We start from the raw sequence: 62,503 nt of genomic DNA, 5'->3' as shown, positions 1-62,503 counted from the left end.
AATATATTATAATTAAATAAATAGTAATATATATACACATATACATATATATATATATGTAGTGATGAAATAGATGTAATGAATAGTAATAATAAAATAAAGTAGAGAGACATTTTAAAACATCTTAAATAAAGAAAATTAAAACACTAAGAAGACTTTAAAGTATTCTTTAATAAAAAGGCTGAACTGGTAGGTTTGTCCTCAGGGGGGCGACAGAGAGCTGAGGAAGAGTCCGAGAGTCTTCCTCCTTCTGAGTCACAGATTAAAACACAATGAAATTAGATATAAATGAGACAGAGAATTAACATCAGTAATCAGGTTAAAAAGATTATAAAGATTAAACAAATGTAATGGAGATTAAATAATACTAAAGTTAAAATCCTCAGTGTGAATGTTAACAGTCTGAATCTGTCTTCAGATGTTGTCGACGGTGTTGAACATCATCATCTTCGAGGATTGCAGGAACCAGTGGTCGATGTCACGGCCGCTGTTAGGCCTCATCCTGCTCAATGAGAAGGTGTGTGTGTTCACCTGAGTGTGTGTGTGTGTGTGTTCACCTGAGTGTGTGTGTGTGTGTGTGTGTGTGTGTAGTGTGTTTGTGTTAACCTGAGTGTGTGTGTGTGTGTGTGTGTGTGTGTGTGTGTGTGTGTGTTCACCTGAGTGTGTGTGTGTGTGTTCACCTGTGTGTGTGTGTGTGTGTGTGTGTGTCTGTGTGTGTGTGTTCACCTGTGTGTGTGTGTGTGTTCACCTGAGTGTGTCTGTGTGTGTGTGTGTGTGTGTGTTCACCTGTGTGTGTGTGTGTGTGTGTGTGTTCAGTGTGTGTCTGTGTGTGTGTGTTCACCTGAGTGTGTGTGTTGTGTGTGTGTGTGTTCACCTGTGTGTGTGTTTTGTGTGTGGTGTGTGTTGTGTGTGTGTGTGTGTGTGTGTGTGTGTGTGTTAACCTGTCTGTGTGTGGTGTGTCTGTGTGTGTGTTATAACCTGTGTGTGTCAATGTGTGTGTGTGTGTGTTAATGTGTGGTTTGTGTATTAATGTGTATATGTGTGTGAAGCCAGTGTGTGTATTAATGTGTGTGTGTGTGTGTATTAAAGTGTGTGTGTGTGTGTGTGTGTGTGTGTGTGTGTGTATTAATGTATTAATGTGTGTGTACCAGTGGTGTTAACCAGTGTGTGTATTAATGTATTAAGAGTGTGTGTACAGCTGTGTTAACCAGTGTGTGTATTAATGTATTAAAGTGTGTGTTGCAGTAATTTCGCTGACTGAGGAACAGCATCGTGAACAGTCAGCCTCCAGAGAAGCAGCAAGCGATGCATTTATGTTTCGAGAACTTGATGAGGGGATCGAACGAAATCTACTCACAAAAGAACCGAGACAGGTCAGACACACACACACACACACACACGGACAGATACACACATGAACACACACACACACACACGGACAGATACACACACATGGACAGATACACACATGAACACACACACACACACACGGACAGATATACACATGAACACACACACACACACACACGGACAGATACACACATGAACACACACACACACACGGACAGATACACACACATGGGTACACACACATGGACAGATACACACATGAACATAACACACATGGGTACACACACACACATGGACCACATACACACACACACATGGACAGATACACACACACACATGGACACATAAACATAAACACACACGAAGACACACATTAACCCCTCTCTCTCTGTGTGTTGAACCACACACACACACACTAACCCCCCCCCCCTTCTCTCTCTCTCCAGGTTCACTCAGAACTTGTCGTGTTCAGGCGAGAAGTCAACGACAGCATGAAGAACTCAACATACGGCGTCAACAGCAACGACATGATGAGCTGACATTCCACACAGCCGAGTCTTATCCAGCTGCAGACAGAGTTCCACCCCTCCTCCACCTCCTCCTCCACAGCCCCCCCACACACACCACACACACACACACCCCACCACCTCCTCCTCCACCCGGGCCCGGATGCTCGGATCGTCTCCTCCTCTTCCTCGCTGCTGCAGTGAGCGGCAGTTTACGAGGCCGTTGATTAAAATCAGCGAATAAAAAACACCTCCGCGTCACTTCTACGTTGCACCTCCTCCTGCCCCCCCCACCTAAACCCCCCCCTCTCCCCCCAATTACACACACTCACACACCTCCTCCCACCCTCCTCCTTTTTGATATAAGCATATATAAATATATACAGATCTATTTAAAGCCAGTCTGCTTTGGTCTGACGAGCCGCTCGTCTGGCTGTCCTGAGAGTGGAGGAGGAGGAGGAGGAAGAGGAGGAGTGCTGTGGATGAAACAGGAAGTGAGGAGGGTGGGGGGGGGGGAGGTGGGGGAAAGGGAAGGGACGAACGCCGGTAAAAACGTAGTAATCCGCTTCTGCCTGCCTTGTATAGAAAAACCGACACAAAAAACCAAGTGTACATTTTTTTCGTAACATTTTGAACAATGTTTATAACGATCGAATTTAAAAAAAGGAAAAAAAAAACACACACAAAGATGGATTGTTGTTGTTGAGGAAAAAAAACAAACAAACAAACAAAAAATTTAAAAACCAGTGTGATTGAGCTTTTTACAGTGTAGTGAGTTAGTGCAACTGTCTGTCTGCGTGGGGAGCGAGCTTTCCACACGAGAGAGAGAGAGAGAGAGAGGATGGGTGGTGGGGGGGAGGGGGGTAAAGGAGCTGCAGGGGGGGGGGGTAAAGAAGCTGCAGGGGGGTAAACAGGGCTGCAGGGGTAACGGAGCTGCAGGGTTGCCACGGGAGCAACTTAGGCTGCAGAGGAGTCGACTAACAAAGAAGGAGAAGAAGAAGAAGAAGGAGGTACACACACTAACAGGAAGGGAGAGTCAGAGCATCCATGTTGTACATTTTTCTCAGTCTCTGGTTGAAGTTGATGTAAATAAACACACGTTCCCTCGCGGCTGCAGGTCCGACCGGCTTTTAAAGGGACGACATCGCATTATTATTATTATTCTACCTGACGAGCTGTTCTCATTAATTTGTCCGTTCGGGTGAAACCAAACAACGATCAGCTGGTGATGATTCTTCTTCTTCTCACTTTATTCTCATACTGAACTGTTAATTACACTAAATAAGATATTTCTAATTATCAGTTTCTAACCTGTAAACACTGTTTGATCTTTAAAAGACACAACAAGCGTAACTGCTTTTAAACACAGCAAACATAACACTATAATAATAATAATAATAATTCATAGTTTCTGTTACTTTTCAAGCAAAACTGGCAAATATCTGCTTGTTTTTCTCTTTTCCTGCTCATGTAACAGTGTTTTAAAGACATTTAAAGGTTCTGGGGAATTAAAACAAGTTCATTTCATACATTAAAACAATATTTAAACCTTTTTTTGTCTTTAAATTCCTAAAACAGTCAAAATAATTTAATATTTTCAGCCACTTTTCAATCAAAAATGACAAATATTTGCTTGTTTTTCTTATTTTCTCTGAATAATTTCCAAGTTTAAACTAAAGCTAATATTAGAGAAACATCTGGAAACAATAAACAACTAAATTACTAAATGAATCAAGTTAAATAATCGACAGATGATGAAAGTAATTCTTAGTTTTAGTTCTTAACATTTCAGATATTTTTTCTCTGCTGCTGTAAAAACAAACATTTATAACTTTAGAACATTAAGCTAATCATTATTTTCATTCATCAACTAATCTGAAAATTATTCTTAATTTAAATGTTTAGTCTATAAAACGTCCAATAAAACTAAAATATAATCCATTTACAAGCAAATTATTCATGAAATATTTGCCATTTAAAACTTGTCACAGTTCTCATTGATTATTCTCTCAATTTAATTAAATGTTCAGTCTGTAAATGTTTTGTTTTGTCCAATAAAAAAAGCCCAAAAACTATAAAATATTCAATTTACAACCAAATTTTTCATCAAATATTTTCCATTTTTGTCACAATTCTTTTTATTGATTAACTAATTTAAGTCATTTAAGTTTCTTATAGAAGTTTAATCCCCTTTGAGTCCGAACCGACGAAGCTATGAGATTTAAAAAAACTCGTCTGATAGAAAATAAATGTGTGAAATGTCCCTTTTTTAAATCGTCGGGTCTGCCGGGTTTCCGCCTTTTTCTCCTCGAAGCGGATGGTATGAGAGGAAGCCCCTCGCCGTCCGGTCCGTGCACGCGCTCGCCGGTTCCCACGGCGACGGCGGCGGCTGACGTGTAAACAAACATGGTCACGGCTACATTTCCCCCTCTGGTAGGCCGGTGCAGTTCTGACCCGTTGTTTACACTCTGGAGTCCTCGGACCAGGTTTATGGGACTGCCTCCCTTTTCTTTTTTGTTTTTTTGGTAAGGTCCTGCAGCGGAGTCCTTTTTGGTGTGTGTGTGTGTTGTGTGTGCGTGTGTGTGTGTGTTGTGTGTGTGTGTGTGTGTGTGTGTGTGTGCGTGTGTGTGTGTGTGTGAAGTGGCTCTCTGTTGCCTGGTGTGTATGTGGCGTCTCATGGTGCTGCGACGGCTCGAAAACACGTGGATGGAGCTCAAGGTCTGTGCCACCGTTTAGGATAAATTAACAATAATGATGATGATGATGATGAAGATGTTACTTCCCACTGATTAAAGCGTCTCGTCATCAGAGCTCTCCTCCCCCCCCCCCCCCCTTTTTTTTTATTTTTTATTTTTTATTTTTTTTGTTTTGAAGGAAAATCCAGTTTAGTTTTAAAAATATCTGAAGAAAAATATGGCATCAAAAACGTTGGTATAGAAGTCAGGAAACAGTGTAAAGAGAAGCAGGAAAAAAGGAGAAAATTAGCAACTTGTGTTACTCTCTACGATGTTGCTGCTAACTGTTTGTGACAACTAGCTCATCTCTCTAACCATGTCAGCACTCATGGATGTTTATTGAGTTCCTAACTTTTTTTTTTTTTTAATTTCTTTTTTTTTTTTTTGGTTTGTGTCCCTGATGTGAATGTGTTGGGTCCATAGAGTGAATAGCTGTTTGAGTTGTTTGGATGTCTGCTACATATAGTGTAAGCATTGTGACTGCAAATAAACCTCATTGATTTTTATATCGATGCTTCTCCGTCGTTTTCTGTTTAAAGGTGAGTACGTTTCATATTGTGTGACTTTTTAAATGCTGATTTTTGTCCCTCTTGGCCTTCCGTACAGAGAGGCATATTTGAGCTCCGTAACTCTTAAAGGATTATTTCACAATTCATTTTTAAGTCAAGTTTTACAAGGTGAGTACGTTTAATAACCTGACTTTAACCCTCCTGTTGTCCTCGAGTCAAGGAAGGAAGGAAGGGAGGAGGGAAGGAGGAAGGAAGAAAGAAGGAAGGGAGGGAGAAAGGAAAAGAGGAAGGAAGTAAAGGACAGGGAAGGAGGGAGGGAGGGAGAAAGGAAAAGAGGAAGGAAGTAAAGAAGGACAGGAAAGAAGGGAGGAAGGAAGGAATGAGGGAGGGAGAAAGGAAAAGAGGAAGGAAGTAAAGGACAGAGGGAAGGAGGGAGGGAGGAAGGAATAAAAGAGGGTGGAAGGAAAGAAGGGAGAAAGGAAGCAAGGAATGAGGGAGGGAGAAAGGAAAAGAGGGAGGGAGGAAGGACAGACGGAAGGAAAGAAGGACCAGTCAAAACAGACGGGATCAATTTGACCCGGGATGAACGACAGAAAGGTTAAATCAGGGTTTCTGTCGGGTCATAAAAAGTCTAAAATGTAATTATCTCAATTTTAGGTCTAAAAAAAGTCTTAAATACTGTTTTGTTATTTTGAAAGTAATTCTGGGACTGTGATTTTTCTTACTTGTTCGTACTTAAATTTAATTAACAAAGGTCTTAAAAGGTCTTAAATTTAACTTGTTCAAACCTGTAAGAACCCTATTAAATGTTAATTTTGGCCCTCTTGGTCTTCCATACTTAGAGGCACATTTGGCCTTCCTATATTTCAGCTTTCCTGCTTCATAAAGAACACGTTCATTTAGACGTGTATTAATAACTTCCCTCTCCTACTAGAATAAGTCATGAAATGCACATGAAATATTTCCATTATATAAAAATCCTTAACGTTTAATAAATGCTTTATATTGATGCTTCTATGTTTTATGTTCGTTTTTAACAAGGTGAGTAAACTTAATAAAGTGACTTTAAATGTAGATTTTGGCCCTCTTGGCTCTCCGTACATAGAGGCATATTAGACTGTTTATTTGTGACTGATGATGAGGTATTCATGAATGGTTTGTTATGCAGATATCTAGTAGAGACTAATTATGCAGGATACTGTGAATAGTCTGAATATGAACAGTGTGTGAGGGTTAAAAGGCTCATTTGGGGCCAAATATCTTTTTCTTATTTCTTAATATCATAAAACAATTAATTTTATTTAGCTGAATTAGTCTTTTATTGGATTAACCCATTATTTTCATTTCCATTTGTGCTGGTGAATTATGAACAGTATGTAAAATTGAACTGGTTTTTAAGTAGCAGAAATAATTAGGAGAACTAGTTAACCTAAAAATCAGCTGCTTTCTGATGATCCAGTGAAGACACTCTGAGCAAACTGATTTCATCAAGCTCACATTTTATTCATCATTCACAGAAAAATGATTTCATGTAGAATAACACAATATACTGCAACCACTCAAATATCACTGCTTAGAAAATAAACATGAATGAATACAAGTGTTCCCACATGGCCTGTGTGATCTGAAATATTAAACTCATCATTACAAGCTGTATGATTCAAATACACGTGAAGAAAATCTGATCAAACAGAAGCAAATACAAAACCATATAATCCTCCCTTTGGGTGTTCCCACACCTCCAATCAACCCAAGTCCTCATCAATTAGCATTTAGCATCATTCCACAGTGATTATACAGATATAATATGATTAACATAAGATTCAAGACGTTTATTGTCATATGCATAATAAAAACACAGAGGTTCAGACAATGTCATGAAATTCTTACTTTGCTGCTCTCCTTACACACAACAGTAATATATATGATTTAAAAAAGATTAAAAAAAAGATTAAGAAGAATAAAATTAAGCTAAGTAAAAATAATAAAATCATAAAAACAAGAGAAGTGCCAAAAACAGTTAATAAAGGTATTTGTAGTCAGTTATAAATGTAATGTAAGCATGGTAAAACTCAGTTCAGCACTTGCCTGCGTTGTGCAGTTGTGTGTAAATTAAAACAAAAATCTGAAATATATCAAAAATACAGTTTTTATACATGTTGAAAATATTGCATATAAAACAAAACTATTGCTCAGTTCTATTTAAACTCCATCAAAATATAAGCAAAAGATATGCATCAAAACTTAAAGTCAAAATAAAAGTAAGAAACAGAAACAATTAGATTGTGTGAACATGGCAGAGAAATGTCCATCAGGTTTCTATAATCCCCTACTCCAACTACTGAAAGCAGGTGTGTGCTTCTTGTTTCTTGGTTACTGAAGTGCAGCTGAACACACTGATGCTGTGTTTTGATCTGATGACTGAAGCTGAGAGCAGGAAAGAGGCTCAACTATGACAGGAAGTGATGTAAAAACAGAGTATTGATAAGAAGAAAAGCAACAGCTGCTGTTACTGTGAGACAGATTGTGGCTCTGCTTTGACTGATGTGGATCAACTAATGATTCCTCTGTAATCTGAACAGTGACCAGACGTCCATAATTAAACATTAAACTACAAGAACAAACAGCAACAGAGCTCCTGTTTCTCACAATCACACACCTGAAATTTAAGAGAAGATTCAATTCTTTTCTGATGGAGATTTTACATCAACATTGTAATTAAAAGGATTATAATGAAATAATGTTTGTGATGTTTAAACATTTGTATGAACAGTGTAGATCTTGTTGTCTACTCAGCTGTCTGATGTTGTTCACCTACTTCTTTTTATTTAATAAGTGCTTTACCAGCTGCTGCTAGTTAACCAAACATGTACTTCCAAGCTGCTGTGTTTCCTTCATCATGTCGACTCTTCATCTCCTCCAGCTTCTTCACCTTCTCTGTGTCTCCTGTCTCCTTCATCTTCTCAATCAGAAAGTCCAAGTGGACATGAATGGACAGTGAATCAACATTCAGGGCGATCTGCTCCAGATTAACAACATGTTGGTAGACCTCATCCAGCAACTTTATCTTCTCTGCTTTCAGTTCTTCCATCAGATGATTCTTTTTGATGTCTTTCAGGTTTTGGATGCAGGCTGTCAGTCTGATCCGCTTATTTAAAACTTCCACAGTCTTACTTAGTTTTTGAGGTGCAGTTTTTTTTTAAAAACTCTGTAAACTGTCTCATTCCTCTTGTTGTTATTGCATCAGCATGTTTCAGTTCTTCTGTGTCATCTGTTCGGTCTTCAGTCTGGCGGTTATTAAACAGGAAGTGAACAGGTTGATTCTTCTCATCTTTGGCACATTTAATGTTTGCAGCTTCAAGAGCTTTCAGAACATTTTTAGGTGTTAATCCATTAGAGTTGGTGATGAGAGGTACGATGTTCTTCTCAATGTCTTTCCCAAACAGAGACGTCACTGAATCAAAGATGTACTTCAGTCGATCACACGGTCGATTCTGCCACGCCTGCATCATCAGACCCACTGCAGAAATTTCATGAACTCCTTTTTCTGAGCGGAACAAGTCAAATAATCTTTGACTAACGATGACATCATGTTCGATCCCTCTGGTGCTTCCATATCCAGGAGTATCGATGATGGTCAGAGAGTAGGGCAGAGTTTTATCTTCAGATCCAAAGATCTCGTACACGATCACATCTAATGTCTGACTCTCTGTCTGACTTCTCCTCTCTCTCTTTACGATCTCAAACCAGATGTTGTCCTCAAACTTCACTCCCATGGTGTAGTTGACCAGAGCGTTGATCAGAGTAGATTTTCCTGTTCCTGTTTCACCTACAAGTAAGATGGTTCTGTTTGTCTTGTTCAGGTTTTTCTCTCCAACAGTTTTTCTTGTCAGAGTCCCAAACTTCTCTTCCTTTGTTCTCAGCTGGTAGACAGCAGGAGATCCTGAAGAGATCAGAGGACTTTTGGAGATGATTGCTTCATAAATTGGGTTATTAGTCCTGTAGAAAAAGTAGAGATTCAGTCAACACGTTTCTTTCTCATCACTGACTAATTTAATACATTTATAATCATTTTTCACATACATGCCTACAGTAGTGTCTGGTTTCATATATTAATAATGTTACAGTGGAGTATAAATACTGATGTGTTATATGTGATCATGAATAAATATAATGATGTGGAGATATGAATTAAATCAAACTAAAAAGGCACATTTGGGGATTTTAGTCTAAATGTGAGTTCTGGTTTTGACTGTGAGGACAGAGGTGGACTCAGATTAATTGAACATTATCTCCTTTTGCAGTGTAACATACCACTGCCTTTAATTATAACATTAAATACACATTCAAACAGAAATGTAACAACCAGATTAATTATTAACCCTTGTTTATGAGGTGCTGATTGTAAAATATCAGTTACAGTTTCATAGCTGATATTTCTTCAATATTTAACTTAACTTTTCTCACATTTAGCAATTTTTTCTTTCATTTAAGACAGAAATGTGTGTAAAAATGTGTTCACATAAAAAAATAAATATATAAATATTAAATATAACATAAAATATAAATATAAATGTTATAACTGAAGCTAAATATTTAGAAACTGCAGATTATCTCAGTCCTAAACCAGCTGGTCACTTCAGCTGTTAGCAGCCGACTCTGAGAGCGTTCAGACTGTAGTTTGATTGTTTGGTCCGCAGGCAAAACATAATTATAATGTAGCATACAGACTGTGGTACGGTTCGGTTTCACATAACTATATTTCTAAAAGAACAAAATACATAATAGTTGAGCTGAATACTTCTCAAAGGTCACTTTGGTGTTTATCTTCTTCGTTTTCCTCTTTTATTAAAAACCTGCACTGAAAAACATCACTGGACACAGTTTAGTTCTGCTGAAATCCAAATTTCAGACAGAATATATATATTTATATAATATAAATATTCCTTTCTTCCAGTAGCAGATTTTGATATGCAGTCACCCAGGTCGGTCCTTAATGTCTGGTGACATATCAGGGCCATTTTATGATTACTTGGAATATATTTCTTACATACGGCTACTTTAAGTACAATAATGAAGTACAAATACTTAGTTACTTTCCTCCTCTGATCATTTTTGCAAATGATGGTTTGAAACATGGCTCAGCTCCCACTGGATAATAATCTGATGATGTTCTGGAGTCACTGAAGACGTTTATAAAACATATCTGTACATCTAGCAGCAGCGCTGTTGTTCTGTCCAGTAAAATAAAGAAGCTTCACTTTACATTCAGACCAACATGTGGCAGCTACACCTGTTAGATTATATCTGTGACACCAACATGAATTATATCATATAGAGCTATAAACACCAAAGAGCTGCACAGATCAGGTCATCAGATGAAGGTTCATCCTCTCAGAGTCAGATCAGAGGCTAACAGCTTCTCACATGTCTGAAAGCGTCGCAGCTGATTTACTAACAGCCTTATTTAGATAAACTGACCACATATTGTTACTTTCTAACATTAAATGTGAATAAAATGACTGATTAACATCTCCAGAGAGAAAATGAAGACTGTCTTAATCACAGCAGAGTTACTGCGTAGATGGCTTCACTGGCACATTTTTATTTATAAAGCTATTAACAGTACTCTACCTAGCTATCTCGCTAGTCTGTTGACCTGGAATCACTCCATATACAATCTCTGCTCCGTTGACACTCTGGTTCTAAATATTCCACGAATTACAACCGAATTTGGTAAAACTGCTTTTAGCTATGCTGCTCCTTGATGTTGGAATCTGCTCCAAAAAGTTTTGAAGCTTTCTGTTTTTATCCCACTTGGACATTTTAAACAATCTGAACAATGAACATGTTTTTAATGACCCCCCCTCATTTTTAAATTGCTTTTACATGTATTATATGTAAATCTGTTTTGTTTTGTTGTGTTGCTGTTTTTCTGTTGGCCTGTCTTGTCATCATGTCTTTCTTCCATGTTATTTTTGTTCTTATCAGTCTTGTCATCAATGTTTCTGTGTAACTTGTTTATTTGTTGCCCCAGGGCTCCTCAATGGGACTTCGCCTGGTTAAATAAAGGATAAATAAAAAATTAAATAAAATACTCTGAGCTACTGATCCACAGTCAGTGGTGAGCTGAAGCTGCTGCAAAGGACCAGAGCTGAACTACATCATCCTAAATATAGTCTGAATATATAGCTTTACATGTAATGTTTATATTTATATATAGATTTAATATATAGCTTTATATTTAATATTTAGATTTATATTTAATATATAGCTTTACATGTAATGTTTATATTTATATCTAACATTTAGATTTAAAATGTTCATGTATATTTAATATTTATGTAACATTTAGCTTTATATTTAACATCAATTTAATATTTACATTTATTTTTAACATTTAGATTTATATTTTTTTTTACATAAACACATTTTTAACATTTTTATATAACATGTTATTTTACACACATTTTTGTCTTAAATGAAAGAAAAATGAGTAACAGACACAAATGTCCACATAAAAAACTAAAAATATTATAAATTAATTATTTTTAACCAACATCAGTCCTGATAATAAACATCAAATTAATTTTCAGGATTTTTAACCCTTTAAATGCCAGTTTGTTTACATATAACAAGAATAATATATAATCAGAAAAACATTATTTTCTATGTACTAAATGCAAAGTGAATTATTTTGAGATTATCACAGTCTGGAAAAATATCAATGATTAACAACAACATTGATTGAAAAAAAACTCCCTCTCAGCTCTTTAGGGACAGAAATATCTCCATTCAAACACTTTATAACTACATTCTGCAGGAAATGCAAAAGAAGATACTTTCATGCATTATTATGTTCTGGATTCATTTTAGCTTCAAATTATTTTATTTATTTATTTTCCACCAGATAACATCATGTAACTGTATCTATGGGAGAATTCACCAGTCCTGCTCGTTCTGTATTATGAAGCACAGCAGACCAAAATGACCTGGATGTGTTGGTGTGAGTGTCAGAGTGTGTAATTTATGTGTGTAATGAAAAATAAATGTGTGTGTGTACATAAATGTGTGTATGTGCAGATACAAATGGAGACTTTATATTGACTTGAAGATCTCCATTTAAAGCATTATGTCTAAATCTCTCTCTCTATCACACACACACAAATACACACTAACACATACACACTCATACACACCTTCAAAGCTCAATAACTGACTGTAACTCATAAAGTAAATGTACAGCACATTTGAAGTGTTATATTTTATATTCTATTGAGTTTGACGACCATTGCATGCATGTGTGTGTGAGTGGATCCATGAGTGAAAGTGTTTGTGTGTGAGAGAGAGACAGAGGGAAATTTAGACATAATGCAGACCTGTAAGACCATATACATTCTCAACTCCCATCATGCTTTGCATTTCACACCTTTATGTGAAATACAGAAAAGCTCGAAACTCACGTCTCTCATTGGCAGAGACACAGGAAGTCCAGTGACACTGCTAATGACATCACTGCAGCCTTAAATATCAGCTGTGCACAGTAAACAACTTTTACTTTGCTCTTCCATCACAACTCAGCCGGAGGAAACTTCACACAGTTTGCTTAAGGAGGCAAACAGCTCACGTGTGTTTCCCGCCGAGTCTGGAGGTTCCTCACTGGATGACAGAGACCTTCACCTCCATGTTCAGCTCAACACAATTCACCAGATCTGAAGGAGAGCCGGCTGCAGCAACACATGAAGAAGACAAGGACGGCACCACCAGGACCCCCAAACACAGGACCACGAGCTGTGTTGGACTATTAACACACACCTGATCGCTCTTTGAAGAAAGACAAGAGGTTTACGTCTGGGCAGAGACAGAGACTGTGTGTTTGAGTTGGTGCTTTAAGCTCAACTGTTTGTGATTGAACAGAGCATTAAAGTTAGCTGCCTGTTCAGCTAGAACACTGAACAGCTGTCGCTGTCTGCTGATGAGTTTGTGGGAAAGTAATTTACTCAGTCAGTTAAAGAGTCAGACAACGTGTACAGACTGTGGTCTATACACGGCTCTCTGTGGACAAAGTAACCTCTGATCTCCCTTCATGGTCGCAGGACTCAGCTGAGACGGATTTCCCTCCTTTCCTCTCTCTGCTAATACACACACATACACACACACACACACACACACACACACACGTCCCTCTTTCACACATCTGGCAGTCAGATAGTGTGGGACACAGCTCTGCTCTTTGTTATCTGCTACAGACACGTGTTGAGGTGATTTTCTCTTTCACACACACACACACACACACTTTAATAATTTCTCTAATGTTTAATTATCTTTTGATAATCATACGTTATAATTAATAACCAAACATGCTCCTACAAATCCCCCAAAACCAAATGTTTAAAAAGAACCAGGATTTATTTCTTAACCTAAAGTTCTTCTTGGTTCTGTAACAGCAGTGACACACTGACAGTGATGGTGACTGACTGGGAACACAAACCCTTTCATCTCACTTAATGAAACTAACAGATCTTCTTTTGGCCTTTTTGTTTATTGGTGCAACAAAGTCAGACATGACGAAGACCAACATGTGTGTGCTCTGATCAGGAAACTCATTGACTCTGAGTGGATGTCAATGCACCATGCATACAGTGTATTGATCAAAACTTTACGTGAGTGTTTTCAATATACAAAAAACGTTCAACTGGAGGAGTCTAAATGTCTTAAGATCCCCATTAGATTAATCATTTCTTTTTGGTTTTCCTCAACAAAGTGAAATGTTAGAACATGGTGAATAATGTTGGTTGTTTCCCAAAAGTCAAGACAGCATCCTCAAATGATGAATCAACTCAAAGAGTTAGTGATTCATTTAATAGTTGGAAACTAAGTAATAATAAATAGTTGCAGTTCTAATAAAGTCCATTCTGAGTTTATGTACACTGCAGGTTTTCTCACCACAGTTGTGAGTTGCATACTGGCTATCATGGTTGTTCTGCAAAGTTTATATTGAACTGCAAAATAAATGTGTAAATTGATCATATTTTTGTGTTTATTTAAATTTAACATATTTTTCATACATTTTTGATTATTGATGGGTTAACAGATAAAAAGTGAGAACATCAAATTTACAGTATTTATCATTTAACTGTGATAGTAATGTATCTCAGTAGCCAGTAATGTGCTGTAAATGTGTGCATCATCATCATCATCATCATCATCTATAAACAACTTAATCATCAAGCTAATAAATGATGATGACCAGTTTAACCAGTTTAACCAGTTTAACCAGTTTAACCAGTTTAACCAGTTTAACCAGCAATCCTTCCCAGCCAAGTGTCCAAAACCAGCCTGACCTGCCTCGCTGATCTAAAATGTTTTTTTCAACAGGGATGAAAACATATTTCAAGAATAACTGAAATCTTTTGATTGTGGAGCAAAAATATTTTCAATAAATTGTCTACTTGATAAATAGAATCATTACTAATGCTTTTATATTTGTCAATCCCATCACACATCACAGTTATAACCAAAACACAACTATTATACCATTATTATTATAATAATTATTATTATTATTATTATTATTATTGTTATTATTAGTAATATCAGTAATAATTCATTTTAATGGCTGTCTTGTATCAGAGCAGCTGTTTTATCAGCATTGGTAAAAACATTCTGAACATTACAGATAAACAGGCCGATAGCTTCCAGTAACTTCTGCAGAGCAAATTACACTAACTTCAAGTTTTCATCCAAATGTAGTAAACATTTTAACCAAGTATCATGAAAAAGTTCAGTAGAAAATGTGAATGCTTGTTTCCATCCACTGCTGCTGTGTGAATATAAGGAGATAAACAGCAGGTGGCGCTAATGTTCCAGTCAGTAACATTGAACAGTTGTATTAAATTATTATTATTATTAAAATGAGTAGAAACCTTCTTATATACAGTCTATGGTAGAAACAGCTCATTCAGAGAGGGACAAACACATTCCACCTTAACCCTCCTGCCTCAATTTAGAAATGTTACACATGGCTCATCATTGTCAAAAGACTGAAATTATTATAAATTAATATTATTTTGCACTTTCAGTCCTGATAATAACTACCAGTTTCAGTTTGTTTACATAATACAACTGTTAATGCTCAAAGCTCAATAACCAACTAACTTATATAGTAAATGTGCTGCAGCTTGTTATTTATACATTATAATCTATTGAGTTTGAAGACCTGTGTGTGTGTGTGTGTGTGTGTGTGTGTGTGTGTGTGTGTGTGTGTGTGTGTGTGTGTGTGTGTGTGTGTGTGTGTGTGTGTGTGTGTGTGTGTGTGTGTGTGTGTGTGTGTGTGTGTGTGTGTGTGTGTTAGCTATAAATGGAGACCTGCCAGACAATATAAATTCTTTCATTCATCCATTTGTATCTGCACATACACACATTTACATACACACACACATTTGTTTTACAATACACACAAACACACCTCACTCTGACACTCACACCAACACATCCAGGTCATTTTGGATGCACTGACATTTTTCACTGGTCTGCTGTGCTTCATAAAACAGGACAAGCAGGACTGGGGAACACTGCATCGTATTCTCACATAGGCAAAATACAGCTAAATGATGCCATCTGGTGGAAATAAATGTGAGGATCAAGGGTTAATACAACTTGATTCAGTTTCCATTTAGGTTTCCAGCTTATTACAGGAGATCAGTATCATACCATCACTGTGAAGGTTGGACCTACTTTGTGATCTAATGAGATTAACTGATAAAGTAAAGAGGCAGAAGAGCTGAATGCACAAAAACACTCAATAAACAAACTTAACTCAAAAGTCATATTGCAGAAGGCTGATATTGATATGTAAAGTGATTATATAGGGTTGAAATGTGCCTTAATTTCTGTTTTCACCAAGAAATTTCATGTTTTCAATGACATAAAAAAAACTATAATTTAATGTATAGATCTGACCTGAGAGTTTTCAGTTTACAGTGTGGACTCTCCTTTGCAGCAGACAGCTGCTTCACTCCTGAAATCGTCAGGTTGTTGTTACTCAGGTCCAGATGTCTCAGACTAGAGGACTGGGAGCTGAGAACTGAGGACAGAACTGCACAGCTCCTCTGTGACAGGCTGCAATCCTTTAACCTGGAACAATGAGGTGAATATATATAAAAGCTTTACTAGAAAACTAAATACATTTGTTTAATTGGACACTGTTTCTTGTTGATGTGTGAGGTAAAATATTGCTTTTAAAGTATAATATATCATTTTCACTCAACTAATAATTTCAAGTAAACTCAAATGCCAGAGTGGAACTTTCAAGTCAAGTTAAATGTATTTATAAAGAACATTTAAAAACAAGTTGACCAAATGATATATAAACAAAATAGTTAATACCAAAAAACAATACAATAAAAACAGAAAGTCCAGTTTAACTTTATACTTTAAGTATAAAATTCACATTTTATAAACATCTGACCTGAGAGTTTCCAGTGTACAGTGTGGACTCTCCAGTCCAGCAGAAAGCTGCTTCACTCCTGAATCCTGCAGGTTGTTGTTACTCAGGTCCAGATCTCTCAGACTAGAGGACTGGGAGCTGATAACTGAGGACAGAGCTGCACAGCTTCTCTCTGAAAGCTTACAGTCAGTCAACCTGGAGAGACAATAATAAACAAGACAATGAATAAACTTTGTTAAATAGTTGATTCTGGACTCTTTGTGATGCTGGATAAAAATTCTCTTCGCAACACTACTTTAAACAATTGTTGCTTATTATTGTAAGCGGAACATCTGGCTAAGTTTATTGCCTCAAAAGAGAAACACAGGGGTCTCCTCACACTGCCCCTTTATCTGATGAGACTGACCCATCGTAATTGAGCCCCACAGAGATGGAATTAAAGTGACACTCTCTCCCAAAGAGACTCGACTTCACAGGAAAAAGGTGTAAATTCTCTGGTTTTACACCTCAAATTAACTTTCAACCCGGAGTAAGGACTTTAGCGCCTAAAGCTGTGTTCAGACCAAGAGCGATGAACGCCACAAAATCGCGCGACAAATGAGAATCTGTCGCGCAATCGCTCGAGTTTCGACACGTGACCATTTTGTGACCATAATGTAAAATTGTCTGAGATCACTTAATCTTTTCTCTCATATGTGTCCCTGAGGCTCTTCCATTTCCTGCGACACACATCAACTGACAGAAACACACGTAAATTAAATGTTGAATCTATGCAGGGAGAGTCAGCTGTTTGTTTTTTCTTCTTCTTATTATTCTTCTTCTGTTTAATAGCGGTTGGCAAACAACAATTGGTGCATTACCTCCACCCTGTTTGTTTTTTTTCTTCTTCAAAAGTTTATAAGGGAAAGCCAGCTGGGCTATACGTAATGACGTAAGTGACGTCAGTGACGTCGGGAGATTCTCAACGCTGATAGGCTATCGCGGCACGGCGTCACACGATGTAGCCGCAAAAGTTCAAAATATTCAACTCGAGCGATGAAGCTATTTTCGCGGCATCGCGTCGCCCGGCGTGAATTTGCGTCTAATCGCGTGTTTGCATTGACTTAACATGTAAACTCGTGGCGCGACATCGCGTCATCACGCCCTGTCTGAACGCACCTTTAATGTGAGGCTCCCCAGACAGATCCTTTCTGTCATTGTTTGAAACAAAACATGAACATTTGTCAGCACAACATACATTCCTTTGTCTTCACCTCCAAATGAACTCTTCTTCTTCATAATGTAGTCGACAATCAAAATACCTCCTGAGAATAATTAATAAGTCATTTGGTAAATGTAATAATGTGTTTTAACCCATTGCAATCCTTTGATGTTTGTCTTGATTGTGTGTCTCCATACTAAGTGAACAATGCTTGAAACTCCAATTCTCTGTAATTCCAACAGGAATTCAGAAAAGTGTTATATCATTACCCGAGTCAGACAGGCTAAGGTAAACGTGGTATAATCGTTTGTTGGGAACAGAAGACTTTCAATAGCCATTACTGAAAGTATTCTCCGTGTTTAAATAGATTTTACAAGTATCATGACGTAAAGAACACTTTTGATAGGATGTTAATTCATGTCTGTTATATCTGTGCCAAAATGAAGGATGCATTTTCTTTAGCGTGTACAAATGTGACAGCAGTGATGAGAAATTAAAGAATTAGGTTTTACTTCATAATTAAAATTAGGCCAGGGATTCACCCTCCCCACCCCCCCCCCTTTTCTTCAGTGGGGAGGACAGACAAACAAGAGACTCACCCCGAAATTACGCCCCACCTTTCACCTACAAAACAGCGGGTTACAAGCTGCTTGCTCTCTTTTTTTAAATTTTATTTTACACTCTCTTTTGAAAATCACCTTTTACACTCTTACGTTTTATGCTCTGTTTACGTTTACTCTTTCAAGCTTACCTTTTTTACATTTTGCTCTCTTTTTGCAAATCTCTCACGTTTATACTCAGTTAAATTTTTCTAAGTCGACTTTTACTTTTATCTCATTTTGAATTTTGCTCTAACCAAGTTTTACGAGTTACTAGTCCTGATAAACTCATTATAGCAATTCAAAGATTCATCAGGTCTTTAAAGGAAGATCTTTTTCTCTTGATAATTCAAGCCGAATTCAAGATCAAATTAGTTAAGTTTGACTAGATTTGACTTCGCCTGGCCAGCCGATCCGAAGTTATTAAGATAATAACTAATTGAGCCTGCATCCTTGGAGCCTGCGCCTTGGAGAGACGACCCCCCCTGAATCAGCGGCCGTGTAACGACTGGCTGAACAGGAACCTGCAGCTATCAGAACCGATCGGGTCCAGCGGAGTTCGCCGAGAATCGCATCTTGTCTGACTTCGCTCCATCCCAACCCGCTTCCCGCTGACAGGCCTTCGTCTGAAAAAGTAGGCCAAAACCATCTTTATTGTGATCAGGCTGGTGAAGTACAAGAGCTTACTGCTGACTAAGGTCCAGAGTCCACATTTCCATTTTTATCCCCAATAGGTTAATATAGTAATCTAAATACCATTTAGACATTTTGACCATCTCATTTATCACTGCTGTGACATTAGAAATGTTGTCATTATCCTTTCTTTATGAATATTTCCACTTTATAATCCCTATTATTGCATTGAGTGCTTATTATCCTTGTTTAGTCAATAAATAACCTGTGAGTAGTATTGACAATTGTGTGTGTGTGCATTTTATTTCTAGTGTGAACACATTCTTGGTTCCCTGACGCCTAGAATTCATAACTTTAGATATTTGACTGAAATGTATTGATTTATTAAATAAAAAGATTTATTGGTTAATCAAAAATCCAATCAAATTTTCTTCGTCTGACGAAGTGGTGCCCCTGATAACGAGTTTTAAGCAAATTAGGATTCATAATTCTGCTACATTATAAACCTATTGGAGACATGACAATAAAACATGACAGAATCAATGATAAACACACATCTAATGATCTAAATCCCATGATATCAAAGTAAAGATTGCTTTCTCTGTCTCAGTGATCATATATGTGTGCTATAAAGTATACAAAGCTGAATCAAAGAGAGATAAACTGGAAAATTCAAACATGTTCTTTCCTGTGAATAATAAAACCCTGGTGGAAAATGTCTGTGAATCAGAAATCCAAACATTAGGGAGGCTGAACCGTATACTTTAGAAAAATATCTCAAAGACAAACTGTGATTTGATCTGACCTGAGAGCTTCCAGTGTACAGTGTTGACTCTCCAGTCCAGCAGAAAGCTGCTTCACTCCTGAATCCTGCAGGTTGTTGTTACTCAGGTCCAGATCTCTCAGACTGGAGGACTGGGAGCTGAGAACTGAGGACAGAGCTGCACAGCTTCTCTCTGAGAGCTTACAGTCAGTCAGTCTGGAAATACAAAATAAAAAGTAGTAATAGGTTACTTCTTTAAATCTAAAGAAAGACTGCAGAGTATCTGAATAATAATAAATAAAGCAAACTATCTGAGTACTTACAGAGCTTTTTTGGAGTCTTTGACCATTGGCAGCAGCCTCAGAAGAACCGCCTCTGAAGCAGAGTATTTCTTCAGGTCAAACACATCCTGATCTTTTTCTGATGACAGTAGGAGAGTTTCCAGTGTACAGTGTGGACTCTCCAGTGCAGAACACAGCAGTTTCACTCCTGAATCCGGCAGGTTGTTGTTCCTCAGGTCCAGATCTCTCAGACTAGAGGACTGGGAGCTGAGAACTGAGGACAGATCTGCACAGCTTCTCTCTGAGAGGTTACAGTCAGTCAACCTGGAGAAAAGGTGGTGACAAGATATGGAAAGTTAACACCATTTTATTTTGTTTGCCATATATGTTTTTCTCATAATATAAGTTTAAATCCCCTTACAGAGCTTTCTTTGAAGCTTTGACCACTGGCAGCAGCCCCAGAAGAGCCTCCTCTGAAGCAGAGTATTTCTTCAAGTCAAACTCATCCAGATCTTTTCCTGATGACAGTAAGATGAAGACCAGAGCTGACCACTGAGCAGGAGACAGTTTATCTGTGGAGAGACTTCCTGATCTCAGGGACTGTTGGATCTCCTCCTCTAGAGAACGATCATTCAGTTCATTCAGACAGAGGAACAGATTGATGCTTCTGTCTGGAGATGGATTCTCCCTGATCTTCTTCTTCACATAGTTTACTATCAGCTGATTGGTCTGTGAGCTACTTCCTGTCTGTGTCAGTAGATCTTGTAGGAGAGTCTGATTGGTCTGCAGTGAAAGACCCAGGAGGAAGCGGAGGAACAAATCCAGGTGTCCATTTGGACTCTCTACAGCCTTGTCAATGATATTGTTGATCTCTGGTGGAGGTGTTTGGCTGCAAACCATCATTTGACTTTGGGAAGAACTGTTTTTGTTGCTATTGATAGATGACAGGACCACATACAGAGCTGCCAGAAACTCCACTATGCTCAGATGGACAAAGCTAAACACCTTGTTCCTGTCCTTCTTCATCTGATGCTCCTCTTTAAAGAGCTGTGAGAAAACGTCTGAATACAGAAAGACTTCATTGGACTTATTGTTGCCATCTTTCAGGTCTTCCTCAGAGAAGATCAGGCTGTCTTCATCCAGCTGCTTAAAAGCCAGTTTTTTAAGAGTCTTAATGTACTGAATGCTTCTTTTTCTGCCATACTCATCTTTCACGTGTTTGATCTGAAGCACCAGGAAGTGGATGTACATCTCAGTCAGGGTCTTGGGCAGCTTTCCTCCCTCTCTGCTTTTCAACACATCCTCCAGAACTGTAGCAGTGATCCAGCAGAAGACTGGGATGTGGCACATGATGTGGAGGCTTCGTGATGTCTTGATGTGGGAGATGATAGTTCTGGCCTGCTCCTCATCTCTGAACCTCTTCCTGAAGTACTCCTCCTTCTGTGGGTCAGTGAACCCTCTGATCTCTGTCGTCACCATGCCGACACACTCAGAATGGATCTGATTGGCTGTTGCAGGTTGTGTGGTTATCCAGAGGCGAGCAGAAGGAAGCAGGGTGCCGTTGATGAGGTTTGTCAGCAGCACATTCACTGAGGTGGACTTTGTCACATCAGTTAACTTTTCATTGATGCTGAAGTCTAGTTGAAGGCGGCTCTCATCCAGTCCATCCAACACAAACAGAAGTTTATATTCACTCTTGTCAAAGTTTGTGTTTCCTGATGTCTGTAGTGTTGTGAAGATGTGTTGAAGAACTTCCTGTTTCATGAACACAGTTTCAGGGATACATGTGTGAATAAGTTTTGCAAGACTAAAAACTTCCTCACTGTGTAAATTCAGACTGCTGAACGTAAAGGGGAATATAAGATGCACATCCTGATTGGTTCTTTTTTCAGTCCAGTCCAACACAAATTTGTGCACAAGAAATGTTTTGCCAATCCCTGAAACCCCATTGGTCAACACTGTTCTTACATTCTTTCCAGAGGGGTGTGTGAAGATATTGCTGATGTGAGGCTCTTCAGACTGTCCTGATGCTGTTTGGATCTGTCTGAGCTGCCTGGTGATGTTAGCGTCTCCTCCAGCTGTGATGTTCAGCTCTTTGTAGATATCCAGAAGCTTCTCATCCTTTGTTGTCCATCCCTCATGTATGCATTTAAACCGGTCATTGAGGTTAGATTGGAGCTTTTCTTGGTACGATGTGATATGTTGAAGCTTTGGTGGTGGTTCTCCTGTGTAGAACATCGGAAAATACACAAAACAAAACTTTAAGCCGTTCTACTGAGGAGCCTTGAATAGATAAAATAAATTTAAAATAACGAATAACTCAGTTTAACTTTTGTTCTCTCACGCTAATGATCCTTTTAAATAGACTGAAAGGCCATTATCTCTGTAGTCATGAACTCTTTCATACATGAAATCTTCAACATTCCCGTCAGTTCTTTAAAAGATAAGGTTATGTAACACTGGTAAAAGTCCAACGTTTTATTTAACAGGACAGACTGCATACTCATGTCAGATGTGTCATCTCTGGACAAAGAAACACAAAGTAGTTAGATGTAATATATGAATATTTAAAATTGTTGAGTAGAAACAAAACACAGGAATCAGGGTCTCCTGTGTTTAGTGGACTTTTTTCCCCAAAACCTCAAGCCAAAACATCTCAATTGCCCTCTAGTGGTTGACTGCAGTATTTAAGTCCCGACCCCTACATGTTTGCCAAACTAAAACATGTCAAATACATTTTTCCCAAAGATGGTTTCTGTCATTATTATTTGTTCTTATCAGACTGTTAAGCAACTGTTAATTGTTCTAATGATATTGTTTTTAATTATTTATTTGAGTTGAATGAGTAGAATAAAAGTGGCAACACTCCACCCACAATGCAGTACTGAAGGCATAGACTTACTGACAAACATTCTCCTTTTGTGCTCGTTGGGTCCTATGGTCATTATACTGGCATTTGAGGTTTACTTTTAGTAGGGTAGGCAGGGTTTAGGTGCTAGACCCTTTATTGTGGGCTAGTTTTTGGATGGAGATTTCATGTGATGACAGTTGCTTTCCTGTATTAACAGCTTTACTCTGTACAAGGCCCAAGCTGACACACTGCCTCCTTCCTGTAGTGGGACTGCACTGGGTTACACTCTGTAGTGGTTTAAATACCTAAAACAGACACTGCATGGTATTCCATCGTGGATAATTTAGATATTGTGTGTGTAGTGCAGGTTTGTTGTTGGGTGTGTTGGTGTGTTGGCCTGCTGCCCCCCTCTTTTCTCTCCTACAGTAGTCTGGTAGAATGACCTGACCTAGGCTGTATTGTATTGCTTATTCACCTCATGCCTTTGATATTTTAATTAGGACTTTATAAATATACATCATTTATAAACATTAATATTTCTGTGTCTCAGGTACGTCTTTACCTAATGACTCAAGGGCCGTCCACACTGAGAACGATAACTATAAATGTATATTTTTAAATGTCGTTCTAATTCCACTGGATGGAGGAATCCACACCACAACTATAATGATAACGATAGAGGAGAACGATATTGTTGGAATCACTTTCAGAGAGATTTGAACAATAAAAACCCTAACTGACACATCAAACTAGTTTGTTCTGTAAATACTGAAACATCACAGCAACTAGTGTCTGATATACTTCTGATCAACACACTGAATCAGCACCTCTAAACTCTGCTTTTCATTTTATTCCTCCGTACAATGTACAGCAGTAATATTTATTATATTATATTATATTATATTATATTATATATAAATAATGTAAAATAAAATAATTCTCTCAAGTACTGGCTATCGGCCCCTCTATTAAAAACTACACAAAGTAAGACTAGAGTAGAGTAAAATAAGAACTTTTTCTTATACATATATAAGAAATATATATGTATAAGAAATATATATTTAGTACTATAGCAGTTTTACATCATTATGACCAACTTAATTATTTCCTGGATTTTGTATCACCGTAGTCCCTAAATATATGTAGAAATACAGGAAATGGGACCAGTAACCTGTACTGTGAGAGCATTTAAACTGAACACAAAGTTAAATTAGAGGCACCTGAGTGCTTCTAACTTCTCAGCAACTCAGGCAACTCCATTTTCTGAAAACACTTCCTGTTAACTCAGGAAATATTCCAGTAATTCATTACCTTTTAGATGTTTCAGTTCATCCCGCTTACCCTTAGCAAAAAGTAGTATACTTGAAGTTCATTTTATTAAGTATGCTTGAGTGTAAGTATAAGTATAGCAAGTATACTACGGACCATGTACTTGTAGTGTACTAGAAAGTTCACTAATTTAATACCTCTTCAGACTAAATTGGAACATTTTTAAATTTACAAAAGTACACTTTCAAGTATACAACAAGTACACTCCTCTATATACTACTAGTGTACTAGGTTTATACTTCTAGTCCACATGTTGGTTTATTGCAGTATACTTAAAGTATAGCACAAGTCCACTCTTCTATATACTGCCATTGTACTAGTTATATACTTTATGATGTTGAACATATAACTTTATAACAGGGGTAATACCTCAAAGCTAATGTTTTATTCTGCTAAATTAAATGTAAGCACGAGTCAATGACTTGACTTTATTCTGTACTTGGATCCAGATAAACTATGTATTAGTACTTTGTGGCAGAAAGAAGTAAAAAGTAACTAAAGTACAAGTAGAAGCTTTAGTATTAAAGTATAAGTGTGAGTCTTAGTATTAATGTACTTAGTCTTAGACTTTTCTTTATACTTTTCAGTATAAGCCAAGTATACTTCACTATACTATTCTTAATTATATAAAATATAGTAAATAAAAAGTCAACTTCAAGTATACTGCCTCAGTTTTAGTATAAAATAAGTATACTCGTAGTACACTTGGGTTCTCTTGGAGGAGCAGTGTTACATTTTAAATGGTTGATTATCTGAATAAAACTAACTCACACACAGCCTGAGTGGATGCAGGATAGTCTCAGAAAACATTACAAATAATATTATTCAGCTTTAACTCCACATACATGTTTAGTATATACTGCTTCATTATAATAAACATTCTTCAAGACTTGTGTGATCACATCATGTCCCAGTTTCATGTTTCTGTCCTGCAGCTTACCGTGTGATCCTGTGCTGATGTTCGACAATTCCTCCACTAGATCGTTCCTGCTGATCTCCTTTAAGGTTTTCTTCACTACCTCCACAGACTGTTGTTTGTACTTCTGTAATATCTTATCTACAGTGTTTGGTCTGTCTGCTTTCTCCAGATGACTGGTTGGGATGTCACTGCGTAGGTACCACTTAAACTTAGTGAATTCTTCATCTGTCAGATCTTCCAGTGTGTTTAACAGCTTCTTTCTAACAGCCATCGTCCTTCAAACACCTGTTGAAATGAGAGGAAATGTTTAACTCCACGGACTAAGTGTGAATCTTTGAGTGTCTCTCTCATGTCATGATTCACAATCAAGATTCAATTCAATAGATAAAGAGGAGGCACTAACCCTAGACTGCTTATCTATGTCTTCATGTCTATATTCAATATGATCTACTTAATGTTGCATGTTAGTAGATTTTATTTAGCTTGCTATTATGTATTCAACTGTTATAATTCAAAGCCTATGTATTGTTTATTTAATCAACAATTTAAAACAGGCAGGTTCAGTTTCAGACACATCGTCACAAGTTTCGGTTCGAAAAAGAGTCACGTGTTCTTCTTCCTCATAATTCATTTGAACAGTTTGTACAGGAAGAGATAAAACTATTCTGTATTTCACAATGTAATATGTTGGGGGGCAGAACTGGGCTCTCTAATCCTTAAATCACCTGCTGGAATAATTTGTTAAAATAGGCCTATTCATAAATAAATAGTAATTGAGTCACATAAATAGCTTGTTAGTTTTTTTCTTCCTAATTTTCCTTGACATAGTGGTTGAAGATATTTTTACTTCCCATCCACACATAAATGGTTTGGCCTTTCACACCACACATAAGATCATAAATGTAATCAGGCCCTTTCACCCCCACCCTCCTCCAGTACTCTGTCACAATGACCAGTCAGCAAAAGTCAGATGAGCCCAAAAGAAAATAAAAAAAGGAAAATAAAAGATGAGGTGAAGTGGAGGCGGCAGGCGACATTAATGTAGAGCAATGTAAGGCCATTAAACACACGGCAGCCATTAACCAGTTTTCTACCTGCTTTAATTTTAATGTTCATTAGCTTTTATAAAAGCTGCACACAACACGTTCTAACTGAGAGAAACAATTGAGTCTGAAACATGTACAGACATGAGGAGAAAAGTCAGAGAGGAGGAGAGATCCAGAGCTTGAAATGAGAACGGGGAAGGACGGACTCGAGCGAGTTAGGGAGAAAAAAAGAGTCTGAGATTAATTTTAGTGATCTACACAATCAGTTTCTGTTTGACATTTGAAAGATTGACTGAAAAAAAGATTTTATTACCAAACTAAATAAAATAAACTAACATACAACATTTAAAGAGAGCCTTTTCTCCTATCAACAGATGATTGTCTATTTTTTGCTGAGAACTTCACGAGTCATAAATCGCTAGATATGCTGGCTGTCCCGGACGTGTTGTTTAAAGACACATTTAAAATAATGTCTGATTTTCTTATTCCAACAAAACAACAACAACAAACACAATCTGATAAACCAAACACTGTTCTGCTTCTCACCTGTTCATCCTGATCGTTGTGAAGTCATTTCTGTTGATTCTCGAATCTGAATTATTGTTCAGACTGTCACTCCCGCTTCCTGCTCTGTAAGAATGATAAGGAGCTGTGTTAAAGTACAACTGATGAGGAAGTGCGTGTCTTATATAACTCATACAGCATACTGAAGTGGGCCATTACAGGCAATGATGCAACACAGCCGACAAAGGCCGTGGAGGTGCAGCATTTGAGTCCCAGACAAAGTTCCCTGTGGGGATAATATACAGTCACAGGCCACTTTATTAGGAACACCTGTGCAATCTAATTCAATGTAATACAACAGCTCTGTTATAAATTCTACATTTATGAAGTTTATACATTTGTTAACATTGTCAGAAAGGTGATAATTCTACTCTATGTTTATTAATGAGGTCATACTAAGAGGTGGTGGTGTATTAGGGTGCATTATATTCACTGGTGTTCCTAATATTTTGCCCCTTTCATGTATGTTAATGGAGTGGACAAAATATTAGGAACACCAGTCAATATAATGCATCCTAATACACCACCATCACCCACTATGACCTCAATAATAAACATAAAGTAGAATTATCACCTTCATGGCAATGTCAACAAACACTGAAAATGTATAAACTTCATAAATGTAGAATTTATAGCAGAGCTGTTATTATTGGATTGCATTAGATTCCACAGGTGTTCCTAATAAAGTGGCCTGTGACTGTATATTACAACAAAGTCTGTGTATAAATATATAAATATATATAAAGTATATCACGTCGTACCTGAACAAAATGGATGTGAGCCGTGAGTCATTATATTTAGGGTCAGACAACAATAGCTAACGAAATATAGACATCACTCCCTAAGCCATAAAAACATTTAGGATACTTAAAAAACAATTTCAGTCATAAATAAAACATTAATAATCTATAAGGGCAATAAAGTTTAATGTGCGATATAAAAAGGTGCAAACAGCAGCAATGCTTGTTGTAACAGCGTCATATGTAAACAAGTGAAACTAAAACAATGTTAAGGCACATGGTTTATGTTGTAGTCCTACAGGGAGTCAACACCCAGTTGCAGTAACAGCAACTGGTGTCTCTCTCTCTCTCTCTCTCTCTCTCTCTCTCTCTGTCTCCCTCTCTCTCTCTGTCTCTCTCCTTCTCTCTCTCTCTCTCTCTCTCTCTCGCTCTCTCGCTCTCTCTCTCTCTGTCTCTCTCTCTCTTTCTCTCTCTGTCTCTCTCTCTCTCTCTCTCTGTCTCTCTCTCTCTCTCTCTCTCTCTCTCTCTCTCTCTCTCTCTCTCTCTCTCTCTCTCTCTCTCTGTCCCTCAAGAGTTTTTCCTTGCTGCTATTGCCAACTGCTGCTTGTGGGGGAATGTTGGGTCTCTTTAAATCAATTTGAAGAGTATGGTCTAGACCTGCTGTATGTAAAAAGTGCCTTAAAATAACTTTGGTTGAGATTTGGCGCTTTATAAATAGTGACTTACAGCTGCATTCTCTCAAATGGTCAGCAGGGGGCATCTGCACTTTTTGTAGGCAATTACACAAGTTGTCTTGTTCTGTTTCCTCCACATGTCCAGCAGAGGGCAGCATAACATCAGCACTCATCAGAAAGGAACAGACCGACACCCCCAACTTCTTCATCTGATTTAACAGAGGAGTATTTTTTTCACTACCTGAAACACTCAAACTAAATAAAAACCAGGGGCAATTTTAGACCCTAAACTTGATCTCAGCACCCCTAAAAATAAATAAATAATCAGTGTTTCCCATTAATTAGTCTATATAGACTTTGGCAGCCTACAGAGTTGCTCAGTAAGCAGCTACAGAGGTTAAATGGTGTTTTTCTCTAGGTGTTCTCTTAAAAGCCTTAATTAGTTTAATCATTTTTAAATACATACTCATCTGTGTTTACTATCTAAGCTACGCTAAAGTTAAATTGTGTTCAGAAGACTCATTCACCTCCTAACGTATCTTGTAATGTAAGAATGTCACCACTTAACACGGTCACCAGTTAAACCGAAACACCGGATCTACTGACGCTGTTGTGTTAGCTGTGGTCGAGCGAGCTAGAGAGTGAATGAAGAGAGGGAGCGATGACAGTCAGAAAGCCGGTTAATCTGATCAATAAAACATTATTTTCAGATTGTTTCACAGCGGTTACGTTAAACTACGGTGGCCCTGAAGTGCAAATCACAACAGCAAATCAGAAGGTGGTTAGTAGCAGTGACACTGGGGGGGCGCGCGATGTTGCCGTTTGACGGGGTGGCGCGGAGGGTGTAGATTGTCCCGTGAGCTTCTTTTCAAGAAAATTTAACAAGCATCAATACAACTATTCAGTGATTGAGAAGGAGGCTTTGGCACTTGTTTGGGCTCTGCAACATTTTGATGTCTATGAAGATTCAGGGTTATCTCCACTGACTGTTTTCACTGACCATAACCCATAAATCAGAGGCTAATGAGGTGGGCGCTGTTCCTGCAGCCATATAACCTAGACATCCGACACATTAAGGGGACTGACAATGTAATTGCAGATGCCCTGTCTCGGGCACCTGTGGACCCTTAGTCTATTTATTCATGCTGTCTCTCATTTCCATGCTCTCCTCTGCTCATCTATCGGCTCATTCATTCCCTTAAATTGCTCCTTTGGTACCAAGGCTGCTGGGTTGGTGAGGATGGAGGGATGTGCTGGAGGATACAGCCTGGAGGGAGTGCAGTACTGCCCATCAGCTATTGGTAATGTATTAACTATGACAGATTGGGACATATTGACACTTATTTGATGTATAACACGAAGTGGAACCTCGTTCTTATGGAGGGGGGTGTTACGACCCCTCCCTTTCTGCTAGCATCATGCAGCTGATTACTTCCTGCAGGAGTTGGCAGTTAGGGAGGGTCGTTAGGGCAAAGTGCTCACACCTGGCTAGGCCTCTACCCAAGGTGATATAAGCCAGCCTGGTCTCATTGTCTCTCTCTCTCTCTCTCCTAGGCTCCACGCCGCTACAGGTTCTTGGTTCTTGGTTCTTTTTGACGTTTTCCTTTTACACTCAACAGCAGCACACACATCTCACTCATCTATACACTACATTCACCACTGATGCCACTACTCTCCACACCTCATGCTTTTTGTAAATATAATTGTTTAAGTTATAATAAAACCTTTTCATTTAGCACTTTCAATCCTGACTTGTCTCCCCTCCTTGTCACATATGTTGAGCCAGTTTGTGACACAGGAGACAGGGAAGCTGGAAGGAGAACCATGTGAAACAAAAAAAGAGAGAGACAAACAGGAGAGCACTGGAAACACAAGGGATCTGTAGCTGAGCCAGCAACATTCACAACACTGCACTTGTTACACGTCTGTTGGAGATTTGATTGTACTTTTGTTGAATCTTTCTTTAAAGACATGAATGAATGAAAATGTGGTTAAAATTTTATTGATTTATAGATTTAATCTATTGATTTATTTTCCATTCAGACACCATTCAGCAATTTGATCTTCATCTTGTGGATCCCTGTGTACCGAGCATCACCATGGCATCATTGTGAGTAACATTAACACAAAACAGCTCTCATACTTCTATTATTATCATTATGTTTTTTTATTATTGTTGTTACTGTACTTATCTCTATATTTCGTGTAGGACAGGCCTCCACAGGAACCTGTTAGACAAGAGAGCACAAAAAACTCCCGGGAAGAAGTTAAATTAGTGAAATGTATTAATGGTACATGAATATGAACAGTTAACAATAATTTTAATAACAAACTCATTTTTATAACACCTTTCAAAACCAAAGTTACAAGGTGCTTCACACAAAGCAATATTAAGAGAATAACACACTTTTTTTTTTAAATCAAGCATAAGTAGATGAAACATTCAACAATAAATAAAACGACAACAAGGAGCAGCAGTTATATAAAATTATAAAAATGCCCGTCTGTACAAGCTTTTAAAAATTAGGCATCGACTAGGCTGATCTGATACTGAGGGGGAGTTTGTTCCACAGCATTGGGGCAACAACAGTAAAAGCATGGTCTCCTTTTGTCTAAAGTCTGGACCCCAGGAAGAGTAGCTGTTGCCTGGGTAACAGCTAATGGGGTTCCAAATAAACTAAACTTGGAACCTGTAACAACAACTGATGTTCAGATCTTAAGGATCTTGGTGCATAATAGGGTGTGAGAAGCTCAGAGATGTACAGTGGTGACAGACCATGTGTCGATTTGAAAGTTATTAGTAAAATTTGGAACTGGATTCTTTAACGGATGGGGAGCCAGTGTAATTCTGCCGGGACCGGAGTGATATGTTCTGTGCGATGAGTGTGAGTGAGGAGCCTTGCTGCATACAGTCAAGACATAGTTTAAATATGTATTAAGCTGATTTCTCCTGTTTCCATAGGATCAGTAACGCCTCATCCAAATACAAGGACATCATCTCCAAAAGTACTCTGATCTCTTCAGGATATCCTGCTGTCTACCAGCTCAGACCAAAGGAAGTGAAGTTTGGGACTCTGACAAGAAAAACTGTTGGAGAGAAAAACCTGGATGAGAAAAACAAAACCATCTTACTTGTAGGTGAAACAGGAGCAGGAAAATGTACTCTGATCAACGCTCTGGTCAACTACACCATGGGAGTGAAGTTTGAGGACAACATCTGGTTTGAGATCGTAAACAGAGAGGAGAGAAGTCAGACAGAGAGTCAGACATCAGATGTGATCACGTACGAGATCTTTGGTTATGAAGATAAAACTCTGCCCTACTCTCTGACCATCATTGATACTCCTGGATTCGGAGACACAGAAGGGTTTGAAAATGATGTCATCGTTAGTCAAAGATTATTTGACTTGTTCAGCTCAGACGATGGAGTTCATAAAATCAACGCATTGGGTCTGGTGCTGAAGGCGAGTGAGAATCGACTGAGTCAGCAAATGAGGTACATCTTTGATTCAGTGACGTCTCTGTTTGGAAAAGATATTGAGAAGAACATTGTTGCTCTCATCACACACTCAGATGGAAGAAAAACCTAAAAATGCTCTGAAAGCTCTTGAAGCTGCAAACATTAAATGTGCCAAAGATAAGAAGAATCAGCCTGTTCACTTCCTGTTTGATAATTGCCAGAGTGAAAACCGCATCGAGGAAGAGTTAGAGGACCTTAAAGACTCATATGATGTATCACTGAAAGGATTGGGCCAGCTTACAGATTTTATGGAAAGAACTGCACCTCAAGAGTTGGGTATGACAATTGAAGTGTTGAACGCACGTATCCAGCTGACAGCCTGCATCCACAACTTACAAGAACGTATTGAGCTGAACGAACTGAAACAGATGGAGATCCAACAGACTGAAGAAGCTCTAAAGGAACATCAAAAATGGAGTGAGGAGACGATAACCATAGAAATTGATGAGGTCTACAAAGAGAAAGAAAATATTGATTGTGGGATGTGGTGGCTTATTTTCTATCAAGGAGCTATCTGTTGTGATGTCTGTGAAGAAAACTGTCACTATCCATGCACAATGGCTTGGAATCCTGGACACTGTCAGGTCATGAAAAAAGGCAGCTGCACTGTTTGTACCAATAAGTGTCCTGTATCAAAACATGTGAAAGACAAGATGAGGTACGTGAACAAGACCAGGAAAGTTAAAAAGACCTTGGAGGACTTGAAGCAGAAATATGAAGCAGATCATAAGGACATCGAGGATGTGTTGTTCTTTCTTAAAATGGAAAAAGAAAAGCTCAACAGAGAGAAGAATGTTTTGCTGGATGAGTCCTACCAACATGTGGTCAAACTGGAGCAGATCGCCCTGAATGTTAATTCACTGTCCACTCATGTCCACTTGGACTTCCTGATTGAGAAGATGAAGGAGAGAGGAGACACAGAGAGTGAAAAAGCTTGAGGAGATGAAGAATCAAGTGGATGAAAAAACCAAGAAAATGTTTGGTTCCCTTTTTGGCAGATTTACAGCAGCGGTTCAAACAGTTCGTTGGCCCAGATTATAACCACTGACCTGGACTGCAAGGTGCACACTGTACTAGTGATTAATCATCACACGGCTGTACAGTAATAATTAGTGACTTTAGTTAACTTCTATTCATCCTTGAATGTTAGATAACAGTTTCAGGATTTATTTTACATGCAGGACAATCTGGAAAATGTTGATATGTTTTCACCTAAAAATATCCAAAACAAAAAAGTAGGAGACACATTTATTTTGGCATGCAAGATCAATGAACATGTTAAAAACATTTAAAAGCCTGCAGAGGTCACATATTGTTATGTAATACTGTCTGAAAACCTAGAAGTTCTTATAGCATCAAAATCATTGTCATTATTATTGTATTCTCTGGATAACTGACTTAATATAATTAAATATAATATAATCAACTTTCAGACTTTCTCTAAATAAGTAGCTACAGTTATCATATAAAGTATAGTGTATGCTTTGATTTAAGCTTGTTTTCTTCAATATTGATTTAATTAATTTTGTTGTAAAGCACTTTGAGTTGCATTTATTGCATATATTTTCTGTGAATGATGAATAAAATGTGAGCTTGATGAAATCAGTTTGCTCAGAGTGTCTTCACTGGATCATCAGCTGCTTTCTGAGTCTGTTGAAGCTTCTGCTGAACTTTGTTCATTAAATGTCTGTTTGACTTTATTCTGAGCAGCAAGTCTGACAGAGACTCAAAGAAAACACAGCTCACAGCATCATAATGAACATATCCTGAAGAATATTACATCCACTCTGGATAATGATGTTTTCTGTAGTGACCACTAGATGGAGCCACAGCTGATGTGGACTGAAGGAAACCTGAGCACACTGAGTCATAACACATTCAAATGTCTTTAATCTGTCAGAATTCAGCAGTGCTCCATGTGTACTTAACACAGTATTCAACTATAACTGAAACACCACTAGTAACATATTAATCCAAGTCTACACTCAACTTTAGTTTCCTTCCTCACACAAATCTACAAACTATCCTTGAAGCTTGCCTCAGTGTCAGCATTATTTCATCCTAATCAAGGCTTTCCTCCTAATAATAATAATATTTTATTTATGGACGCCTCTGCAGGTCCACATCAACAAAAAACAAAACTAAATTAAATTAAACACAAGATAATACAATAACAAGACAGTATAAATATATACAGAGTTAAAACAGATACAGACATGAGGAGTATTTTGTGTCACTTAGTGTAGGGTGGGCTAACGCCATCATAACTAATTTCTTTTGATTAATTTAACTGAACCATGAATCTGTACATAAACTTCCTTAACACTGCATAAAAGTTGGCGCAATTGTTAAAAAACAAACGTGACTAATACCTGAAACACTCAAACTAAATAAAAACCAGGGGCAATTTTAGACCCTAAATTTGATCTCAGCACCCCTAAAAATAAATAAATAATCGGTGTTTCCCATTAATTAGTCTATATAGACTTTGGCAGCCTACAGAGTTGCTCAGTAAGCAGCTACAGAGGTTAAATGGTGTTTTTCTCTAGGTGTTCTCTTAAAAGCCTTAATTAGTTTAATCATTTTAAATACATACTCATCTGTGTTTACTATCTAAGTTACGCTAAAGTAAAATTGTGTTCAGAAGACTCATTCACCTCCTAACGTATCTTGTAATGTAAGAATGTCACCACTTAACACGGTCACCAGTTAAACCGAAACACCGGATCTACTGACGCTGCTAGCTTCACTGAATATTATGAGAATGGAATAATGTTATATTTCGGTGCCTCGTGGATCTCTCTAACATTTTAGAGCCATTACCTTATTAACATCATTTTAACCTAAACAAAAAAATGTGTAAAAATGCAACAAAGGTAAGGGTAGCTTTAATGAGAGATCTTCTTTATTTCCATTTGTGCAAACTTGAAACAATGTAGAAAGAAATATGTTTTGTTTAAATAGCCCAATAAATACTTAAAGGACAACTTTTTTTTTAAATAGTTATAGGCTAACCTCTTGATTTTGCTCTCAGAGTGCACTACAATTGTTTTTTCTCTCAAAATCCTGTGGGAAACACTGAACTATTAATGTATTTTTTTAACACTTGCAGGGCGTTGAATGTCAAATTCTCATCAGGAGATGAACCCCGTAAAATTTAGATCCTACCATCACCCCTGATAAAAACTAAACTAAAACTAGTTTAGTCTAGTGACTAGTCATCACTTGTTAAACTCACAAAACCAAACTGAATTAAAAAAGCAAACTGAAAAACTAAATAAAAATAAAAACTAAATAAAAATCAAAACTATAATGACCCTGCTGGGATGCAGCCTCATCATCACTGCAGCAAATAACTTCTATCATAAAACTGAATAAAGCAAATATCAAGAATTAATACAAGATATAACCCAAAATACACAACAGTACTATGTGTCATTACATAGTACTAGTACTATGAGCCCTTTACGTTACAGAGAGAAATGTTCCAGTAAACAGCCGTGGAGCTCCACCTGCTGGACGGAGGGAGTTCCTCTCTATCTCTCTTCCATCCTTCCATCCTCCTCTCTATCTCTCCTCCATCCTTCCATCCTCCTCTCTATCTCTCTTCCATCCTTCCTCCTCCACTCTATCTCTCCTCCTCCTTTCTCTCCATCCTTCCCTCCTCTCTATCTCTCCTCCTCCTTTCTCTCCATCCTTCCCTCCTCTCTATCTCTCCTCCATCCTTCCCTCCTCCTCTCTATCTCTCCTCCTCCTTTCTCTCCATCCTTCCCTCCTCTCTATCTCTCCTCCATCCTTCCCTCCTCCTCTCTATCTCTCCTCCTCCTTTCTCTGCATCCTTCCCTCCTCTCTATCTCTCTTCCATCCTTCCCTCCTCCTCTCTATGTCTCCTCCTCCTTTCTCTCCATCCTTCCCTCCTCTCTATCTCTCCTCCATCCTCCCCTTCTCCTCTCTATCTCTCTTCCATCCTTCCTCCTCCTCCTCTCTATGTCTCCTCCTCCTTTCTCTCCATCCTTCCCTCCTCTCTATCTCTCCTCCATCCTTCCCTTCTCCTCTCTATCTCTCTTCCATCCTTCCTCCTCCTCCTCTCTATCTCTCCTCCTCCTTTCTCTCCATCCTTCCTCCTCCTCTCTATCTCTCCTCCATCCTTCCTCATCCTCTCTATGTCTCCTCCTCCTTTCTCTTCCATCCTTCCCTCCTCTCTATCCCTCCTCCATCCTTCCCTCCTCCTCTCTATGTCTCCTCCTCCTTTCTCTCCATCCTTCCCTCCTCTCTATCTCTCTTCCATCCTTCCCTCCTCCTCTCTATGTCTCCTCCTACTTTCTCTCCATCCTTCCTCCTCCTCTCTATCTCTCCTCCATCCTTCCTCATCCTCTCTATGTCTCCTCCTCCTTTCTCTTCCATCCTTCCCTCCTCTCTGTCTCCTCCATCCTTCCCTCCTCCTCTCTATGTCTCCTCCTCCTTTCTCTCCATCCTTCCCTCCTCTCTATCTCTCTTCCATCCTTCCCTCCTCCTCTCTATGTCTCCTCCTACTTTCTCTTCCATCCTTCCCTCCTCCTCTCTATCTCTCCTCCTCCTTTCTCTCCATCCTTCCCTCCTCTCTATGTCTCCTCCATCCTTCCCTCCTCCTCTCTATGTCTCCTCCTCCTTTCTCTTCCACCCTTCCTCCTCCTCTCTATCTCTCCTCCTCCTTTCTCTCCATCCTTCCCTCCTCTCTATGTCTCCTCCATCCTTCCCTCCTCCTCTCTATCTCTCCTCCATCCTAATCTGCTCTCTGATTGGTCGAGGTGTAACTGTCACGGCTGTTTAGACTCGTAGACTCTGAAGCTGGATGATTCTGATCTGAAATGATTTGAATGGAGAGCAGCTGCAGTACTGCAACTCTCTGAAAGTGACATTTGTCACAGAGCTCTGAATGCAAAACACAAGATGTAAAACATGGAAAGAAGTGAAGACAATCAGGTTAAACTATCGGAGACATTGTCCCATTAAAAGATGATGTGTCTGTTTAAGAGTCGGCCAGAGACTGAAGGAAAAGAAAAGAAAAGTCTAACAGTGAATCATTTTAAACACATTACACAATAAACATGGAGGAAGATATTTAAAAAACACTGTTAGACTTCATAGAAAGATAGAAACACATCATCTGTTCTTTATATTTTATAAAAGCTTCATGAAGGATCAGATCATCTGTTCTTTTTCTGATGCTTATCAGGGTCCGGAACGACATCACAATAAGAACAACTTAATAAAAACACAATAAAGAAGAAGACGTGCAGACAGATGCTGACCAAAGATAAAAAAAATGATCAACGTGTCCAAAAATCATTAAAACCATTTAAAAAACTGTATTTTATAACCATTATAGATTAAAAGCTCATTAAAACAGCTGTAGTCTCAGTGGAGCAGGTGTCTGACAGCCTGTCCCTCTGTTAATAAGTCCCTCTGGAAACAACTGAGAGCAGATTAAAACAGACTCAAATCACAATGATGTCAAACAATAATTAAAGGGACATTCGGCAGTTATCTTATAAAAACACAAAGCTGCTCTTAAGCCTAATAAATGTGTCTCGTGTGTTTTCTTTGCAAAAACATTTGTAAATATTTGCAAAGTCAGATATTTAAGTATTTTGAATCTTTGTTTACATTCATGTTTTCTAGCCTGCAGTTTTCAAACATAGCAATGATCCAGTTATCAATACGAGAGGAACCCTTTAATGAGTCTGTCAGTCAGTCTGTCAGAGGTCTGACACATGAGGAGAGACACAGACCAACATGTGTCACTGGCTCCTTCACAGTATTTCATGCAGAACTGTTCTCATCAAGATATCATTCAAATGTGCCTGCTGAAAAATGGAAAGACTTTATGATGCTGAGTCCGTTAGATAACATTCAGCTACGTGCAGGTCAGTTATTTAGGAGGAGGTGCAGAGGGATACAGGTATAAGACCAGGTGAGCTCAGGTGAGGCAGTGAGCGACAGTCCTGAAGGACAGAGAGCAGTTTGAAGAGGATGAAGCATCATTCCTGACTGAAACTGAGGCCGCAAACAGGTGAGATGTGTTTTTTTCTTTTTGGTTTAATCTTCGTGATTGAAGGTTGATATTCAGTTCACAGTCAACATTTAAAACTATTCCTGCTACGACTGGACAGAAGAAAGCAGAAATACTATTTCAGATGTAACCAGGATCTAAAGATATGAGATTACACTTTAACCTGCAGTGAGGAAAACTACACTGACTGATAAAATACATTGGCTCACATAAAAATAAACTTTAATAAGGAAATGGACAAACTCTTTAAAAAGGGTCTCTAAAGGATGAGTTCACAATTTATGAAGTTTTAACAGTCAGTTTTCCAAAGTAACATGAAGTGTGTTTATGTGTAATGATTCCTCCTGTTCATACTGACCATTAGAAGATCCCTTCATCATGTTTACTGTAATGATTCCTCCTGTTCATACTGACCATTAGAAGATCCCTTCATCATGTTTACTGTAATGATTCCTCCTGTTCATACTGACCATTAGAAGATCCCTTCATCATGTTTACTGTAATGATTCCTCCTGTTCATACTGACCATTAGAAGATCCCTTCATCATGTTTACAATGGAAGTGATGGAGGACTAAACCCACAGTCCTCCTTCTGTGGAAACATGGATTTAAAAGTTGATCTGAAGCTAATATGAAGCTTCAGCCGTCTGAATGAGTCAAATCTTCATCTTCAGTGTTTTTAGTAGCAAAGTCTTTGTGTTACTATGGTTACAGCACAGCTCAACAGGGAAACACTAAGAGGGAATCTGATGCTAAAAAGACTGTAAATGTGTCAGATATCACTTGATATAATAACTCACACTGATGAAGCTCAATAGAAGCTGATCAGCTACTTTATAATGACTGTGTGGAAACACTGTGATACAGTCCTCCATCACTGAACACTGAAAGCACATTTAAATGAGATCTTTTAATAGTCAGTATGAACAGGATGAATGATTACAGAGAGGAAAACTTGACTGCAGGTTTAAGACATATTTGAATAATTGTGAATATTTCCTATAAGTGACATCTTTCATAAACATGACGTTAAACACCTGAATAGATAACAGAGCCAGTTTTTATGGTTCCTGTTGAGGTTCTTGTACTTAACTGTCGTTGGTGTAAAGTGATGTAACATGATTTTGCTCTTTTAACCAATAATACTGATAAAGATTGAGGTTTCAGTAGAAACAATGAGCAGTCAGTAAATGTGTTTTTTTTGTGATCAACATTTTTTATTTTCAAAAGACACAAAACAAACAACAACAGTACGGCAGCACATTAACAATTAAAATAAGGGTAAACAAGACAGAGTCACGAAAGGAATTTTACAGAATGATAAAAAATATTAATCCTGTCAGTTATAAATAAAAAATTAAAAAATACATTCACCAACCAAATAAAAGCAGTAGTGGACTGGAAAGAAAAGAACATTATTACATATAAATGTATTCTGTCAGTTTCTTTAAACTATAACTAAAGCTGGAACGTCCCGAGGTCTTACGTTATTGTGTGGAAAGGTATGGGAGAGTTGTAGCTCTTCTTTTGAGGTAGTCTCTTATGGATACAGCTATGTCTGACCATGCCTGTACAGTAGTGGGTCTGCCTCTATTGAGCCGTGCCGTTGTACACTCAAGAGAGGCTATACTCTGATAGGAGGCCATCCAGTTGAGAATCAAGGATATGTTGGGGTTATACCACAATGACAGTATAGCCTTTTTCGCTGCAGTTAGGCCTGCTAACAGTACACAAAGTCAAAACTCAACATGGAGAGGGTGATGTGGGACTGCCAAGATGACCTTTGCCCTCTGACTGGCTCTTGCTTGATAAACACTGTCAAACTGCTGCAAGCTAGTGCCAGTGAATTTTTGGCAAAGTTTAACAATACTTCCCAGCTGATTTTTATTAGTGATGCTGAGGTTCCCGTACCAGTAAATCACTGCAAAAGTTACAATCGACTCAATAGAAGATGAATCAAACATTTTTAAAAGCGATCTGTCAAAATTAAAATCCCTCAGCTTCCTTAAAAAGAACAGTTTCTGATTGGCTTTTTTGCAGATGTAGTCAGCGTTGGCCTCAAAAGTCAGTTTATCATCCAAGATGGTGCACAAGTACTTGTACTGGTTTATGATCTCCACAGCTGTATCATTAATGAAAGTGGGTTTTGGGGCAGGTGGGTTCTTCCGAAAATCTATCAGTATTCCTTTAGTTTTACTGACGTTTAGTTGTAAGCATGAATTATAGCAGCATTCAATAAAATTGTCCTTAACAGGGCCATGCCCCCCTTCATGGTCCTGCAGGAGGCTGACAATAACCGAATCATTTGCAAACTTTACAATGAATCTTGAATCTTCTTGTATGTTCATGTTCTAAAAAGCTTCAGTCTTTCAGCTGCAGAGACTTTAAATGTGTTGATGAGAGCTGATGTGCTGCTGTGTTTCAGGGAGTCATGTGGAGGTTGGTGCTGGTGGTCAGTCTGCTGTGCTGCAGCTCTGAGGCTACAGTGTCCTGCAAGGATGAGAACGGAGCTGAAGTGGACTGGTGAGACAATACTTAGACTTCTTGCAGGTAGACATGTTGCTTCTTCCTCTAAGAATGAGATAAAACACAGATGATCCACTAAACTTTAAAAGTTGTTTCTTCTGTTTTTTAACTTGTAGACACCAAATTTTGGATTCATCAGCTACAATGATCAGCCTCCAAAGGATGTGAAGCCGAGGCCTGGTCATTCATACGGTCTCAGTAAAGGTAAACAGAGGAAGCATCTCTCTCACAGGAGAACGTGTCTTTCTGTTCTTATTGAAGCACTTCTACTATTTTACCTTCAATAATCAAACTGATGTTAGATTTGTCCTCCTGACGTCTGAACTATGAAGCAGGTTCAACATATTACAATGTCTTCTGGTTATCTGGCTTCACTGAGTCTAACAGATAACCTGACCTACTGTATGAAGCTGATTATTAACCATCAACTCTGAGTTTTCAGCTCTGAGGCCTCAGGACCATTGAGCGTTTGTTTGGGTCAATTGGGGTTCAGCTCTGTCAGTGTGGTGAAGCTGCTTCAGACGAGCTGCTGACTGACTGTTCGTGTTCACAGGAGTTGTGATGATGGAGAAGAACAATAAAGGACTCTGGCTCTTACACAGCACACCACGGTTCCCTCAAATAGGTCAAAATTTCTATCCTGAAAGTGGAACAAAAAAAGGCCAGACGTTCATCTGTGTAACATTCAAATACGGCCAGTTCAAAGCTATCGGTAATCCATCTTCATATTTACTGTGTATTAGTCTCAGTGTTTGAATTGAATGATACCATAAATGCATCTGTTCATATCTTCAGGTACACACCTGCAGTACATCAACGCTTTCCCATACCATCAACATATTCCACCAGACTTTCATGGCGAGTTTCAGCAACCAAAGCCTGGACACAAAAGGACAAGAAGAATCAATATCTCAAATGACTTCAAGACGCTTACATCCGATGGAGGGAAGGATTTTAACAGCATTGCTAAACTACTGTCAAAGACAGGTGATCCAGAAGGTGAGATGCCTGCATGTTTCTGTTTAAACTCTTGAGATGGTTTTTATATCACTGCTTTCAGTTCAATTCAGAAAACTTTATTCATCCTTAAAGCAAATAAACACAAGTACATGCAGACATTTCATTTATACAGATAAAACACAATCTCAAAATATTTCAATCAGGGAAGACACAAGTTGACATGAACTCAGAAGTTTTCTGTGATAGTTTTTGGTGTTGACCCTGCTGATTAAATGGATAAATGTGAATGTAGCCCTATAAATAACATCGAGTCACTGAATTTGTGGTGTTTAAACTCATATCCACAAAGTGAAAATGTGAATAAAAGCAGGTAGAAGCACAGCTACAGTGAGCTGTGTGGGTGATTAGTCTCAGCTTTTAGAAGTGTATTTCTGACAGATGGTCACTTGTTCAGTGTCCAGTAAAGAAAGTTTTCATGTAGCTGACAGTAAAAGATGAAAATCAACCAGCTCTCCTGTTTCCTCTCTGTATGAACAATGCTTCTTTTCCACACAGCAGTTTGGATAAAATATGTTTTGGAGCAGATTATGAATTAATTTCTCTTCCACATTATCCAATAGATTTTAGGTCCTGTTTAACCAACTAACCAATCAGAACAAAGTGGGAGGAGTCTGGATCAACATGAAACTCTCCACCAGAACCAAAGATTAACAACAGCATTAAAAAATATCTGATTCTTTAATTAGTCAAAACTACAAGACTGTGGACATAAAAACTGAAGGAGAGAAGTCAACTACGACTCCCAGGGTGCATTTCAGCAAAAAACAGCCAATCGCAGAGCTTAAAATTCAGTCAGCTCAGAAACAAAGTGTAAATAATATAAACTGGTGTCAGATTATAAATCTGTATGAACAGTCCACAAAACTAAGTTTGATATATTTTCAGTACAGCAGGAAAAGTATAAAATAACATTTTATGTATTTATATTTATTTCAACTATTACTGAAACAGCTTAGATGGACAGTTCAGTATAAATAACGTCTGGCACAGATGTGAACAGTCTGTGTAACGTGTCTCCTGTTGTTGTTCTTGTTGTTGCAGTTGGAGATCTTTATGTGACTATTTCAAAAGCTGTCGGCAGTGATGTGAGAGTCCAGACCTGGGGCTGCCAGAAGGGTCGTGATAGTCCCTTCTGCCCTACAAGTGGGAAAAAAGTGCATAACATCCAATCTGTACAACCTGATTCAAAGTGGAAAGAATGGGGAGCTAAAGTTGATCATTCAAAGTGGTGTGTAGCTATGGATCAAAATAAACCCTGGACCTGTATTGCTGATGTAAACAGATCAAAGTCACAGTATGGGAGGCCAGGGGGGGCACTGTGTGTTAAAGATGAAGAAATAGCAAAAATATTCAGGACATTTGTAAAGAGTGTGGACAACTGTTCAGGTCGAGGTAAAAGGGATACTGAAATTTGCCCAGACCCAGACGAAGACTTGGACCCAGAGCCAGAGCCAGAGCCAGACTCTGACTCAGACTCAGACAGTTGAATAATTTAATTTAATGACTAAATCAAGTTCAGTCACAGTCGAGCTAACGTGTTTGTAGATTCTGTCATACGTACGGAGGTAAAATGTCAAATGTTGTGATATACTTCATTAATCAATCAATCAATTAATCAATCACACAGCACGATTGGCCGATGTGTTGAATGATGATTTGTAACTGAGTGAAGTTTCTCCTTTAGAGGAACCAAAGTGTCTGTGTTGACGAATTCATTAAAATGTGACAGAAACTCCTCGTTGTCTTTGTGATCGTCACTTCTGTTTCTCAACATGTTTGTCTTCAGTCACACAGCTGCAGAGCTTCATGACTTCAACCTGACAACACACATTCATCAAGTCCTGTGTTGAACTTATAAGCAAACAACCTTTTAAAGATCTGCTATTCTGATTCTAAACATCTCTGTGACATTTTATTCACCAAAAGTTGTTTAGATTTCTCTAAATCCATCTTCTGCAGAGCAAATATCACTAACTTCAAGTTTCCATCTAAATATAGTAAACATTTTAACCAAATGTCCTGTTTCCATCCACTGCTGCTGTGTGAATATAAACAGCAGGTGGCGCCAATTTTCCAGCCATAGCAGTTCTAGTTAAGAGTTAAAATGAGTAGAAACAGGTCATACAGAGAGGCCCAAACACAGTCCACCTTAATACAACTTAATTCAGATTTCCATTTAGGTTTCCAGTTCATTAAAAGAGATCAATATCATACCATCACTGTGTAGGCTGGACCTACTTTTTGTAATCTAATAAGGCTAACTGATAAAGTGAAGACACAGAAGAGCTGAATGCTCAAAAACACTCAATAAACAAACTTAATTCAAAAGCTTTAAGTCATATTGCAGATGGCTTTGATTTAAAATGTTTACATATAATCTTTCTGTGAATGATGAATCAGCAGCAGAAGCAGCAGTAACAGTAACAGCAGCAGCAGCAGTAACAGTAACAGCAGCAGTAACAGTAACAGCAGCAGCAGCAGCAGCAGTAACAGTAACAGCAGCAGTAACAGTAACAGCAGCAGCAGCAGCAGCAGTAACAGTAACAGCAGCAGTAACAGTAACAGCAGCAGTAACAGTAACAACAGCAGCAGTAACAGTAACAGCAGCAGTAACAGCAGTAACAGCAGCAGCAGCAGTAACAGTAACAGCAGCAGTAACAGCAGCAGCAGCAGTAACAGTAACAGCAGCAGCAGCAGTAACAGTAACAGTAACAACAGCAGTAACAGCAGCAGCAGTAACAGTAACAACAGCAGCAGCAGTAACAGTAACAGTAACAACAGCAGCAGCAGTAACAGTAACAGCAGCAGTAACAGCAGCAGCAGTAACAGTAACAACAGCAGTAACAGCAGCAGCAGTAACAGTAACAACAGCAGCAGCAGTAACAGTAACAGTAACAACAGCAGCAGCAGTAACAGTAACAGCAGCAGTAACAGCAGCAGCAGCAGTAACAGTAACAACAGCAGTAACAGTAACAACAGCAGCAGTAACAGCAGCAGTAACAGTAACAGTAGCAGTAACAGTAACAGCAGCAGCAGTAACAGCAGCAGCAACAGTAACAGTAACAGCAGCAGTAACAGTAACAGTAACAGCAGCAGCAGCAGCAGTAACAGTAACAGCAGTAACAGTAACAGTAACAACAGCAGCAGCAGCAGCAGTAACAGTAACAGTAACAGCAGCAGTAACAGTAACAACAGCAGCAGTAACAGCAGCAGCAGCAGCAGCAGTAACAGTAACAGTAACAGCAGCAGTAACAGTAACAGTAACAGTAACAGCAGCAGCAGCAGCAGCAGTAACAGTAACAGCAGCAGCAGTAACAGCAGCAGTAGCAGTAATGTAGTAATGTAGTGCTAGACATCAGCCAAAGCCCTGAATCACCCAGCAGAAGTGTTGAGGAGCAGGTAGAAGTTGAACATGATGAGCATCTGTGACAGGTTGCATCTGTATGTGGTTTTTATGGTGGATGTTTTTATGTGTATGGTGCAGGAAGGACTGCCAGCCACACAGGACTTGCTCTCAGTCTGGTTCTCTTTACTGGTGACACACAGTCGTTATCCACTGTGTTATGCAACGGCAATCATTCAGATCTCCAGCTTGGGGGTATTAAATACATTTTCACATCTCAATGCTAATATAGTCTTTTTCCATACTCTTCAGTATAAAACAAACATGTGATCGTATAGTGGTAATGTTATGTATGATTCTCTAATGACCATCTAAACAATGAGAGCTATTTTCTTTTACATTTACAATAAATGCTCCGGCCGTTATGTAGAAAACATTATGGCCAGAGTGGCTAGCTAATTAGCATTAGCTACACATGTAAACAAAACTATCACTCGTGGATAAAGTTACTATTTCTGCACATAAATGTCTGTAACTTTCCAGTTACATGCTAGTAATGCTTACAGTAAAAATACATGCTACTCACAGCTTCAAAATATAAACATAGAAACATTAGTCCCATGTACCCACCTGCAGTTTGGGAGTATTTTCCTTAGCTGAGGAATCCTATCTATGCAGTACCGCTATTAACCCACCAGATGGCTCCAAAACAATACATATGTAAGACACTGAGCCTCACATAAACTACCATACTGGGGATTGTTTGTATACAGCTTCAGTATTATAAGGAAGAAATTGACAATAGTTAATCATATAAATAAATAATATTTGGTATAATATTGTGAGGAGATATCAGGACAACCCTGTTAAGGAGAAAGTCAAGGGCTGTTTTTTTATTCCCAGTCCGTCCCTGCTGTGTCCCACAAATGTTCCCATCACTCTTCATCACCACACTTTTACTTTTATCTGTTACAGTTTGTAGTCGAAATATTCCCATATTGGTCTGTGACGTTTTCTTCTTCTTTCCAGAAAATCATGAATTGCACGTTAAGCATTTTCTTCTTGTGTGTTATGCAGCAGCCGCTCTGCTGCCCCCTACTGGTACTAGCCCGTTATTACAAGAAGTCAAACTGGACAGAATAAAGTAAAAATAGAGAAAATGAATCTAAAACTAAAACTAAGCTGATTTTTATCTGCAATTCACTTTAGTTTTAGTTAGTTTTGCATTGTTCATTGTAGTTTTTATTTTATATAGTTTTTAAAACTCTTTTTTTATTTCAGTTAATTAAATTATTTTTTCACTGCTAGTTTTAGTTAACTATAATAACCCTGTATCAAAACACATGACATATCTCTTCCTGTCTTTGTTCATATTTATCTATTAGCTACTATGACTTACAAATACTAGTAATAGCACTACTTGCGCAAAGTCATATAAGATTGGGTGAACTTTTTGTAAATGCCTCTGACACATTATGAGCAAACATACACAGGAAAAGACGTGATAATATAAAAATACTGATTTTATAACCCTCTCCCCCAAAAGATTGCCCCACCCACATTATCAATACCTCCGACGCCCATGGCTCACTCATAAGAGATATTGCGCTAATCTGCAGCTGAGAGCAACACACAGCTGGCTGTATGTCACAATAGTGAGACTGGGTGTGTCACAGACAACTGCAGTCAGTGTTTGTATAATAATATGGCACAGTAATATGTTTGTAATAAAGCAGAACTTATTAATGAAACCTGACCATCAACACTGTATGGACATTTGTATTGTTGAGAAGCTGAAATTATTAGTAGCCTAGTGTCTGACTGAGTGAGCAGTGCAGTGTGCGGTCAGAAAGTCTTCACATACTGAGAGGCATCACAGCAGCAATGCAATGTAGCTCAGTGTGTATGTGTTGTTACAACAAGGCATTGTGATGCAGAGTTCATCGGTCTTACAGCATCCTGATTATGTTACTGACTACATTTTTTAACATGTGAATAGTAATTGTATTGAAATACATTTTTAAAGTCACCCTCCTGACTCTGGAGTCATAGTTTACCTCAGTGTTTTAACTATTCTTATCCATTTCTCATTCAAATGTGACTGCTGAAAAATTAAATGACTGTATGATGCAGTTAGTCTGTTAGATAACATTCAGCAGATAACATGGAGGTCAGTTGGTCATTTTGGAGGAGGTGCACAGGGATACAGGTATAAAACCATGAGATGAGCTCAGGTGAAGCAGTGAGCGACAGTCTGGAACAGCAGAGAACAGTTTGAAGAGGACGAAGCATCATTCCTGACTGAAACTGAGGCTGAAAACAGGTGATATGTTTTTTATTTTTGGTTTAACGTGTTGAACTCTTCTTCCTCCTGACTGAAGTTTGATATTCAGTTCACAGAAAACATTTAAAACTATTCCTGCTACGACTGGACAGAAGAAAGCAGAAATACTATTTATACTAATTCATATTTCAGATGTTACACCAGAATATAAAGATATAAGATATATTACACTTTAAACTAATTGAAGCTTCAGCCGTCCAAATGAGTCAAATCTTCATCTTCTATGTTTCAACGTTACAGTGTTTTTAGTAGCAAAGTCTTTTTGTTACTATACTTCCACCACAGCTCAACAGTGAAACACTAAGAAGGAATCTGATGCTAAAAAGACTGTAAATGTGTCAGATATCACTTGATATGACTAACTCAGACTGATGAAGCTCAATAGAAGTTGATCATCTACTTTTAAATGACTGTGTGGACTCACTGTGGATACAGTCCTCCATCACTGAACACTGAAAGCACATTTGAAGGAGATCTTTTACATCTTCTTCGTGTTCTAAAAAGCTTCAGTCTTTCAGCTGCAGAAACTTTAAATGTGTTGATGAGAGCTGATGTGCTGCTGTGTTTCAGGGAGTCATGTGGAGGTTGGTGCTGGTGGTCAGTCTGCTGTGCTGCAGCTCTGAGGCTTCAGTGTCCTGCAAAGATGAGAAGAACAATGAAGTGGACTGGTGAGACAACACTTAGACGACTTGCAGGCAGACATGTTGCTTCTTCCTCTAAGAAAGAGATAAAACACAGATGTGTGGGCCCAGCAGCAGCAGATGTTTGCTGTCTGCTCTTCAGCATGAAACCACACAAGTTAAAAGATGCACTAACAGTCAGAATCAGCCAATCAGAGCAAAATGAGACAGTGTTCAGGTCATTCAGTTGGTGTCCATGCTGGCAGCGTCTCTATAGATGTCTGCTGGTCCATCAGCTCTCAGCAGATGTTGGTGACTCTTCCTCTGCTGCCACCAGGAGAACCATCAGAATCACAACCAGCTTTTAAAGTATGTTCAAACCTGCATGAACTGAACTGTGAACAACATCTCACAGCAATCTGTCCAACAGTTGTTGAGATATTTAAGTCCAAAGCAAAGTTATGGACCGACTGACTGACCACACACTGTGGAGAAAACTAGAAGACACATATCAGTAAAACACTTCAACTAAGGAGCCATGCTTCATAATAAGCTCGGGTTGGAGGAGATGTGTGATTAATCACTGTCTGCATATATGTGGTTTATAGTAAGAAGGTTACTAAATACATATACTGATAAACAAACAACTGAATGTTTTATAGGTCAGTTAAAGTCATGAACATCTGTGTTTGTTCTTCAGTTTCCTCCTCAACGTCTCTATTATGTTCTGATTTCTGTCTTCTCTCACTGTTTCATCAGGTACATCTTATACAAGACTCCCAAAAGTCAGGAGAACCAGCTGACTGGTTTGGACTATGTTTACATTTATCCAGATAACAACAACAAGGTTAAATCTCGTCTTAACACAAAGCCCATCAATGATCCTAACGGCATCCTGGCAAACACCCTGCGCCAGCACTTAGATTACAACGAAGCTTCTCCGGTGAGTATTATTTTAGAGACACAGCATCCTGTTTCTATTTTACGTTTTTTATAGTGATCGATTGTTCTCTCTGTGCATCATCTGTACACACACACACACACACACACACACACACACACACACACACACACACACACACACACACACACACACAGTAGTTAATCTGTCATTTTTACAATTAACTCTCCTGTTGTCCTTGAGTCAAGGAAGGAAGAGAGGAGGAAGGAAAGATGGAAGGGAGGAAGAAGGAAGGAAAGGAGGGAGGAAGGATGGAAGGGAGGAAGGGAGGAAGGAAAGGAGGGAGGAAGTATGGAAGGGAGGAAGAAGGAAGGAAAGGAGGGAGGGAGGAAGGAAGGAAGGAAGGGAGGAAGAAGGAAGGAAAGGAGGAAGGGAGGGAGGAAGGAAGGAAGGAAAGGAGGACAAAGGAAGGGAAGGAGGGAGGAAGGAAATATGGAAGGGAGGAAGAAGGAAGGAAAGGAAAGAAGGAAGGGAGGAAGGCAAGGAAGGAAGGAAGGAAGGACGGACGAAAGAAGGAAGGAAGGAAGGTAGGAGGGAGGGAGAAAGGAAAAGAGGAAGGGAGGAAGGAAAGGAAGGTAGGAGGGAGGGAGAAAGGAAAAGAGGAAGGGAGGAAGGAAAGGAAGGAAGGAGGGAGGGAGAAAGGAAAAGAGGAAGGGAGGAAATAAAGAACAGTCAAAACAGACGGGGTCAATTTGACCCGGGAGGACGACCGAAGGTTAATTAATTCTGATAAATATTATGACAAACCACTATGACATTTTTTAAAAATATGTTGATGTAATCCTTTATTTCTATTTTTTGTATGTTTGTATGACGCTGCCTGTCCCTGTGTGTGTAACAGGCAGAGTGTACATTGTGCACCCGCCTATTAAAATCTTAATAATGTGACCTTAAAATAACAGTGAAATATGCGCCGCTGACTTCAGACCTGGTTTTTGTTGGTCAATAACACAATCGCCTTCCTCTGTCTCAAAATAGCAACGTGCCTACAATGCGCCTGACCAACACGCCCATGGATGAGTTCAAGTGTGTTTTGCTATTTAGACAACGTGGGCGCAGGACGGGAAAATGACAACTGTGTCTGTCTGAAACTAACAAAGACTTCATGACAGCAGAAAGTCTGACTTTAACTCAAAGACAGCAGATTAACCTCCTTCATCTCTGAGTTTTCTTTAAACTTTACATCATTACAGACATTTTTTTGTTGTGACAATCAACAGATCCACTAAACTTTAAAAGTTGTTTCTTCTGTTTTTTACTTATAGACACCAAATTTTGGATTCATCAGCTACAGTGATCAGCCTCCAAAGGATGTGAAGCCGAGGCCTGGTCATTCACACGGTCACAGTAAAGGTAAACAGAGGAATCTCTCTCACAGGAGAACGTGTCTTTCTGTTCTTATTGAAGCACTTCTACTACTTTACCTTCAATAATCAAACTGATGTTAGATTTGTCCTCCTGACATCTGAACTATGAAGCAGGTTCAACATATCAGGATGTCTTCTGGTTATCTGGCTTCACTGAGTCTAACAGATAACCTGAACTATGAAGCTGATTATTAACCATCAACTCTGAGTTTTCAGCTCTGAGTGCGTTCATGTGAAAGAGGCGAGTTGTTAATTATGAGCTACATCATCAGAACCATGAATGAACTCTTCATATAATATGAGATGAAACAGTGATAACAAAAACCTGCAGAAAACTTCAGTTTTACTGACAGAAAAAAGTCAAATTGATCAAAGGGAAATGTAAATGACAGTCTGTAATCATACAAGAAGAAGAAGAAACACTGTGAATTATTTCCACATATTAGAAATAGACTAAGGCTTAAAATACATGCAGGTAATATCATTATACATGACTGAAGTACAGAGTGAGGATTGTTTGCTGTTTAGTTGGATGATAAAGAATCCATCTGAATATGTCACATTGTAAACTTAAAGTGATGTCAGACTGTTTCTGCTACTGAAACAAAGAGTGTAAAAGTAGTTAATGTATGATGAGGTCTGTCTCACTCTAATTTATAAAATCATTATCATTGCAGCTAATTAACAATGTGTTTTTTATTAACAGTTCTCATCACACAGTCGTCAGCTGTGACACATAAAATCAGATAAAATCATCATCATGTGTTTAATGTCATAAATTATCAGTTTGTTAGAAGCGCTGTTTTAAAGAGAGATCTGATTGGTCAGCGGTCGGCGTTGACAGAAGTGAACCAGCGTCGTAGGACTGAAAACTCAGAGTTAACCTCAAATCCTGCTTGGTAGTTCAGGCCTCAGGACCATTGAGCGTCTGTTTGGGTCAGTTGGGGTTCAGCTCTGTCAGTGTGGTGAAGCTGCTTCAGACAAGCTGCTGACTGACTGTTCATGTTCACAGGAGTTGTGATGATGGAGAAAGACAAAACTGGACTCTGGCTCTTACACAGCACACCACAGTTCCCTCAAAAAGGGCAACATTTCTACCCTGAAAGTGGATCAAAAAAAGGCCAGACGTTCATCTGTGTAACATTCAACTACGACCAGTTCAAAGCTATCGGTAATCCATCTTCATATTTACTGTGTATTAGTCTCAGTGTTTGGATTGAATGATACTATAAATGTGTCTGTTCATATCTTCAGGTACACACCTGCAGTACATCAACGCTTTCCCATACCATCAACATATTCCACCAGACTTTCATGTTGAGCTTCAGCAACCAAAACCTGGAGAGAAAAGAAAAATAATCGATATCTCAAATGAATTCCAGGAGCTTAAATCCAGTAACAACAAGGCGTTTAACAGCATTGCTAAACAAGTGTCAGAGACAGGTGATCCAGAAGGTGAGTTTCTTGCATGTTTCTGTTTTAACTCTTGAGATGGTTTTCATATCACTGCTGTCAGTTCAATTCAGAAAACTTTATTCATCCTTAAAGCAAATAAACACAAGTACATGCAGAATTTCTCTTCCACATTATCCAATAGATTTTAAGTCCTCTTCAACCAAGTAGCCAATCATAACGAAGTGGGAGGAGTCTGGATCAACATGAAACTAGCATCAACAAATATCTGATTCTTTAATTAGTCAAAACTACAAGACTGTGGACATAAAAACTGAAGGAGAGACATCAACTACGACTCCCAGGGTGCATTTAAGCAAGAAACAGCCAATTGCAGAGCTTAAAATTCAGTCAGCTCAGAAACAAAGTGTAAATAATATAAAGTAATATAAAAGTCCACAGATGTGAACAGTCTGTGTAACGTGTCTCCTGTTGTTGTTCTTGTTGTTGCAGTTGGAGATCTTTATGTGACTATTTCAAAAGCTGTCGACAGTGATTTGATAGTCCAGACCTGGGGCTGCCAGGCGGGGCATGATCATCCCTTCTGCCCTACAAGTGGGAAAAAAGTGCAAAACATCCAATCTGTACAACCTGATTCAAACTGGAAAGAATGGAGAGCTACAGTCGATCATTCAAAGTGGTGTGTAGCTATGGATCAAAATAAACCCTGGACCTGTATTGCTGATGTAAACAGATCAAAGTCACAGTATGGGAGGCCAGGGGGGGCACTGTGTGTTAAAGATGAAGACATAGCAAATATATTCAGGACATTTGTAAAGAGTGTGGATGACTGTTCAGGTCGAGGTAAAAGGGATGATGAAAGTTGCCCAGACCCAGACCCAGACTCAGACTTAGACCCAGAGCCACAGCCAGACTTAGACATAGACCCAGAGCCACAGACAAAGCCAGGCTTAGACTTAGACTTAGAAATAAAGTTCACTGTCACATTCGAGCTAAAAGGTTCGTAGATTCTGTCATACACACAGAGGTAAAATGTGTGTGTTATACTTCATTAATCAATCAATTAATTAACCAATCAATCAATTAACCAATGAATCAATCACACAGCAGGATTGGCTGATGTGTTGAATGATGATCTGTAACTCTGTCTGTACTGAGTGAAGTTTCTCCTTTAGAGGAACCAAAGTGTCTGTGTTGATAAATTCATTAAAATGTGAGAGAAACTCCTCGTTGTCTTTGTGATCGTCACTTCTGTCTCTCAACATGTTTGTCTTCCGTCACACAGCTGCAGAGCTTCATGACTTCAACCTGAAAACACACATTCATCAAGTCCTGTGTTGAACTTATAAGCAAACAACCGTTTAAAGATCTGCTATTCTGATTCTAAACATCTCTGTGACATTTTATTCACCAAAAGTTGTTTAGATTTCTCTAAATTCATCTTCTGCAGAGCAAATTTGTCCAGTGTGGCTACTAGCGTAAAGTCATGTATGATTGGGTGAACTTTTTATAAATGCCTCCTACACATTATGAGCAAACATACACAGGAAAAGACTTAATAATAATGCCCTCCAAGTGGGAAAAAAGTGCATAACATCCAATCTGTACAACCTGATTCAAAGTGGGTAGAATGGAGAGCTACAGTTGATCATTCAAAGTGGTGTGTAGCTGAGGATACAGACTGGACCTGTATTGCTGATGTAAACAGATCAAAGTCACAGTATGGGAGGCCAGGGGGGGCACTGTGTGTTGAGGATGAACAAATAGCAAAAATATTCAGGACATTTGTAAAGAGTGTGGATGACTGTTCAGGTCAAGGTAAAAGGAATGATGAAAGTTGCCCAGACCCAGACTCAGACTCAGACTCAGACAGTTGAATAATTTAATTTAATGACTAAATCAAGTTCACTGTCACAGTCGAGCTAACATGTTTGTAGATGCTGTCATACGTACAGAGGTAAAATGTGTGTGATATACTTAATTAATCAATCAATCAATCAATCAATTAATCAATCACACAGCAGGATTGGCCGAGTTCGAGTGGAAAGTGATGATAAACGTTGCCCAGACTCAGACACTTAGACCCAGAGCCATTTGAGTCAATCAATCTTTTTTTTTTTTTTTTGGGGGGGGGGTAAAGAGTTCAGCGGGATGCGATCTCATTGGACTCTGAGCGGCTGCTCGTTCCGGGTGGTCTCTGGAGGCGCTGTCTCTCGGCTCCAGGCGATGAGCAGCTGAGGTGATTAGGTGCTTTTGGTGGTGCAGAGCGCAACTGATTTGACTTAATACGTTGTTCAATAAAGCTTCAAAAGGCGGAGCTGGCCAAGCGTCTAACTCTCAAAGTGAAAATCGTCAAATAAACTATTACTGTGTAGAAAGTCACACAGCTGATTGGCGACTGCTTTCTCAATGATCTTGGAGAGAAAGGGGAGGTTAGATATCGGCCTATAGTTGGCTAGAACACATGAATCAAGAGGAGGCTTCTTAAAAGTGGTTTATTACAGCTACCTTAAAGGACTGTGGTATATATCCTGTTACTAAAGACAGATTGATCATATCTAATAAGGAAGTGCTAACTGAGAGAAAGACTTCGTTAAGCAGCCTAGTTGGAATTGAGTCTAGAGACAGGATGATGGTTTGGATGAAGTAATCATTGAAGCTAATTATGTAAGGTCGACTGGAACAAGAATTTAATGACTAAATAAAGTTCACTGTCACAGTCGAGCTGACATGTTTGTAGATTCTGTCAAACACACAGAGGTGAAATGTCAAATGTGTGTGATTACATTTCTCTAAATTCATGTTCTGCAGAGTAAATTCCACTTACTTCAAGTTTCAATCTAAATGTAATAAACATTTTAACCAAATGTCCTGAAAAATAAAATAAAATGTTGTGAATGCTTGTTTCCATCCACTGCTGCTGTGTGAATATAAACAGCAGGTGGCGCCAATTTTCACCTTAATACAATTTGATTCAGTTTCCATTTAGGTTTCCAGCTTATTACAGGAGATCAATATCATACCATCATTGTGTAGGCTGGACCTACTTTTTGTGATCTAATGAAATTAACTGATAAAGTAAAGAGGCAGAAGAGCTGAATGCACAAAAACACTCAATAAACAAACTTGACTAAGAAGGCCCAAGTGGAGGAGTTTAACCTTCCTGTCGTCCTCCCGGGTCAAATTGACCCCGTCTGTTTTGACTGTTCCTTCTTTCCTTCCTCCATCCCCTTCTTCCCCCCTACTTTCCTCCCTTCCTTCTTTCCTCTGTCCTTCTTTCCTTCCTTCCTCCCTTCCTCTTTTCCTTTCTCCCTCCCTCCCTCCTTCCTTCTTTCCTCCGTCCTTCCTTCCTCCCTTCCTTCTTTCCTTCCCTCCCTCCTTTCCTTCCTTCCTTCCTTCTTCCTTCCTCCCTCCCTCCTTTCCTTCCTTCTTCCTTCCTCCTTTCCTTCCTTCTTCCTCCCTTCCTTCCTTCCTCCCTTCCATCCTTCCTTCCTCCCTTCCATCCTTCCTTCCTCCCTCCCTTCCTTCCTTCCTTCCTTGACTTGAGGACAACAGGAGGGTTAAGTATCTGGGGGTCTTGTTCACAGTGAGGGTCAGACGGATGGGTGAGATTGACAGGTTGATGGGTGCAGCATCACCGGACCGTCCTGGTGCAGAAAGAGCTGAGCCCGAAGGTGAAGCTCTCAGTTTAGCAGTCAGTCTACGTCCCAACCCTCACCTATGCTCACCAGCTTTGAGTAGTGATCCAAAGTAAGGCTGGGCAAAGTATCGGTATCATCATATGAGACTAGATATCGTCTTACAATTTGGATATCGTAATATCATGATATAACGTAGGTGTTTTTTCCTGGTTTTCTAGTCGGTCTATTATTCGCCTTTTACACACTTTGTCATTATTCTGCCCTCCTTAGGTGTAACTGCTAATTTGGTGTATTGTTATATCATGATATGGCATAAGAGTTTCTTTTTCGGTTTTAAAGGCGGCGTTACAGTAAAATAATGTCATTTTCTGAACTTACCAGATTGTTCTAGCTGTTTTATTATTAGTCAATTACTCACTTTGTCATTATATCGACATTACTGACGATTATTTGTCAAAAACCTCATTGTGTAAATATTTTGTGAAGGCACCAAAATTCATCCCTACAATATCAGGGCGATATCAAGGTATTTGGTCAAAAATATTGTGATATTTGATTTGTTTAAATATTTGGATGGATGATAGATAGATTGATGATAGATGACGGATGGATGGATGGATGGATGATAGATGGATGGATGATGGATGATAAATGATGGATGGATGGATGGAGGATGGATGATGGATGATGGATGGATGGATGATGGATGATAAATGATGGATGGATGGATGGATGGATGATGGATGATTTATATAAAAACTCTCAGTCGGTAAAATGCAGCTCTTTATTTTTCAGTTTTTTCGTTTCCAGGCAAACAAACAAACGCAACTTTTTAGCGTTAATAGAAAATAAACTAACGTATGATTGGCACATTAAAACTTTACAGTAAATACAAAATGCATTAGTGGGACTGAAGGGTCCAAACAGTGTTTAACGCCGCTGCTCATCAGGTGACCAGAAACCTCCATGATGATGAGGATGATGACTTTAATTCAAACGACGAGGTTCATCCTCAGGAGGAGACGGACAGTTCCTGGTTTTTTTCCTGGCGGAGACTCTTCAGGTGATTTTTTAAATTATTTTCAGGTTAACTCTTTGCAGCTTTGGACGTGTTGTAGACAACGTTGTTGAAGCCTTCTCTGTTTCGGGCGATCTCGATAGCAAAGAATTGAGCTCTGGTGGCTGAAAAGAAGAAGAAGAAAAACAGATGAGTCTTTTCTGTGAAGTATGACGGAGTATTAGGGCCAGACTTTTTTTTTTTTTTAATTACGAGAATAAAGTCATAATATTACGAGAATTCAATCGTAACATTACGAGAAAAAAGTCATATTATTACGAGAATAAAGTCATAATATTACGAGAATAAAGTCGTAACATTACGAGAAAAAAGTCATATTATTACGAGAATAAAGTCGTAAAATTACGAGAAAAAAGTCATAATAATACGAGAATAAAGTTGTAACATTACGAGAATAAAGTCATAATAATACGAGAATAAAGTCATAATATTACGAGAATAGAGTCATAATAATACGAGAATAAAATCATAATAATACGAGAATAAAGTTGTAACATTACGAGAATAAAGTCGTAACATTATGAGAATAAAGTCATAATAATACGAGAATAAAGTCGTAACATTACGAGAATAAAGTCATAATATTACGAGAATAAAGTCATAATATTACGAGAATAAAGTCGTAACATTACGAGAAAAAAAGTCATAATATTACGAGAATAAAGTCGTAATATTACGAGAATAAAGTCGTAACTTTACGAGAAAAAAGTAATTATTACGAGAATAAAGTCGTAATATTACGAGAATAAAGTCGTAACATTACGAGAATAAAGTCATAATATTCACAATAACTAATTTATAAATGATTTATTCATGTTTATTATAACTAGACATGAACATCCAAGAAACACTGTGGTACAAACACAGTGCTAGCTGAGCGGGTTAAGATGACGATAGTTCACACAACACATCGTGGTTTTTAATAATTAGTCGGTAAACTCGTTGTCTGAAGCAGGCTGGAAAATATGCACTTTTATTTACAGTTAAAACATTTCGCTGTGTGTTTCAGCTTCTGTCAAACTAACTGAGCTGCGGCGGCTTCCTGTCTGAGCTTTCAAAATAAAACCTTTGTTATTGCGCGTGTTAGTATATATTTCTATATATGGCTGACAGCTGACACACCAGTTAAGGTATAAGTGTCTCGCTTTCTGTGGTTAATGTCTAGTTTACTTGATTAGAACTATGAAAAGATCATGAGAGAGAAGGAGGGAGGGAGGAAAGGAGGAAGAAGGAAGGAAAGAAAGGAGGAAGAAGGGAAGGAGGGAGGAAGGAGGGAGGAAAGGAGGAAAGGAGGAAGGAAGGAAGGAAGGAAGGAAAGAAGGACGGGAAGAAAAGGGGATGGAGGAAGGAAAGAAGGAAGGGAGGAAAGAGAGGAAGGAAATAAAGAGAGAAGGAGGGAGGAAAGAAGGAACAGTCAAAACAGACGGGTCAATTTGACCCGGGAGGACGACACAAAGGTTAAAGATATGCAACCTTTGCTGCCATGGCAACAGTGAACACCACGATTAATTGACATGAGCGAGATTAAGCCGATTAGAGTTTCTAAATGTCAGTTTCGATTATTTTCTGATTAACTGCCCGGCCCTACGTCCAACAGAAGTAGTTATGGTGCCAGGTCTATCCTCACTCACCGAAGATGGTGTTCTCCTCGTTGTAACCCTTCTCACAGTCCAGACGCAGCAGAGTGCCGTAGTTGAAATCTTCGATGAGTCCTTCAAACTGGTTACAGAACGGACGCCACGTCTGAAGAGAGACGCACAGTCAGAGTTAAAGAACCGTAAATATGTGAAATATGTGAAACTGAAAGAGAAGAAAGTTTATACAGCTGATAAAATTTACTTTGGAGCCGATTCACCTGAAATATCTCAGCTCAGAGTCCTGCAGCCGTTCAGGTATCCGATGGACCACGAGTCCAAAGTCAGTTTGAGTCATTTTTTAACCCTTTATAGTTCTGCTCCACCGTTTGGTAGAAGTCCCTTTGTGTCATAAACTAAATCTATTGAACACATTTAACTTTTAGGTCAATGTTTAGCACTTGTATGAGGTATGTAATGCACAGACAGACCACCAGGTTGCGTTATGGTTGCTATAGATACAGGTTGTTCTATGGTTGCTATAGATACAGGTTGTTCTATGGTTGCTATAGATACAGGTTGTGTTATGGTTGCTATAGATACAGGTTGTCCTATGGTTGCTATAGATACAGGTTGTTCTATGGTTGCTATAGATACAGGTTGTGTTATGGTTGCTATAGATACAGGTTGTGTTATGGTTGCTATAGATACAGGTTGTGTTATGGTTGCTATAGATACAGGTTGTGTTATGGTTGCTATAGATACAGGTTGTGTTATGGTTGCTATAGATACAGGTTGTGTTATGGTTGCTGTTGGGGAGTTTAATCTGAAGCATATTTAATAAACTGATGCTATGTTTTGAATATAAATCTGTAAATTTAACGTGTGACTCGCCTCTTTGGCTTCGTCAGATTTGAGGTCTTCAGCTTTCAGCAGCTTGAGGTCGAGATCTTTGAACGTTTCTCTGAAGGACGAGTAGATTGTATCGTCCAGCTTCGTCAGCTTCAGAAACGCCGGATCCACGGATGAAATGAGCTGAAGACAGAAAGAAAGAAGAGAGTTAATTAATGTGTTAAATCATGTTAAGAACGTTAATATAAATATGAATGAATCAGTTAAGATGAGTTCAGATTAGAGCTGCAGCTACGACGTTCAGCCACTAGATGTCACTCTGCAGCCGCTCAGATAAAAACAGCTGCTGTAACCTTCCCGTCGTCCTCCCGGGTCAAATTGACCCGTCTGTTTTGACTGTTCCTTCTTTCCTTCCTTCCGCCTGTCCTCCCTCCCTCCTTCCTTCTCTTTCCTCCCTTCCTGCTTTCCTTCCTCCATCCCCCCTCTTTCCTTCCTTCCCTCCTTCCTTCCTCCCTTCCTTCTTTCTTCTGTCCTTCCTTCCTCCCTCCCTCCTACCTTCCTTCCTCCCTTCCTTCCTTCCTTTCTTCTTCCACACTCCCTTCCATCTTTCCTTCTTCCTACCTTCCTTCCTCCCTCCATTCCTTCCATCCTCCCTTCCTTCCTTCCATCCTTCCTTCCTTTTTCCTCCTTTCCTTCCTTCTTCCTTCCATCCCTTCTTTCTTCCTCTCTTCCTTCCTTCCTCCTTTCCTTCCATCCTCCCTTCCTTCCTCCCTTCCATCCTTCCCTCCTTCCTTCCTCCTTCCTCCCTTCCATCCTCGAGGACAACAGGAGGGTTTATCAATTAAGTTGGAAAAACAACTGTTAAACTGATCAATTTCCTTTAAAATGTATGGCAACAAAGTTGAGTGAAAAAAGTGAGAGTGTGTGTGTGTGAGAGTGTGTGTGTGTGTGTTATCAGGTGTGTGTGTGTGTGTGTGTGTGTGTGTGTGTGTTATCAGGTGTGTGTGTGTGTGTGTGTGTTATCAGGTGTGTGTGTGTGTGTGTGTGATGGAGGCTCTTACATTGAAGTAAACCTCAGCGTGGTTATAAGCCTTCATCGCCCACATCATCTCAACCCGCGGCTGCAACCAAGACGTCAAAGCTTAAAACACATTTATAACATTTCAACAGAGATGAAAACACGACGGATCGACTGAAACGACAGTTGAAGTGTTTAAAGGTTCACTTACATCATTGTCATAAGATTCTGCTGGAAGAGAAAGAGCATGAGCTGCTGCGGACGCTCCCTCCACTCCCTGAAACACACACACACCAACACACACTTTAAATACACACAAGATACTTTCAACTACTTTATAAACAGTTACTGCAATAAATGTACTGCAGTATTATAGTGATGTAGTATGCAGTATTACAGTAAAAGTACTGCAGTATTATGAGTGATGTAGTATGCAGTATTACAGTAAAAGTACTGCAGTATTATAGTGATGTAGTATGCAGTATTACAGTAAAAGTACTGCAGTATTATAGTGATGTAGTATGCAGTATTACAGTAAAAGTACTGCAGTATTATGAGTGATGTAGTATGCAGTATTACAGTAAAAGTACTGCAGTATTATGAGTGATGTAGTATGCAGTATTACAGTAAAAGTACTGCAGTATTATAGTGATGTAGTATGCAGTATTACAGTAAAGTACTGCAGTATTATGAGTGATGTAGTATGCAGTATTACAGTTAAAGTACTGCAGTATTATAGTGATGTAGTATGCAGTATTACAGTAAAAGTACTGCAGTATTATAGTGATGTAGTATGCAGTATTACAGTATAAAGTACTGCAGTAGTATAGTGATGTAGTATGCAGTATTACAGTAAAGTAGTGGTTTGGTCCTCTGACTGATATATTATTATTATGACATCATTAGATTATTAATAGTGAAGCATCAGTGTTAGAGCAGCATGTTACTGTTGTAGCTGCTGGAGGTGGAGCTAGTTTACACTACTTTATATACAGTTAGCTAGTTTAGTCCAGTGGTTCCCAACCTAGGGGTGGGGCCCCTCCAAAGGGTCAGCAGATAAATGTGAGGGCTGGTGAGATGATTAAAGGGAAAGAAGAACAAACTAAGTTCTGATACACAAATGTGTTTTCAGTTTTTGGACTTTTTCTCTAATCTTTGATTTTTGCTGAAATATTGGATCATTTGAACATTTATTGAAATGAAAGCATGTGAGAAGTTTAGAGGGAAAAATCAGTATTTGGTGGAGCTGTTAACATCTCATAGACATCTGAAATGTGAGCAGACTACACACCAAGTATCTCAAACTGTACTTGAATACAGTACTTTAGTAAATGTACTTAGTTACTTTCCAGCAATGAATTCATGTTTTAAAGTCAGGAGATAAAATAAAACATCTAAAATAACTATATAAACATATGAAACAGTCCTACTCTCTTGATAAGACATGAGACATCGTCACACATGTGATTATAAAGATTTATTAGATATAATATCAGCTGTCAGTGAAGCTTCAGTGTTTATCTGCTGCTCTGTTACTACACGTGTTTTCTGTCGGCTAGCTAACATTAGCCCAGTCAGCTAGCTATCCTGCGTCGTTAAACCGTTAAATTTAACTTTTTATTAATCTATCAGACTCGTCACAGACTTTCCTGATGAGTCGGCTCACTAATAAAAGCCTAAAACACAATAAATATGTAGAAGTTGGTTTGTTTTCGTGATCCTACCAGAGCGGCGAGTCCATTATCAGACGCCATTTCTCTCAGCCAAAGATCTGCTGCTGCTCAAGATGATTCCCTGCATGGACTTTACTGCACGCATGCGCAGTGGCTCCAAAAGACCTGAGAAATATCTTTTTTTTTAAAATATATTGACACAAATTAGATTATAAACCTTCCCTTGAAACACGCAGAAAATTCAGTACAAATACATTAAAGAGACAATCGTGCATCAAGAAAATGTTTAAAGCTGAATATTAAATTAAATATGGTCGAAAATATGGTTGGACACTGCCTAAAACAAGCTAGGTGAGCAAAAAAACAACTAATCATGATGTATTCTAGAGTTTTAAATAACGGTTCTTACATTTTATGGTTATTTTTCTCCACATGAACTCGTCTGTTACAGCAGCACATAAACCTGCACAGATAGTAAACCAGTTCAGACAGTCTGACTTTAAATGCAGGGAATCATCTTGCTGGGTGAAACTCTCTGTTCTCAACTTTAACACGCTGCTGACGTCACGCGTTAAAGGGCAGATCAAACTTTTCATTTTCCTCTTTCTTTTAATTCTCTCTTTTTTAAATATCTTAAATATCTGGTTCTATCTTATATAAATAAATATATCATATCTTTTGTCCATACTGTCTTCCATTCCACATATTCTACTCTTGTAATTTTATAAAATTGAAATAAAAAATAAAAAACAACTGTTTAGCCTACAACATATACATTACCAAACCTTAAACTATATAACTGATTTACAAAAAAATGCACAGAAAATGTCTTATTTTATTTTAGCAAAAATCCAAAAGCCAAAAATATTCAGTTTATAAAGATATAAAACAGAGAAAAGCAGCAAATCCTCACATTAGAGGAGCTGGAAACATGTTTGGTAGTTTTTAAGCTTTTCTAGATTTATCTGCTCATTATTTCCTTGATTAACGCTTTAAATTCACCCAAAATAGTAAAACATGTCCATATATGTCCATCATTAGTGCTTTTAATTGCACTTTTTTGTCAGACCAACCATTGAAAAACCTACAAATATTCAGCATATGAGATAAAAGCATCAAGTACCACTAAAAATGAAACTTTGGCAACCATGTGTGAAATGGGTATGAATAAATATACATAATAATATATGAAAGTATGTTGTGTTATATATAAGATATGTGGAGGAAATGAAAGATTCAACAATATAAAAAGACACATTGATTAAAATGACAATATTAAAGTGCATTAACTGCGGCTGCTATGAATAAACAGAGAATCAGATGTTTTGTGGTGTTAAAGTTGCATAATAACG

General features: G+C 38.6%; 2 protein-coding genes, 1 long non-coding RNA gene and 2 pseudogenes across 4 annotated transcripts; 2 read left to right on the top strand and 3 right to left on the bottom strand.

Moving 5' to 3' along the window:
* Window positions 1-7,957: 7,957 nt before the first annotated feature.
* On the bottom strand, window positions 7,958-16,959 carry LOC133995667 (septin-2-like; annotated as a pseudogene).
* A 1,749-nt stretch (window positions 16,960-18,708) lies between these two features.
* Window positions 18,709-30,505, bottom strand: LOC133995039 (NACHT, LRR and PYD domains-containing protein 3-like). Of its 2 annotated transcripts, XM_062434316.1 has the most exons (8): window positions 28,202-30,505; window positions 26,718-26,801; window positions 25,147-25,410; window positions 21,995-22,251; window positions 20,448-21,781; window positions 20,069-20,350; window positions 19,788-19,961; window positions 18,709-18,975 (listed from the first exon to the last, which is right to left on the bottom strand). In XM_062434316.1, exons 3-8 carry the CDS (start codon window positions 25,394-25,396, stop codon window positions 18,840-18,842), a joined length of 2,433 nt encoding a protein of 810 aa, XP_062290300.1. In that variant the 5' UTR covers window positions 25,397-25,410; window positions 26,718-26,801; window positions 28,202-30,505; the 3' UTR covers window positions 18,709-18,839. The 2 variants fall into 2 exon arrangements, with proteins under 2 accessions (XP_062290300.1, XP_062290299.1); XM_062434315.1 differs by having other exon boundaries at window positions 20,448-22,251.
* LOC133995666 (uncharacterized) lies at window positions 30,249-32,607 on the top strand (annotated as a pseudogene).
* A 17,215-nt stretch (window positions 32,608-49,822) lies between these two features.
* Window positions 49,823-51,180, top strand: LOC133995084 (uncharacterized). Its single transcript, XR_009927139.1, has 3 exons — window positions 49,823-49,888; window positions 50,915-51,073; window positions 51,157-51,180. It is a non-coding gene; the product is annotated as an uncharacterized LOC133995084 (long non-coding RNA).
* Window positions 51,181-55,731: 4,551 nt separating this feature from the next.
* Window positions 55,732-61,245, bottom strand: pbdc1 (polysaccharide biosynthesis domain containing 1). The gene is made up of 6 exons (XM_062434809.1): window positions 61,203-61,245; window positions 59,690-59,755; window positions 59,522-59,581; window positions 58,503-58,643; window positions 57,666-57,777; window positions 55,732-56,138 (listed from the first exon to the last, which is right to left on the bottom strand). The coding sequence occupies exons 1-6, from the start codon at window positions 61,230-61,232 to the stop codon at window positions 56,044-56,046; spliced, it is 504 nt and encodes a 167-aa protein (XP_062290793.1). The 5' UTR covers window positions 61,233-61,245; the 3' UTR covers window positions 55,732-56,043.
* Window positions 61,246-62,503: the final 1,258 nt, after the last annotated feature.

Source organism: Scomber scombrus, chromosome 15 (assembly GCF_963691925.1).
Source record: "Scomber scombrus chromosome 15, fScoSco1.1, whole genome shotgun sequence".
Taxonomy (NCBI): domain Eukaryota; kingdom Metazoa; phylum Chordata; class Actinopteri; order Scombriformes; family Scombridae; genus Scomber; species Scomber scombrus.
Note: the sequence above shows the minus strand (reverse complement) of the source record. Positions and strands in the feature narration are given on the sequence as shown.

Coding starts and splice junctions, on each gene's coding strand:
- LOC133995039 (XM_062434315.1), bottom strand. CDS start 25,396: ATGGCTGTTAGAAAGAAGCTGTTAAACACACTGGAAGATCTGACAGAT. Junction 20,351..20,447: donor AAAGCTTCAAAGAAAGCTCT/GTAAGGGGATTT, acceptor CCTTTTCTCCAG/GTTGACTGACTGTAACCTCT. Junction 18,976..19,787: donor TGTACACTGGAAGCTCTCAG/GTCAGATCAAAT, acceptor CTACTTTTTCAG/ACGAAGGCCTGTCAGCGGGA.
- pbdc1 (XM_062434809.1), bottom strand. CDS start 61,232: ATGGCGTCTGATAATGGACTCGCCGCTCTG. Junction 59,582..59,689: donor CAGAATCTTATGACAATGAT/GTAAGTGAACCT, acceptor TCTTGGTTGCAG/CCGCGGGTTGAGATGATGTG. Junction 58,644..59,521: donor ACGCTGAGGTTTACTTCAAT/GTAAGAGCCTCC, acceptor TTCTGTCTTCAG/CTCATTTCATCCGTGGATCC.